At 43.4% G+C, this 62,606-nt stretch overlaps 2 protein-coding genes across 2 annotated transcripts; both read right to left on the bottom strand.

Annotated features, from left to right (window-relative positions):
* Positions 1-5,810: 5,810 nt before the first annotated feature.
* On the bottom strand, positions 5,811-30,686 carry LOC139763690 (uncharacterized). The gene is made up of 3 exons (XM_071690009.1): positions 30,575-30,686; positions 8,654-9,091; positions 5,811-8,510 (listed from the first exon to the last, which is right to left on the bottom strand). The coding sequence occupies exon 3, from the start codon at positions 8,354-8,356 to the stop codon at positions 6,413-6,415; it is 1,944 nt and encodes a 647-aa protein (XP_071546110.1). The 5' UTR covers positions 8,357-8,510; positions 8,654-9,091; positions 30,575-30,686; the 3' UTR covers positions 5,811-6,412.
* Positions 17,374-59,116, bottom strand: LOC139763691 (liprin-beta-1-like). Its single transcript, XM_071690010.1, has 5 exons — positions 59,059-59,116; positions 52,552-52,869; positions 48,593-48,696; positions 44,914-44,997; positions 17,374-17,835 (listed from the first exon to the last, which is right to left on the bottom strand). Exons 2-5 carry the CDS (start codon positions 52,634-52,636, stop codon positions 17,827-17,829), a joined length of 282 nt encoding a protein of 93 aa, XP_071546111.1. The 5' UTR covers positions 52,637-52,869; positions 59,059-59,116; the 3' UTR covers positions 17,374-17,826.
* Between the last annotated feature and the right edge of the window lie 3,490 nt (positions 59,117-62,606).

The raw sequence follows: 62,606 nt of genomic DNA, 5'->3' as shown, positions 1-62,606 counted from the left end.
AGTGAAGTAAATACTCTTGTCGTATTGCATAAATCACAGCCAGATCATCCCGAGGAGCACACATGTGCAGGTCAACGCCATACGAGAGCCATAAAAAGGCCGTGTGCTAAACTAAAATTATCTACTGGAGATGTGCCAAACATCAGAAAATTACAATATCAAGAACAAGAAAATGTTAGACAAATACCGTGATGTGTTTAGTTATAGATTTACTTCATATAGCGTGATAATTATTGAATGTACCACTGTAAACCTTGCAGATTAAATGAAGCGTATACCCTCCACTTACAGTGGGTCAACGTTAATTCAAAAAATTTGCTCATCTATGATGGAAAGACTATGGTCATTAAAGGAATCATTAAAGGAATACAAAATAATTCTAACTACAACAGATGACTGGGTCCTTCTGGGGCTGTTTATGATAGTGGAAGGCATCAGAAACTCACAGATTACTATGTGGTAAAACGTACGTACAGATAACTCACATAATAACCTGCAAATTGTTCATGTGACTAAGGAGACGTAAATAATGTAAGTCCCGGACTTGAGACGAAGTCTCTATCAAGTCTATTCTTAATGATATCCACAGTACTGTTTTCAACCACTCTAACTAGCAAATAGTATCCACAGTACTGTTTTCAACCACTCTAACTAGCAAATGGTATCCATAGCACTGTTTTCAACCACTCTAACTAGCAAATGGTATCCACAGCACTGATTTCAACCACTCTAACTAGCAAATGGCATCCACAGCACTGATTTCAACCACTCTAACTAGCAAATGGTATCCACAGCAGATTTCAACCACTCTAACTAGCAAATGGCATCCACAGCACTGATTTCAACCACTCTAACTAGCAAACGGTATCCATAGCACTGTTTTCCACCACTCTAACTAGCAAATCTTTCCATATCTTAACAATCCTGTTGAAGAAAAGTACTTGAGCACATTCGAGGTCAATCGTGTGCACACGAGTTTGTATCCATTACTACAAGTAATATTAGACGAATCAAGCATTAAGTAACTTGATATATCAATATTATTAAAACCTTCGATAATTGTGAATACTTGTATCAGATCACTTCTTAACCTTCACTTTCTGAGCTAAACAGATTCAAGTCATTTAATTTTGTGTTCTCGTACGATTGGTTTCTCAGTCCCAGCAAGAATCATCATGGTTCGGGGCTGTGGTCCCACTCCATCCTGATGTCTTTCTTTATGGAGGACGAACCAATGAATTGTAAAGATTAAAGACGATTTCTTTAGACTTCATTTCGAAGGCCCTACCTATCAATCCAAGAATTTTGTTCCCTTCTATGCAATACTTACTTGGTTTTAGATCACCAGAGATTAGCACTCCCAAGTCTTCCCCCTCTTTTACCCTTTAGTGTAACACAGAAATCATCCTGTAGTTTGCCTTTTCGTCAGTATTATCGATATGTAAAATTTTGTAATTATCGATAATAAAATTCATTTGCCGCTTATGACCCTAGTTCAAGAATACGTCTGTCAGTTTGACTCTGTAGCCGTTCACGTTCACTTGCAGATTAATTTACCAGCTTTGTATCACCAACAAATTTAGACACCTTGTAATGCAGCCCGTAATCAATATCATCAATACATATGAGAAAGAAAGGTGCGGACCCCAAGTGGCACTCCACTTGTTACATCTACCACCCATTCTGAGGCTAAACCATTAATCACAACATGTTTATGGCGTCAGCCAGTTTTCTATCCACTGCAGTATAACCCTATCAATTCCATGTGACTTAATTTTTCCCATTAACGTTTGATTCGACCGAAACCTTACCGAAATATGAAAATCTAAATAAAAACATCGAAGAATCTAGCATTATTAAATACAACTTTTATCTTAACATCAGTCGAGGCACAAATTACATCCTTTCATACGGTAGAAGATTGTCGTCGGCAAGTGCCATTTTGTGAGGTACTCCTCCTCTGACCTGACCCTTGCCACTGGTGATTGCAATTCTTACTTAACTTTCCTGCCTCACTCTTACCCCCTTACCACCTAACTCTGGCTTACATGTCATACATACCTCACTCTTACCCCCTTACCACCTAACTCTGGCTTACATGTCATACATACCTCACTCTTACCCCCTTACCACCTGACTCTGGCTTATATGTCATACATACATGGAGCGGCAGACTGGAAATCTTCCCCTCCAGTTTTTACTTTTCCAAAAGAGGGAACAGAGAAGGGGGCCATGTGAGGATTTTCCCTCTAGGCTCAGCCCTCTTTTCTCGATGCTACCTCGCTAAGGCGGGAAATGGCGAATACGTACGGATATATATATATATATATATATATATATATATATATATATATATATATATATATATATATATATATATATATATATTTCTAATTATTATTATCATACTTGATCGCCGTTTCCCCCGTCAGCGAGGTAGCCCCAGGAAGCAGACGAAAAAGTAACCCTCAACACACACACACACACACACACACACACACACACACACACACACACACACACATATATATATATATATATATATATATATATATATATATATATATATATATATATCTGGGGATAGGGGAGAAAGAATACTTCCCACGTATTCCCTGCGTGTCGTAGAGGACGACTAAAAGGGGAGGGAGCGGGGGGCTGGAAATCCTTCCCTCTCAATTTTTTTTAATTTTCCAAAAGAAGGAACAGAGAAGGGGGCCAGGTGAGGATATTCCCTCAATGGCCCAGTCCTCTGTTCTTAACGCTACCTCGCTAACGCGGGAAATGACGAGGTTTGAAAAAAAAAAAAAAAATATATATATATATATATATATATATATATATATATATATATATATATATATTATTTTATTTTTATTATACTTTGTCGCTGTCTCCCGCGTTTGCGAGGTAGCGCAAGGAAACAGACGAAAGAAATGGCCCAACCCCCCCCATACACATGTATATACATACGTCCACACACGCAAATATACATACCTACACAGCTTTCCATGGTTTACCCCAGACGCTTCACATGCCTTGATTCAATCCACTGACAGCACGTCAACCCCGGTATACCACATCGCTCCAATTCACTCTATTCCTTGCCCTCCTTTCACCCTCCTGCATGTTCAGGCCCCGATCACACAAAATCTTTTTCACTCCATCTTTCCACCTCCAATTTGGTCTCCCTCTTCTCCTTGTTCCCTCCACCTCCGACACATATATCCTCTTGGTCAATCTTTCCTCACTCATTCTCTCCATGTGCCCAAACCACTTCAAAACACCCTCTTCTGCTCTCTCAACCACGCTCTTTTTATTTCCACACATCTCTCTTACCCTTACGTTACTCACTCGATCAAACCACCTCACACCACACATTGTCCTCAAACATCTCATTTCCAGCACAATCATCCTCCTGCGCACAACTCTATCCATAGCCCACGCCTCGCAACCATACAACATTGTTGGAACCACTATTCCTTCAAACATACCCATTTTTGCTTTCCGAGATAATGTTCTCGACTTCCACACATTCTTCAAGGCCCCCAGAATTTTCGCCCCCTCCCCCACCCTATGATCCACTTCCGCTTCCATGGTTCCATCCGCTGCCAGATCCACTCCCAGATATCTAAAACACTTCACTTCCTCCAGTTTTTCTCCATTCAAACTCACCTCCCAATTGACTTGACCCTCAACCCTACTGTACCTAATAACCTTGCTCTTATTCACATTTACTCTTAACTTTCTTCTTCCACACACTTTACCAAACTCAGTCACCAGTTTCTGCAGTTTCTCACATGAATCAGCCACCAGCGCTGTATCATCAGCGAACAACAACTGACTCACTTCCCAAGCTCTCTCATCCCCAACAGACTTCATACTTACCCCTCTTTCCAAAACTCTTGCATTTACCTCCCTAACAACCCCATCCATAAACAAATTAAACAACCATGGAGACATCACACACCCCTGCCGCAAACCTACATTCACTGAGAACCAATCACTTTCCTCTCTTCCTACACGTACACATGCCTTACATCCTCGATAAAAACTTTTCACTGCTTCTAACAACTTTCCTCCCACACCATATATTCTTAATACCTTCCACAGAGCATCTCTATCAACTCTATCATATGCCTTCTCCAGATCCATAAATGCTACATACAAATCCATTTGCTTTTCTAAGTATTTCTCACATACATTCTTCAAAGCAAACACCTGATCCACACATCCTCTACCACTTCTGAAACCACACTGCTCTTCCCCAATCTGATGCTCTGTACATGCCTTCACCCTCTCAATCAATACCCTCCCATATAATTTACCAGGAATACTCAACAAACTTATACCTCTGTAATTTGAGCACTCACTCTTATCCCCTTTGCCTTTGTACAATGGCACTATGCACGCATTCCGCCAATCCTCAGGCACCTCACCATGAGTCATACATACATTAAATAACCTTACCAACCAGTCAACAATACAGTCACCCCCTTTTTTAATAAATTCCACTGCAATACCATCCAAACCTGCTGCCTTGCCGGCTTTCATCTTCCGCAAAGCTTTCACTACCTCTTCTCTGTTTACCAAATCATTTTCCCTAACCCTCTCACTTCGCACACCACCTCGACCAAAACACCCTATATCTGCCACTCTATCATCAAACACATTCAACAAACCTTCAAAATACTCACTCCATCTCCTTCTCACATCACCACTACTTGTTATCACCTCCCCATTTGCGCCCTTCACTGAAGCTCCCATTTGCTCCCTTGTCTTACGCACTTTATTTACCTCCTTCCAGAACATCTTTTTATTCTCCCTAAAATTTAATGATACTCTCTCACCCCAACTCTCATTTGCCCTTTTTTTCACCTCTTGCACCTTTCCCTTGACCTCCTGTCTCTTTCTTTTATACATCTCCCACTCAATTTCATTTTTTCCCTGCAAAAATCGTCCAAATATATATATATATATGACCCCTGGGGATAGGGGAGAAAGAATACTTCCCACGTATTCCCTGCGTGTCGTAGAAGGCGACTAAAAGGGAAGGGAGCGGGGGATGGAAATCCTCCCCTCTCATTTTTTTTTTTTCCAGTAGAAGGAACAGAGAAGGGGGCCAGGTGAGGATATTCCCTCAAAAGCCCAGTCCTCTGTTCTTAACGCTACCTCGCTAATGCGGGAAATGGCGAATTGTATGAAAATATATATATATATATATATATATATATATATATATATATATATATATATATATATATATATATGGGCCATTTCTTTCGTCTGTTTCCTTGCGTTACCTCGCAAACGCGGGAGACAGCGACAAAGCAAAATAAATAAATACATAAATAAATAAATATATCGCTACCTCGCAAACGCGGGAGACAGCGACAAAGTATAATTAAAAAAAAAAAAATAAATATATATATATATATATATATATATATATATATATATATATATATATATATATATATATATATATATTGGAAAGGATCACAATTTTGTGCGTGTTCAAGATATTCCTGTGAGTCCACGGGGAAAATGAAACACGTTCCCAAGTGCACTTTCGTGGAATAATCACATCGATGTATATCAACTGACTTATATCTCTCTCTTGTGTCTCCCTTGATGATGTGATTATTACACGAAAGTGCACTTGGGAACTTATCGTGTTTCATTTTCCCCGTGGACTCATAGGAATATATATATATATATATATATAAATATATATATATATATATATATATATATATATATATATATATATATATATATATATACACACAAAAACAGTAACTTTTTGTAATTGCTTTATTACAAGAGAGCAAAAGTCTAATGTGGGTACATTTGTCCTGCAAGAAGCTCTTGTCTATAGGAAAAACAAACATGTTACAACTTCTCAATGATACAAACAATAATTTCCTCAATTCTCGCCCATCTTGTGCTGTTCGTACATAATTTCCTCAATTCTTGCTCATCTTGTGTTGTTCGTACATAAAAACTTTATCTGTTACATTACACACACCTTACTTACCACAATTATTAATAAAAAAGATTTTTTCTGCAACTGTTGACCCACTAACATGAGCGGTTACAGCAATGGTTGCCGGGGGTGTTTTCAAGAGTTACCCATACCATTCTCTGACGTGCTGGCGCTCTCATAGAAAATGTTCTTCATGCAACATATAGTATGATGTATAACTGTACTGTACCGGCCGTACGAGATGTACGGTACACAACTGCCCTGTACCAGCCACACAAGATGTACGGTACATTTCTGTACTGCACCGGCCGCACAATATATAAGTGTACACTAAAGTACCGGCCGCAAAAGATGAAAGTGTACACTATTGTACCAGCCGCACAAGATACACGGTACACTACTGTCCCTGGCGCACAAGATACTCTACTGCACCGGGCGCAGAAGATTTTTCATGCACTTGTAGAATGAGGACTTGTACGTTACCTTGTGTTTTGAGCCATGCGCCTGGTCCTGCTTGATCAAGCCAGGTGGGGAGGAGGTACGAGGTACACACTCAACATTCCGACATTGTTCAGGAATTGTGTCAATATTGTGTTGGTGGTGGCCGCAGTGTGTGTGGTAGGTGGGTAGGTTAACAGACTGTACCAAGTATTTATCTGTGGTGGAAGGTGTTACCACATACACTGGTGGTGGTGGTGCTTGGCTCATAACACCACAACCCACCTCTACCGTCTTTGCCTTCCTAAATGGTGGTCTCCTGGGTCGTGGAGGACGACCAGGCTCAGATGACGCTGCTAACCGGCCACCGTGACCGGCTAGTGACGGTAGCCGGTCACAGCTATGGCTCCTGACCGCCCGCCCTCCCGCTCCACCACACGCCTCCACCAACTGTGGCGTGGATCCCCAGGCGGGTACACAGCATCTTCCCGACGGAGACCGACAGACCGCCCGATATGTAGCTGATGACGGCGGTTTACCGGTGATGGGCGACGGAGAGCGAGATGCCCGCCGGTACGTGGGTGGTGACGGAGGTTTAGTGTTGACGGGCGACGGAGAGCGGGAGGCCAGCCAGTACGTGGGTGGTGACGGGGAGTGAGATGCCCGCCGGTGCGTGGGTGGGGACGGAGGTTTAGTGGTGACTGGTGACGGAGAGCGGGAGGCCAGCCGGTGCGTGGGTGGTGGTGACGGAGAGTAAGATGTCCTCCGATACGTGGGTGGTGACGGAGGTTTAGTGGTGACGGTGGTGGTCCGTGGTGTTGGGGCAGGCATCACCAGATTATCATAGATACCATGGGGGGAGGAGCGGCCGCCAGCCATGCTGGACGGTACACCACCCACCACCACGTTCCAAGCCTGACGCGTCTCAGGTGTGTGGGGAGGCGGCGTGGCCCAGCCCACCCTACTCTCGGACGATGCGCTGTGTATGGCTTGATGTCTCCCGTGCACCGTGGATGAGGCTGGTGGTGGGGAGCGGGCCATGGTAAGGTGGAGGCTGGCCTGAGGTACGGTGGGGCAATGCTCTCCAACTGCCGCCCTCCGTCCCCCACTGCCGCCCGCCCTACAAGCAGCACTTCTGGCTGGGGAGCCGCCCAACTTGGGCGAGGAAGGTTGGCTTGGCCGGCCAGACAAGAGAGTTCTTGGGCCTTCTCTCGGCAGACTTCTACTGTTGCTACTTCTACTGCTGCTGCTGGCACTGCTGCTGGCACTGCTGCTGCTGATGCCAGAGTCGAGGAGAGTCAGGGCAGGTGAAGCGGTCTTACACACACTGGGGGACATGGAGGCAGGGGTGGAGGAGGAGGTGGTTAAGATAAGCAACAAGTTGTGGTCAGTGGTTGGCAGGGTGGGGGCACCCAGGTTGTAGTAGTCCCCAGGACAGTCAGTAGTTGGCAGGGTGGGGACACCCAGGTTGGAGTAGTCCCCAAGACAGTCAGTGGTTGGCAGGGTGGGGGCATCCAGGTTGGAGTAGTCCCCAAGACAGTCAGTAGTTGGCAGGGTGGGGACACCCAGGTTGGAGTAGTCCCTAGGAGGAGAGTACGTCACCGGCAGAGGAGGACGTTCAGGGGGCCGTTCCTCGGGGGACTTAGGCCAGCTGGACAAATCAGGAACGGTGTTGTGCCGCAGGTGAGGCGGCAGGAGGTCGATAAGCTCCGGGGGCAGCGGGGTGGCCTTGGCCCGGGCTGTGGCAGAGGGCCAGGGGAGTGGCCCAGGACTGGCCACCACCAGGTCCAAAGTGGTGGGGATGGGCTGGTTGATACGAGGATGGTGGTGGTGGTGGTGGTGGTGGCCACCTACCCCGTCATGGTGGTCCGACCTCTTCCTGGTGACATATACAAACTCGTGGTCGGCGGTGTCCTCTGATGCTCGCATATTGCCACAATAAATTGTATATGGTCCTCACTGGTTGTAATATAGGTCCTTATTCACAACCAACACTATATGGTCCTGGTACTCACTGGTTATAATATTCACTACCAACACTATATGGTCCTAATACTTATTGGTTAGACTATTCACTACCAACCTACCCCGTCATGGTGGTCCGACCTCTTCCTGGTGACATATACAAACTCGTGGTCGGCGGTGTCCTCTGATGCTCGCATATTGCCACAATAAATTGTATATGGTCCTCACTGGTTGTAATATAGGTCCTTATTCACAACCAACACTATATGGTCCTGGTACTCACTGGTTATAATATTCACTACCAACACTATATGGTCCTAATACTTATTGGTTAGACTATTCACTACCAACACTACCCCGTCATGGTGGTCCGACCTCTTCCTGGTGACATATACAAACTCGTGGTCGGCGGTGTCCTCTGATGCTCGCATATTGCCACAATAAATTGTATATGGTCCTCACTGGTTGTAATATAGGTCCTTATTCACAACCAACACTATATGGTCCTGGTACTCACTGGTTATAATATTCACTACCAACACTATATGGTCCTAATACTTATTGGTTAGACTATTCACTACCAACACTATATGGTCCTCGTACTTATTGGTTATAATATTCACTACCAATACTGTCCCTACAGCACTATACATTACACCATCACACGTGAACATGTACATGTACGGTAGTACGGTGCTGCTGCAAGACAAAAATGTTATATTAATAATGGAGGCTCCTGCACCAGCCTGACTCATGATATGATGTTATCATAACTATTACCATCCCATGATCATGGTCCTCCCGCACCAGCCTGACTCATGATATGACGATGTTATAACTATTACCATCCCATGATAATGGTCCTCCCGCACCAGCCTGACTCATGACGTTATCATAACTATTACCATCCCATGATAATGGTCCTCCCGCACCAGCCTGACTCATGATATGACGTTATCATGAATATTACCATCCCATGATAATGGTCCTCCCGCACCAGCCTGACTCATGATATGACGTTATCATAACTATTACCATCCCATGATAATGGTCCTCCCGCACCAGCCTGACTCATGATATGATGTTATCATAACTATTACCATCCCATGATAATGGTCCTCCCGCACCAGCCTGACTCATGATATGACGTTATCATGAATATTACCATCCCATGATAATGGTCCTCCCGCACCAGCCTGACTCATGATATGACGTTATCATAACTATTACCATCCCATGATAATGGTCCTCCCGCACCAGCCTGACTCATGATATGACGTTATCATGAATATTACCATCCCATGATAATGGTCCTCCCGCACCAGCCTGACTCATGATATGACGTTATCATAACTATTACCATCCCATGATAATGGTCCTCCCGCACCAGCCTGACTCATGATATGACGTTATCATAACTATTACCATCCCATGATCATGGTCCTCCCGCACCAGCCTGACTCATGATATGACGTTATCATTACTAATTCTATTACCACATATGGCCACCCATGACCCTGGTCCTGACACACCTGACTGGGTCATCAAAATGACCACCCATGACCATGGTTCTGACACACTTGCCTGGGTCATCATTCATGACCATGGTCCTCACACACCTGCTTGGGTTATCATTCTTGACCATGGTCCTCACACCTGCCTGGGTCATCATTCATGACCATGGTCCTCACACACCTGCCTGGGACATCATTCATGACCATGGTCCTCACACACCTGCCTGGGTCATCATTCATGACCATGATCCTCACACACCTGCCTGGGTCATCATTCATGACAATGGTCCTCACACACCTGCCCGGGTCATTCATGACCATGGTCCTCACACCTGCCTGGGTCATCATTCATGACCATGGTCCTCACACACCTGACTGGGTCATCATTCATGACCATGGTCCTTACACACCTGCTTGGGTCATCATTCATGACCATGATCCTCACATACCTGCCTGGGTCATCATTCATGACCATGGTCCTCACACCTGTCTGGGACATCATTCATGACCATGGTCCTCACACCTGCCTGGGTCATCATTCATGACCACGGTCCTCACACACCTGCCTGGGTCATCATTCATGACCATGATCCTCACACCTGCCTGGGTCATCATTCATGACCATGGTCCTCACACCTGCCTGGGTCATCATTCATGACCATGGTCCTCACACACCTGCCTGGGTCATCATTCATGACCATGGTCCTCACACACCTGCCTGGGTCATCATTCATGACCATGGTCCTCACACACCTGCCTGGGTCATCATTCATGACCATGGTCCTCACACCTGCCTGGGACATCATTCATGACCATAGTCCTCACACATCTGCCTGGGTCATCATTCATGACCATGGTCCTCACACACCTGCCTGGGTCATCATTCATGACCATGATCCTTACACACCTGCCTGGGTCATCATTCATGACCATGATCCTCACACACCTGCCTGGGTCATTCATGACCATGGTCCTCACACACCTGCCTGGGTCATCACTCATGACCATGGGCCTCACACACATGCCTGGGTCATCATTCATGACCATGATCCTCACACACCTGCCCGGGTCATCATTCATGACCATGGTCCTCACATACCTGCCTGGGTCATCATTCATGACAATGGTCCTCACACACCTGCCTGGGTCATCATTCATGACCATGATCCTCACACACCTGCCATGTTATCATTCATGACCATGGTCCTCACACACCTGCCTGGGTCATCATTCATGACCATGGTCCTCACACACCTGCCTGGGTCATCATTCATGACCATGATCCTCACACCTGCCTGGGTCATCATTCATGACCATGGTCCTCACATACCTGCCTGGGTCATCATTCATGACCATGATCCTCACATACCTGCCTGGGTCATCATTCATGACCATGGTCCTCACACACCTGCCTGGGTCATCATTCATGACCATGATCCTCACACCTGCCTGGGACATCATTCATGACCATAGTCCTCACACATCTGCCTGGGTCATCATTCATGACCATGGTCCTCACACACCTGCCTGGGTCATCATTCATGACCATGGTCCTCAAACACCTGCCTGGGTCATCATTCATGACCATGGTCCTCACACACCTGCCTGGGTCATCATTCATGACCATGATCCTCACACCTGCCTGGGACATCATTCATGACCATGGTCCTTACACACCTGCCTGGGCCATCATTCATGACCATGGTCCTTACACACCTGCCTGGGCCATCATTCATGACCATGGTCCTCACATCAGTCAGTGGTCAAGACCTCATACAACTGATGGTCTGCCGGACATCTTACTGATCCTAAACATACTGATGGTGGACCTGTTGGTGTACATGGTGTACATACCTTCTAGTGTTTTACATAATGTTGGTGTACATACCTACTAGTGTTGTATATTTCATAATGTTGGTGTACATACCTTCTGGTGTTGTACATCCCATAATGTTGGTGTACATAACTTCTGGTGTTGTATATTCCATAATGTTGGTGTACATAACTTCTGGTGTTGTACAACCCATAATGTTGGTGTACATAACTTCTGGTGTTGTACATCCCATAATATTGGTGTACATAACTTCTGGTGTTGTATATTCCATAATGTTGGTGTACATAACTTCTGGTGTTGTACATCCCATAATGTTGGTGTACATAACTTCTGGTGTTGTACATTCCATAATGTTGGTGTACATAACTTCTGGTGTTGTACATTCCATAACGTTGGTGTACATAACTTCTGGTGCTGTATATTCCATAATGTTGGTGTAAATAACTTCTGGTGTTGTACATTCCATAATGTTGGTGTATATAACTTCTGGTGTTGTACATTCCATAATGGAATACATACCTTCTGGTGTTATACATAATGCTTATATACAAACCTGTTGGTGATGTACATAACGATGTACATACCTTCTGGTGTTGTACATTCCATAATGTTGGTGTACATACCTTCTGGTGTTGTATATTCCATAATGGAGTACATACCTTCTGGTTTTATACAAAATGCTTATGTACAATCCTGTTGGTGTACATAATGGTGTTCATACCTTCTGGTGTTGTACATAATGTTGGTGTACACACCTGCTGGTGTACATGGTGTACATACCTTCTGATGTTGTACATGTTGGTGTGCATACCTTCTGGTGTTGTACATAATGTTGGTGTAGATACCTGCTGGTGTCCTACATATTGTAGGTGTACATACCCGCTGGTACTGTACATAATGTTGGTGTTCATACTTCTGTTGTACATAGTGGTGTACATGCCTTCTGGTGTTCATACCTGTTGGGCGTGTATATAATGGTGTACATACCTGCTAGTGTTGTACATAATGGTGTACATACCTTCTGTTGTTCATAATGGTGTATATACCTTCTGGTGTTATACATGTTGGTGTACATCCCTGTTGGTGGTGTACATACCTGGTTTACATAATGGTGTACATACGTGTTGGTGTACGTAATGGTGTACATACATTCTGGTGTTGTATATAATGGTGTACATACCTGTTGGTGTCGTAGTCATGTACATTCCTCTTGGTACTGTACATAATGGAGTACATACCTTCTGGTGTTGTACATAATGGTGTACAAACCTGCTAGTGTTGCACATAATGTTGGTGTACATACCTTCTGTTGTACATAAGTGTACATACGTTCTGGTGTTGTACATAATGTTAATATCCATACCTTCTGCTGTACATAATGTTGGCGTTCATACCGTCAGGTGTTGTACATACTGTTGGTGTACATACCTTTTGGTGTCGTACATAGAGTTGGTGTCCATACCTGCTGGTGTTGTACATACATGCTGATGTACATAATGATGTACATATCTATTGTAAATAATGGCGTACATACCTGCTGCTTGTACATAATGTCGATGTACATACCCAATGTACATAATGGTGTACATACCTACTGATGGTGTACACAATGTTGGTGTACTTGGTGTACATACCTCCTGGTGTTGTACGTAATGTTGATGTACATACCAGGTGCTGTTGTACATGTTGGTGTACATACTTGGAGTACATAATGATTACATACCTACTGTTAGTGTATATAATGGTACACATACCTGTTGGTGGTGTACCTAATGGTGTTATACCTGCTAGTGCTGTACATTATGGTGTATATATCAGCTGGTGTTGTACATAATGTTGGTGTACATACCTACTGGTGCTGTAAATAATCTTGGTGTAAATACCTGCTGGTGGTGTACATGATGTTGATGTAGATATCTATTGGTGGTGTACATAATTGGTGTAAATACCTGCTGGAGCTGTATATAATGTTGATGTACATACCTGCTGGTGCTGTACATAAAGCAGATGTATATACCTGCTGGAGCTGTATATAATGTTGATGTACATACCTGCTGGTGCTGTACATAAAGCAGATGTATATACCTGCTGGAGCTGTATATAATGTTGGCGTACATACCTGCTGGTGCTGTACATTAAGCTGATGTATATAGCTGCTGGTGCTGCACATAATGTTAATGTATATATCTGCTGGTGTACATGCCTACTGGTGTATATAGTGGTGTACACACCTGGTGGTGGTGTACGTAATGTTGGCGTACATACCTTTGTACATAATGGTGGTGTATGTAATGTTGAAGTACATACCTGCTGGTGGTGTAGGTAATCTTGGTGTGCATACCTGCTGGTGTGCATACCTGCTGGTGTGCATACCTGCTGGTGTGCATACCTGCTGGTGTGCATACCTGCTGGTGCTGTACATAATATTGGTGTACATAACTGCAGCTGTAAATAATGCTGGTGTACATACGTACTAATGCTGTGCACTATGTTGGTGTACATGTCTGCGCTTGTGCTGTACATATTTGCTGATGTACATACCTGCTGATGCTGAACATAATATTGGTGTACATACTTACTGGTGCTGTATGTAATGTTGATATACATACCTGCTGGTGTTGAACATAATGGCGTATAAACCTGCTGGTGATGTACATAAGGTTGGTGTGCATACCTGCTAGTGTTGTACATAATGATGTACATACCTACTGGTGGTGTATATGTTTGTGTACATACCTGAAGGTGCTGTATATAATGGAGTACATACCTACTGGTGGTGTACGTAATGGTGTACATACCTGCCGGTGGTGTACATAATGGTGTACATACCTTCTGGTGTTGTATATAATGTTGGTGTACAGAATGTAGGTGTACATACTTGATGGTGCTGTATATAATAGTGTATATACCTACTGGTAGTGTACAAAATGGTGTACATACCTGCTGGCGTACATAATGCTGGTATATATACCTGCTGGTGGTGTACATACCTGCTGGTGCTATATATAATGGTGTTCATACCTGCTAGTGTAAACAATATTGGTGTACATACCAGCTGGTGGTGTACATGATGTTGGTATACATACCTGCTGCAGGTGTATATAATGTTGGTGTACATACCTAGACGGGCTGTATATAATGTTGGTGTACATGCCTGCTGGTGCCGTATATAAGTGTACAAACCAGCTGGTGATGTGCATAATGTTAGTGTACATACCAGCTTGTGTTGTATATAATAATGGTGTTGGAAGTAGGAGTGATGTACATAACTGGTGCACAGGGTGGTGTTGTACAAAATGTTGGTGTTACTGATGGTGTCTACCCACCTACCCTGGCCTGGCTGGCTGGTGTCTCCCCACCTACCCTGGACTGGCTGGCTGGTATCTCCCCACCTACCCTGGCCTGGCTGGCTGGTATCTCCCCACCTACTCTGGCCTGGCTGGCTGGTGTCTCCCCACCTACCCTGGCCTGGCTGGCTGGTGTCTCCCCACCTACCCTGGCCTGGCTGGCTGGTATCTCCCCACCTACTCTGGCCTGGCTGGCTGGTGTCTCCCCACCTACCCTGGCCTGGCTGGCTGGTGTCTCCCCACCTACCCTGGCCTGGCTGGCTGGTGTCTCCCCACCTACCCTGGCCTGGCTGGCTGGTGTCTCCCCACCTACCCTGGCCTGGCTGGCTGGTGTCTCCCCACCTACCCTGGCCTGGCTGGCTGATATCTCCCCACCTACCCTGGCCTGGCTGGCTGGTGTCTCTCCACCTACCCTGGCCTGGCTGGCTGGTGTCTCCCCACCTACCCTGGCCTGACTGGCTGGTGTCTCCCCACCTACCCTGGCCTGGCTGGCTGGTGTCTCCCCACCTACCCTGGCCTGGCTGGCTGGTGTCTCCCCACCTACCTTGGCCTGGCTGGCTGATATCTCCCCACCTACCCTGGCCTGGCTGGCTGGTGTCTCCCCACCTACCCTGGCCTGGCTGGCTGGTGTCTCCCCACCTACCCTGGCCTGGCTGGCTGGTGTCTACCCACCTACCCTGGCCTGGCTGGCTGGTATCTCCCCACCTACCCTGGCCTGGCTGGCTGGTGTCTCCCCGCCTACCCTGGCCTGGCTGGCTGGTATCTCCCCACCTACCCTGGCCTGGCTGGCTGGTGTCTCTCCACCTACCCTGGCCTGGCTGGCTGGTGTCTCCCCATCTACCCTGGCCTGGCTGGCTGGTATCTCCCCACCTACCCTGGCCTGGCTGGCTGGTGTCTCCCCACCTACCCTGGCCTGGCTGGCTGGTGTCTCCCCACCTACCCTGGCCTGGCTGGCTGGTGTCTCCCCACCTACCCTGGCCTGGCTGGCTGGTATCTCCCCACCTACCATGGCCTGGCTGGCTGGTATCTCCCCACCTACCCTGGCCTGGCTGGCTGGTATCTCCCCACCTACCCTGGCCTGGCTGGCTGGTGTCTCCCCACCTACCCTGGCCTGGCTGGCTGGTGTCTCCCCACCTACCCTGGCCTGGCTGGCTGGTGTCTCCCCACCTACCCTGGCCTGGCTGGCTGGTGTCTCCCCACCTACCCTGGCCTGGCTGGCTGGTATGTCCCCACCTACCCTGGCCTGGCTGGCTGGTATCTCCCCACCTACCCTGGCCTGGCTGGCTGGTGTCTCCCCACCTACCCTGGCCTGGCTGGCTGGTATCTCCCCACCTACCCTGGCCTGGCTGGCTGGTATCTCCCCACCTACCCTGGCCTGGCTGGCTGGTGTCTCCCCACCTACCCTGGCTGGCTGGCTGATATCTCCCCACCTACCCTGGCTGGCTGGCTGGTGTCTCCCCACCTACCCTGGCCTGGCTGGCTGGTGTCTCCCCACCTACCCTGGCCTGGCTGGCTGGTGTCTCCCCACCTACCCTGGCCTGGCTGGCTGGTATCTCCCCACCTACCCTGGCCTGGCTGGCTGGTATCTCCCCACCTACCCTGGCCTGGCTGGCTGGTGTCTCCCCACCTACCCTGGCCTGGCTGGCTGGTATCTCCCCACCTACCCTGGCCTGGCTGGCTGATATCTCCCCACCTACCCTGGCCTGGCTGGCTGGTGTCTCCCCACCTACCCTGGCCTGGCTGGCTGGTGTCTCCCCACCTACCCTGGCCTGGCTGGCTGGTGTCTCCCCACCTACCCTGGCCTGGCTGGCTGGTATCTCCCCACCTACCCTGGCCTGGCTGGCTGGTATCTCCCCACCTACCCTGGCCTGGCTGGCTGGTGTCTCCCCACCTACCCAGGCCTGGCTGGCTGGTATCTCCCCACCTACCCTGGCCTGGCTGGCTGGTATCTCCCAACCTACCCTGGCCTGGCTGGCTGGTGTCTCCCCACCTACCCTGGCCTGGCTGGCTGGTGTCTCCCCACCTACCCTGGCCTGGCTGACTGGTGTCTCCCCACCTACCCTGGCCTGGCTGGCTGGTATCTCCCCACCTACCCTGGCCTGGCTGGCTGGTGTCTCCCCACCTACCCTGGCCTGGCTGGCTGGTGTCTCCCCACCTACCCTGGCCTGGCTGGCTGGTATCTCCCCACCTACCCTGGCTGGCTGGGTAGGTTGTGATGTCGTTGATAAGTTAAGCGGTGTGCCCACCAGCCAGCGACATCCAACACCACCCACCCCCGCCCACCCGCCGCCTCAACAGCTGCAAACAATTGTGCCCCACATCACCCGGCTGCATGACGTCACCCGTACGTGAACCCACTGGTCACGGGCCCTTCTTGTTGCATGACGTCACCCGTACGTGGAACGTCTGGTCACATCACGGGATCATGCTGCATGACGTCACCCGTACGTGAACCCTGTGGTCACACATCACGTGATCTTCCTGCATGACGTCACCCGTACGTGAACCCTGTGGTCACACATCACATGATCTTGTTGCATGACGTCACCCGCACGCGGACCCTCAGGTAACACATCACATGATCTTGCTGCATGACGTCACCCGTACGCGGACCCTCAGGTAACATATCACATGATCTTGCTGCATGACGTCACTTGCATGTGGACCGTCAGGTCAGGCCATTTAGGACCAGCTCAGGTTGCAGCATGACATGAGTGGGACGTGGACTGTCTGGTCAGGTCAGACCCACTACACATAACACGTAACGTACGTAAGTAATGCAACAAAATGTCCATACATGTAACACACAAATAGTTACATACACTTGATGAAGTTATAACGTGAACGTTACATACGTCCACAGAGAAGCACAATAATATAACAAGACAGACAACCTCCTGTGACTGGTTCTTGTAAGTGTCAGGTGTACAGTGCAGTGCACTAGTAGTGAGTGTAACCTTCCTAGTCCTTGTACACATTCACATGATGATGATCATGATAATCATGCACTACATGGAACCATACACGTACTGCTCTCCAACATACACCAATACCACGCCATGCAACTCATCATCATATATACATAACAAATTAATATATATATATATATATATATATATATATATATATATATATATATATATATATATATAATTTTTTTTTCCTCTAATACTATTAGCCATCTCCCGCGTTAGCGAGGTAGCGTTAAGAACAGAGGACTGAGCCTTTGAGGGAAATCCTCACTTGGCCCCCTTCTCTGTTCCTTCTTTTGGAAAATAAAAAACGAGAGGGGAGGATTTCCAGGATCCCGCTCCCTCCCCTTTTAGTCGCCTTCTACGACACACAGGGAATACGTGGGAATTATTCTTTCTCCCCTATCCCCAGGATTATTATTATTATTATTATTATTATTATTATTATTATTATCATTATATATATATATATATATATATATATATATATATATATATATATATATATATATATATATATATATATATATATATTTAATTTTTGGAAAGCAAAAATGGGTACGTTTGAAGGAATAGTGGTTCCAACAATGTAATATGGTTGTGAGGTGTGGGCTATAGATAGAGTTGTGCGCAGGAGGGTGGATGTGTTAGAAATGAGATGTTTGAGGACAATATGTAGTGTGAGGTGGTTTCATCGAGGAAGTAATAACAGGGTAAGAGAGATGTGTGGTAATAAAAAGAGTGTGGTTGAGAGAGCAGAAGAGGGTGTTTTGAAATGGTTTGGTTACATGGAGAGAATGAGTGAGGAAAGATTGACCAAGAGGATATATGTGATATATGTGTCAGAGGTGGAGGGAACGAGAAGTGGGAGACCAAATTGGAGGTGGAAAGATGGAGTGAAAAAGATTTTGAGTGATCGGGGCCTGAATATGCAGGAAGGTGAAAGGCGTGCAAGGAATAGAGTGAATTGGAACGATGTGGTATACCGGGGTCGACGTGCTGTCAATGGATTGAACCAGGGCATGTGAAGCGTCTGGGGTAAACCATGGAAAGTTGTGTGGGGCCCGGATGTGGAAAGGGAGCTGTGGTTTCGGTGCATTATTACATGACAGCTAGAGACTGAGTGTGAACGAATGTGGCCTTTGTTGTCTTTTCCTAGCGCTACCTCGCACACATGAAGGGGGAGGGGGTTGTTATTTCATGTATGGCGAGGTGGCGATGAGAATGAATAAAGGCAGACAGTATGAATTATGTACATGTGTATATATGTATATGTCTGTGTGTGTATATATATGTATACGTTGAGATGTATAGGTACGTATATTTGCGTGTGTGGACGTAAGTATATACATGTGTATGGGGGTGGGTTGGGCCATTTCTTTCGTCTGTTTCCTTGCGCTACCTCGCAAACGCGGGAGACAGCGACAAAGAAAAAAAAAATACATATATATATATATATATATATATATATATATATATATATATATATATATATATATATATATACTTTACAACTTTACTTGTTCATCCCACCACTATCGAACTTGCCTACCTCCCACCTTTCTCATGCAACAGGCATCTTTTGCACAAGCCATCACTGCTTCCCTAACACATCCCAATCCTCCCCCACTCCCCTTGCGTCATTTGCTCTCACCTTTTGCCATTCTGCACTCAGTCTCTCTTGGTACTTCCCCTATTAAGTCTCTTTTTCCCAGTTCACTTACCCTCACCACTTTCTTCTCCATAACATTCTCTCTTCTTTTCTGAAAACCTCTACAAATCTTCAGCGCCTCCACAAGATAGTGACCAGACATCCCTCCAGCTACCCCTCTCAGCGCATTAACATCCAAAAGTCTTTCTTTTACACGCCTATCAATTAAAATGTAATCTAATAACGCCCTTTGACTATCTCTCCTACTCACATACGTATACTTTTTAACTCTCTTTTTAAACCAGGTATTCCCAATCACCAGTCTGTTTTCAGCGTACGAATCCACAAGCTCTTCACCATTTCCATTCACGACACTGAATACCCTATGTACACCAATTATACCCTCAACTGCCACATTACTCATCTTTGCATTCAAATCACCAATCACTAATACCCGGTCTCGTACACCAAAACTGCTGACACACTCACTCAGCTGCTTCCAAAACACTTGCCTCTTATGATCTGTCTTCTAATCACCAGGTGCATAAGCACCAATAATCACCAGTCTTTCTCCATCCATTTTCAGTTTTACTTATATCAATCTAGAAATAATTTCTTACACTCTATCACATACACAACTCCTGCTTCAGAAGAAGCGCTACTCATTCCTTAACTCTTGGCCTCTCACTAACCCCTGACTTTACTTCCAAGACTTTTCCAAACCACTCTTCCCCTTTACCCTTGCGCTTCGTTTCACTCAGAGCCAAAACATCCAGGTTCCTTTCCTCAAACATATCTTTCTTCTCATCTTGGTTACATCCACACACATTCAGACACCCCAATCTGAGCCTTCGACGAGGAAGAGCACTCCCCGCTTGACTCCTTTTTCCCCTTTTAGAAATTGAAACACAAGAAGAGGAGGGTTTCCAGCTCCCCCTCCCCCTTTCAGTCGCCTTCTACGACACGCGGGGAACACATGGTTAGTATTCTTTCTCCCCTATCCCCAGGGATAAAGTTGTGTGTGAAAGAGAAAAGAGCGCGTTTGGACGATACTTCCAGGAAAAGGAGTGCAAATGATTGGGATATGTACAAAGAAAGCTGCAGGTCAAGAGGAAGGGGCAAAAGGTGAAGAAGAGGGCAAATGAGAGTTGGGGTGAGAGAATATCATTAAACTTTAGCAAGAATAAAAAGATGTTTTGGAAGGAGGTAAATAAAGACAAGAGAACAAATGGGAACATCGGTAAAGGAGGCAAAGGGGAAGTGATAACAGGTAGTGATAAAGTGAGACAGAGATGGATTATTTTGAAGGTTTGTTGAATGTGTTAGATGATAGAGTGGCAGATATAGGGTGTTTTGGTCGGGGTGGTGTGTGAAGTGAGAGGGTCAGGGAGAATGGCTTGGTTAAGAGAGAAGAGGTAGTGAAAGCTTTGCGGAAGATGAAATCTGGCAAAGCAGCAGGTTTGGATGTTATTGCAGTTGAATTTATTAAGAAAAGGGGTAACTGTGTTGTTGATTGGTTGTTAAGGATACTCAATGTATGTATGGATCATGGTGAAGTGCCTGAGGATTGGCGTAATGCATACATAGTGCCATTGTACGAAGGCAAAGGGGATAAAGGTGAGTGTTCAAACTACAGAAGCATAACTTTGTTGAGTATTCCTGGAAAACTGTATATGAGGGAATTAACTGAGAGGGTGAAGGCATGTACAGAGCATCAGATTGGGGAGGAGCAGTCTGGTTTCAGAAGTGGTAGAGGATGTGTGGATCAGGTGTTTGCTTTGAAGAATGTGTGTGAGAAATAATTAGAAAAACAAACGAATTTGTATGTGGCATTTATGGATCTAGAGAAGGCATATGATCGGGTTGACATAGATGCTTTGTAGAAGGTCTTAAGAGTATATGGTGTGGGAAGTAAGATGCTGGAAGCAGTGAAAAGTTTTAATCAAGGATATAAGGCATGCCTACGAGTAGGAAGAGAAGAAAGTGATTGGTTCCCAGAGAATGTCGGTCTGCGGCAGGGGTGTATGATGTCTCCATGGTTGTTTAATTTGTTTATGGTTGGGGTGGTTAGGGAGGTAAATGCAAGAGTTTTGGAGAGAGGGGCGAGTATCCAGTCTGTTTGGGATGAGAGGGTTTGGGAAGTGAGTCAGTTGCTGGTCACCGTGATACAGCGCTGGTGGCTGTGATTCGAGTGAGAAACTACATTAGTTGGTGACTGAGTTTGGAAAAGATGCGAAAGGACAAAGTTGAGAGTAAATGTGAATAAGAGCAAAGTTATTCCGTTCAGCAGGGTTGAGGAACAAGTTAATTGGGATATAAGTCTGAATGGAGAAAAAATGGAGGAAGTGAAGTGTTTTAGATATCTGGGAGTGGACTTATCAGCGAACGGAACCATGGAAGCAGAGGTAAGTCACGGGGTGGGGCAGAGGACAAAGGTTCTGGAAGCGATGAAGAATGTGTGGAAATAGAGAACATTATCACGGAGAGCAAAAATGGGTATGTCTGAAGGACTGGTAGATCCAACAATGTTATATGGTTGCGAGGCATGGGCTGTAGATAGGGTTGTACGGAGGTGGGTGGATGTGTTGGAAATGAATTGTTTGAGGACATTATGTGGTGCGAGGTGGTTTGATCAAATAAGTAATGAAAGGGTAAGAAAGATGTGTGGAAATAAAAAGAGTGTGGTTGAGAACAGAAGAAGGTGTGTCGAAATGGTTTGGACATATGGAGAGAATGAATGAGGAAAGGTTGACCAAGAGGATATATATGTCGGAGGTGGAGGGAACAAGGAGAAGCGGGAGACCAAACTGAAGGTGGAAGGATGTAGTGAAAAAGATTTTGAGCAATCGAGGCCTGAACATACAGGAGGGTGAGAGGCGTGCAAGGAATAGAGTGAATTGGAACGACGTGGTATACCGGGGTGGACGTGCTGTCAATGGACAGAGCCAGGGCATGTGAAACGTCTCTAGTAAACCATAGAAAGGTGTGCAGGGCCTGGCTGTGGATAGGGAGCTGTGGTTTCGGTGCATTACACATGACAGCTAGAGACAGTGTGAACAAACGTGACTTTTTTTTCTACTTTTTGTCTGCTTTCCTAGCGGTACCTTCCTGAAGCAGGGGGTAGCAATGTTGTTTCCTGTGGGGTGGGGTGGCGCCCGGAACGGATAAAGGCAAGCAAGTATGAATATGCACATGTGTATATATGTATATGTCTGTGTATGTAAATGTATGTATATGTGTATTTGTTGATATGTAAATGTATGGGCATTTATGTATATGTCTGTTTCCTGGCGATACCTCGCTGACGCAGGAAACATTGATCAAGTATTATATAAAATATATTTCATACTTGATCGCCGTTTCCCGCGTTAGCGAGTTAGCGTCAGGAACAGAGGAATAAAGGTCGCATCCATTCATATCCATTCTTTAGCTGTCATGTGTAATGCACAGAAATCATAGCCCCCTATGCCTATCCAGGCCCCACAGAACCGTCCATGGTTTACCCCAGACGCTTCACATACCGTGGTTGACTCAAACGACAGTACGTCTATTCCAGTATACCACACCGTTCCAATTCACTCTATCCCAAGCACGCCTTTCACCCTCCTGCATGTTCAGACCTCGATCGCTCAAAATCTTTTTCACTCCTTCCTTCCATCCCCAATTTGTTTTTCCCATTCTCCTTGTTTCCTCCACTTATGACACATATCCGCTCTGTTAACTTTTCTTCTCTCATTCTCTCCATATGTCCAAACCACTTCAACACACTCTCTTCTACTCTCTCAACAACTTTTAACACCACAACTCTCTTTTACCCTTTCATTACTTACTCGATCAAACCACCTCACACCACATACTGTCTACAAACATTTAATTTCCAACACATCCACCCTTATTCGCACACCCTTACCTATAGCCCATTCATATAATATTGTTGGGAATACTATTTCTTCAAACTTGCCCATTTCTGCCCTCCTAAGTAACGTTCTCTCCAACACACATTCTTCTGCGCTCCCAAAATCTTAGCTTCCTCATCCACCCTGACTGACTTGTGCTTCCATTGTTCCATCTGATGCCATGTCCACTCCCACGAATCAAAAACACTTCACTTTCTCCAATTTTTCTCCATTCAAACTAACAAACCAACTAAGCTGTTCCTCAACCCTGGTGAACCTAATACCCTTGCTTTCACTGACAATGACTCTTAACTATCTCCTTTAACACACTCTCCCAGAATCAGTCACCAACTCCTGCAGTTTTTCACTAGAATCCGCCACCAGTGCTGTAACATCAAAACACATATGATTCACTTCCCACGCTCTCTCATCCCCCACAATCTATATACTCGCCCCTCTCTCCAAGACTCTCGCATTTACCTCCCTCATCACCCTACCCATAAACAAATTGATCAGTCATGGTGACATCAGGCACTTCAGCCGGAAACCAAGCTTCCCTTGAAACCATTCATTCTCCTCCCTTTCCATTCACACAAATGCCTTAAACCCTTGTTACGACTTCTAAATGTTTCTTGCAGCTTTCCTCCCACACCGTATACTCTTAAAACATTCCATAAGGGATCTCTATAAACTCTGTCAAATGCTTTCTCCAAGTCCGTTAATGCCAAATACAAATCCATTTTCTTCTCTCAATATTTCTTACACACATTCCGTAAAGCAAACACCTGATAGACACATCCTCTACTGCTTCTGAAACCACATTGTTTCTCTCCAGTATGATGCTCTGTACATGCCTTCACCCTCTCAATCAAAACTCTTTCATACAGTTTTCCAGGTATACTCAACAAATCTATAACTCTGTAGTTTAAAGAATCACCTTTATCCCCCTTGTCTCTACACAAGGGCACTCTACATGCATTCCCCTAATCCTCAGACACCTCATCATGATACACACAAACAGCAAAAATCCTTACCAACCACCAATTCAACTGCAATAACATCCACTCTCGCCGCCTTGCCACATTTCATCTTACGTTAGATTTTCACAACCTCTTCCTTCTTCATCAAACCACTCTCCATGTCTCTTACTTCGCATACTTCCCAGGCCAAAACACCCTACATCTGCCACTCTATCATCAAACACATTTAACAGTCCAAAACACTCACATCCATCTCCCACTCACCTCATCACTACCTTTTATTACTTCCTCTTTTGCCCCCTTCACCCATGTTACATGCCTCACTAACTGACATCAGCGCCAAAGAGAGATATATGGAGTGGACGTGTTGAGAGAGGCAGCTCGTGGAATATCTGATCATTACCTTGAGGAGGAAAGGAGGAAAATTTGTAGAGGTTTTTGGAAAAGAGAAAACGTTATGGGTGAGAAGAGAGCGGTGAAAGTAGGAGAATTTGGACAAGACTTGGGTGAGAAAATACCAGCAGAGATTGAACATATAAAAACAAAAAGTGAGAGTAAATGAAGCGAGGGGAGTGAAAGGTATTTACGAGGCGGCGATGGCACATGCGAGAGATGCGCGTGGCATGCGTAAGGAGGGAGGTGGGCAGGTTAGAAAGGGCAGTGAGTGGTGGGATGAAGAAATAAACTTGCTAGTGAAAGGTGAAAAAGAGGATAAATGAAAGATGGGTTGCGCGAGTATCAGTAAACTTTACGAAGAATAAGATGTTTTAGAACGTGGTTAATAATGTGAAAAAAGAGGTACATCATTGAAGGGGGCAATTGGGGAAGTAATAACAGGTAGTGATGAAGTGAGGTGGAGATGCAGTGTGTATTTTCAAGAACTGTTGAATGCGTTTGATGACAAAATGGATGATGTAGGGAGTGGTAGGCAAAGTGAGTCATGGAGAGTGGTTTGGTGAAAAGAGGTGATGAAAGCCTTGTGGAGGATGAATGAATAAAAAGGCAGCTGGAGTGGATAGTATTGCAGTTGAATAACTTAGAAAAAAAGGGGGGGGGGGTGACTGCTGCTGATAGGTTAGTTAGAATTTCTAATGTAACTATGGATCTTGATGACGTCCCTGAGGATTGTCCGAATACATGTGTAATGCCACTATATAGAAACAAGGAGTACAAAGGTGAGCGTTCAGACAAGAGACGTATATGTGTACCTGGTCAAGTGGGGTGAGGGAGTGGTAAAAGAATGAACAAAACATCAGACTGGAGAGGAACAATGTAGTTTCAGAAGTGGTAGAGGATGTGTGGATCAGGTGTTTGCATAAAAAAATCTGTGAGAAATACTTAGAGAAACAAATGGATTTGTATGTGGCATTTATGGATCTGGAGAAGGTACATGATGGAGCAGATAGAGATGCCTTGTGGACGGTCTTACAAATATGTGGTGAGGGTAGAAAGCTGCCTGAAGCAGTCAGGTTTTACCAAGGGTGTAAGGCATGTATAAGGGGGGCGGGGGAGAAAAGGAGAATGAGCTGTTCCAAGTGATGTCTGGTCTGTGGCAGGGGAGCGTGATGTTACCATGGCTATCTAATTTGTTTATGGATGGAATGGTTAGGGAGGTACATGCAAAGAATCTTCGAGAGAGGGTCAAGAAAGCAGTATGCAGGGGTGAGGAGGCCTGGGAAGTGATGACATGCTGATGACATGGCAGTGGGGGCAGATTCAAGTAAGAAAGTGCAGGGGTTAAAAGCAAGGTTATGAGGTTCAGCAGGACAAAGGGATTAGCTGGGACGTGAGTCTGAAGGAAGAAAATTTAATGGAAGCGAAGTGTTCTAGATACCTTGGAGTGGACATCACAGCAAATGGAACCATGGAAGCAGAAGTGAGTCATAGGGTGGATCAGGGAGCGAAGGTTCTGCGTGCATTGAAGAATGTGTGGAAAGAGAAGTTATCTGCTACGACGAAACCAGGTAAGTCTCAAGGCACAGCAGTCGCAACACTGCTGTTGTCTGGATGCCAGATATGGGCTATACATGAGCAGGTGCAAAAGATATGCATACATTGAAAATGAAATGTATGAGGGCAATATGTGGTGTGAGGTGGTTTGATCTAATATGTAATAAAATGGGTAAGAGAGATGTGTGATAATAAGAGTATAATTAAAAAAGCTAAAGAGGGTGTGCTGAAGTGGTTTGGACATATGGAGAGAATGAGAGGTGAAAATGGAAGAGAGGATATATGTCAGAAGTGGAAGGGACAATGAGAAAGGGGAGACCCAACTAGAGTAGGAAGGTGAGGGTGGAAAAATATTCTGAGTAATCCTGAATATGTATGAGAGTGCAACAAGTGTACGGAATAGATTGTACGGAACAGCTGTGGTATACAGGGGTAGACGTGCTTTAGATGGTTTGAAATAGGGCATGCAGAAACCATGGAATCATTAATGGTGCCTGTTTGTGAAACGGGAGTTATGGTGTCGGTGCACTGCGCATGACAGCTGAAGAATGGATGTGACATAATCTTGCATTTCTTCGTCTGTTCCTGGCACTACCTCCCTATCGCGGGTAACAGCGACTGAGTATGATATATATACCGTAGGGGCCTTGGGTCAAGAGAGGGGAGCGCTGTGACAAGAGTGAAGCGTGACTGACCACTGTTGAGAAATAAGGTAGTAAGAGTCGGCTGGCACGTTCACTATGTTACACATGACCCTACAAGACTAAACTCTTGTATGTATTGTATTAACTGACCAACAGCACAAACACCACCACCAAAATCACACGAAGCTCCATCATCACTAGGGTCGTCTATATGTTCCTCTGCTCACCACACATCCCTCCAGGATCACTGTATGTTCCTTTCCTCACCACACATCCCTCCAGGATCACTGTATGTTCCTTTCCTCACCACACAACCCTCCAGGATCACCGTATATTCCTTTGCTCGTCACACAATCCTTCAGAATCACTGTATGTTCCTTTGCTCACCACACATCCCTCCAGGATCCGTATATTCCTTTGCTCGTCACACAATCCTTCAGAATCACTGTATGTTCCTTTGCTCACCACACATCCCTAAAGGATCACTGTATGTTCCTTTGTTCAACACACAACCCTGCAGGATCATTGTATGTTCCTTTAATCACCACACATCCCTCCAGAATCACTGTATGTTCCTTTGCTCAACACACAACCCTGCAGGATCACTGTATGTTACTTTTATCACCACACATCCCTCCAGAATCACTGTATGTTCCTCTACTCACCACACAACCCTGTAGGATCACTGTATGCTCCTCTGCTCACCACATAACCCTCCAGGATCACTGCATATTCCTTTGCTCACCACACAACCCTCCAGGATCACTGTATGTTCCTTTGCTCAACATAGAACCCTCCAGGATCACTGTATGTTCCTTTGCTCCCCACACAACCCTCCAGGGTCACTGTATGTTCCTTTGCTCACCACAAAACCCTCCAGGATCACTGTATGTTCCTCTTCTCACCCCACAACCCTCCACGACCACTGTATATTCCTTCGCTCACCACACAACCCTCCAGGATCACCGTATATTCCTTTGCTCGTCACACAACCCTCCAGGATCACTGTATGATCCTTTGCTCACCACACATCCCTCCAGGATCACTGTATGTTCCTTTTCTCAACATACAACGCTGCAGGATCACTGTATGTTCCTTTGCTCACCACACAACCCTCCAGGGTCACTGTATGTTCCTCTGCTCACCACACAACACTCTAGGATCACTGTATGTTCATCTCCTCACCACACAACCCTCCAGGATCACTGTATGTTCTTTTGCTCACCACAAAACCCTCCAGGATCACTATATGTTCCTTTGCTCAACATACAACCCTCCAGGATCACTGCATGTTCCTTTGGTCATTACACAACCCTCCAGGGTCACTGTATGCTCCTTTGCTCAACATACAACCCTCCAGGATCACTGTATGTTCCTTTGCTCACCACACAACACTCCAGGATCACTGTATGTTCCTTGGCTCACCACACAACACTCCAGGATCACTGTATGCTCCTTGGCTCACCACACAACACTCCAGGATCACTGTATGCTCCTTGGCTCACCACACAACCATCCAGAATCACTGTTAGTTCCTTTGCTCACCACACAACACTCCAGGATCACTGTATGTTCCTTTGATTACCACACAACCATCCAGAATCCCTGTATGTTCCTTTCCTCACCACACAACCTTCCAGGATCACTGTATGTTCCGCTGCTCACCATAAAACCCTCCAGGATCACCGTATATTCCTTTGCTCGTCACACAACCCTCCAGGATCACTGTATGTTCCTTTGCTCACCACACAACCCCCCCCCCCCCCCCAGGATCACCGTATGTTCCTTTGCTCACCATACATCCCTCCAGGATCACCGTATATTCCATTGCTCGTCACAAAACCCTCCAGGATCACCGTATATTCCTTTGCTCGTCACAAAACCCTCCAGGATCACTGTATATTCCTTTGCTCGTCACACAACCCTCCAGGATCACTGTATATTCCTTTGCTCGTCACATAACCTCCAGGATCACCGTATATTCCTTTGCTCGTCACAAAACCCTCCAGGATCACCGTATATTCCTTTGCTCGTCACACAACCCTCTAGGATCACTGTATGTTCCTTTGCTCACCACACAACCCTCCAGGATCACTGTATGTTCCTTTGCTCACCACACAACCCTCCAGGATCACCGTATATTCCTTTGCTCGTCACAAAACCCTCCAGGATCACCGTATATTCCTTTGCTCGTCACAAAACCCTCCAGGATCACTGTATATTCCTTTGCTCGTCACACAACCCTCCAGGATCACTGTATGTTCCTTTGCTCACCACACAACCCTCCAGGATCACTGTATGTTCCTTTGCTCACCACACATCCCTCCAGAATCACTGTATGTTCCTTTGCTCACCACAAAACCCTCCAGGATCACTCTATGTTCCTTTGCTCACCACACAGCCATCCAGGATCACTGCATGTTCCTTTGCTCAACACACAACCCTCAAGGATCACTGTATGTTCCTTTGCTCACCACACAACCCTCCAGGGTCATTGTATGTTCCTCTGCTCACCACACAACACTCCAGGATCACTGTATGTTCCTTTGATCACCACACGACACTCCAGGATCACTGTATGTTCCTTGGCTCAGGATATGACCCTCCAGAATCACTGTATGTTCCTTTGCTCAACATACAACCCTCCAGGATCACTGCATGTTCCTTTGCTCATTACACAACCCTCCAGAGTCACTGTATGCTCCTTTGCTCAACACACAACCCTCCAGGATCACCGTATATTCCTTTGCTCACCACACATCCCTCCAGGATCACTGTATATTCCTTTGCTCACCATACAACCCTCCAGGATCACCGTATATTCCTTTGCTCGTCACACAACCCTCCAGGATCACTGTATGTTCCTGTGCTCACCACACAACCCTCTAGAATCATTGTATGTTCCTCTGCTCACCACACAACACTCCAGGATCAGTGTATGTTCCTTGGCTCACTATACAACCCTCCATGATCACTGTATGTTCCTCTGTTCACCACACAACCCTCTAGGATCACTGTATGTTCCTTTGCTCACCACACAACCCTCCAAGATCACTGTATATTCCTTTGCTCACCACACAACCCTCCAAGATCACTGTATGTTCCTCTGTTCACCACACAACCCTCCAAGATCACTGTATGTTCCTCTATTCACCACACAACCCTCCAAGATCACTGTATGTTCCTCTGTTCACCACACAACCCTCCAAGATCACTGTATGTTCCTCTGTTCACCACACAACCCTCCAAGATCACTGTATGTTCCTCTGTTCACCACACAACCCTCTAGCGACGATAACACTTGACAGTAATCAATAACCCCGTAAATATGAACGAGTAAACTGGTAGTTAATATGTACATCAACATAATCATGGGAAAGACGCGGCGACTAACGAGCATCCAAAGGAAGACTTGACGCAAGAGAAGGAGGAGGATGCGGCAAGCAGCTGGGGAGGAGACGATCAGGTCAACACTGGCCTGGCGGCTGCTCCCACCACCACTGTCTGCCAGCCCTCCCACTACTTGTTGTTACCCACTCACTCAACCTGCCACCACCACCACCACCGCCACTCTCCCTCCTCTTCTCTACTACATCACATGGATTTCGTACGATTGAAAGAAACAATGAATTTTCCCGCACTACTACCCATCCTGTAGGTAGTGGCACTACTACCCATCAAGGGCAGTGGCACTACTACCCATCCTGTGGGTAGTGTAACTCCTACCCATCCTGTGGGGAGTGGCACTACTACCCATCCTGTGGGCAGTGGCACTACTACCCATTCTGTGGGTAGTGTAACTCCTACCCATCCTGTGTCCAGTGGCACTACTATCCATCCTACCCATTCCTATACTGGTGACAGTCCTAACTATTCCTGTGGTGGTGACAGTCCTACCCATTTCTGTGACAATCCTACCCATTCCTGTGATGGTGACAATCCTACCCTGTGGACCGACTGCCGTAATCAGGGTTGGAGCCTATGCGCTCGACCCTTCCCGGGGACTCCAGGATAATCATCCTTGCTTGCAGGATCTGCAGTTGACTGCTTCGTCCATTTCTTACCAAGTGTGTTCAATCTTGATCATTCTGCCTCAAAACAGAATGGAGGCAGTGAGAAAGCAACCATGATGATACCCGAACCATTAACAATCACAAGAGAGCACATGAAGCGACTTGAATCTACTTAGCTTAGAAAAAAGACGGTTAAGATGTGATCTAATTCAAAATGGTCAAAGGCTTTGATGATCTATCAAGTTACTTAAGGCTTGATCCGTCTGATTCTACTCGTTGTAATGGATACAAACTAACTCGCGGGCAAACGATTTACCTCGAACGAGGCGAAGTACTTTTCCTTCAACAGAATTGTTAACATATGGAAAGATTCGACAATTAAAGTGGTTAAAACCAGTACTAAAGATACGTTTAAGAACAGACTTGATAAATACTTCGCTTCAAGTCTACGAATTACATCATTTATGCTCCTTAAGTCACAATGACAACAGGCAGGTTATTCTTTTTGAATTATCTGCATGACTTTAAATTTTACCAAAAAAAAAAAAAAAAAAAAAAAACTGAATTTAAATAACTGAATTTAGGACATCTTCCATAACCACAAACAGCCTTGGAAGAATCCAATGGTCTGTTGCTGTTAAATTCCTTTTAATTCCTTTGTAACGGATAGTGAAGAAGTGTGGAGGAGATGGAGAGAGTATTCTGAAGGACTGTTGAATGTGTCATATGATTAGGGTGGTTGATGTAGGATATTTGTGTCAAAAAGGTTTGCGAAGTTAGAGTCAGGAAAATTGGTTTGGTAAAGAGAGAAGAGGTAGTGAAAGCCTTGCAAGACATGAAATATGGCAAGACTGGTGTAATGGACAGTAAACAGTTGAATTTCTTAAGAAAGGAGGTGACTGTTGTTGAAAGGTTAGTCTGGATGTTCAAGGTATATCCAGACCATGGTGAGGTACCCATGTATAGTGCTATTCTATAAAGGCTAGAGGAACAAAGGTGAGTGTTCAAACTACAAATGCATATGTCTGATGAGTGTAACTGGTAAAATGCATATCAGAGTAACATGATGAAAACATTGCAGAACATCACACTAGGGAACAAGTGTGCTTTCAGAAGTGGTAGATGATGAGTGGATCAGGTGTTTGCCTTAATGAATGTGTGAGAAATACTTAGTGAAACAGATGGATTTGTATGTGGCTTTTATGGTTCTGGAAAAAGTATATGAGAGGGTTGACAGAGATGCCTTGTGAATGGTCTTAAAAATATATGGTGTGGGAAGATAGCTGCTAGAAGCAGTATTTATCAAAGATGTAAGACGTGTATATGGTGTGGAAGGACAGCTGCTAGAAGCAGTATTTATCAAAGATGTAAGACGTGTATATGGTGTGGGAAGGACAGCTGCTAGAAGCAGTATTTATCAAAGATGTAAGACGTGTATATGGTGTGGAAGGACAGCTGCTAGAAGCAGTATTTATCAAAGATGTAAGACGTGTATATGGTGTGGAAGGACAGCTGCTAGAAGCAGTATTTACCAAGGATGTAAAGCACGTGTACGGGAAGGAAGAGAGGAGTCACTTGTTCCACGTGAAGTTGGTCTCAGGTAAGTGTATGTAGTAACGTCATCAGGGATGGGGTGGAGAGGGAGAAAATGGATGAGAGCTTTTTTTTTTTTTTTTTTTTATACTTTGTCGCTGTCTCCCGCGTTTGCGAGGTAGCGCAAGGAAACAGACGAAAGAAATGGCCCAACCCCCCCCCCCCCCCATACACATGTACATACACACGTCCACACACGCAAATATACATACCTACACACCTTTCCATGGTTTACCCCAGACGCTTCACATGCCCTGATTCACTCCACTGACAGCACGTCAACCCCTGTATACCACATCGCTCCAATTCACTCTATTCCTTGCCCTCCTTACACCCTCCTGCATGTTCAGGCCCCGATCACACAAAATCTTTTTCACTCCATCTTTCCACCTCCAATCTGGTCTCCCACTTCTCGTTCCCTCCACCTCTGACACATATATCCTCTTTGTCAATCTTTCCTCACTCATTCTCTCTATGTGACCAAACCATTTCAAAACACCCTCTTCTGCTCTCTCAACCACACTCTTTTTATCACCACACATCTCTCTTACCCTTTTATCACTTACTCGATCAAACCACCTCACATCACATATTGTCCTCAAATATTTCATTTCCAACACATCGACCCTCCTCCGCACAACCCTATCTATAGCCTACGCCTCACAACCATATTACATTGTTGGAACCACTATTCATTTAAACATACCCAATTTTGCTTTCCGAGATACCGTTCTCTTTTTCCACACATTCTTCATCGCTTCCACAACTTTTGCCCCCTCCCCCACCCTGTGACTCACTTCCGCTTCCATGGTACCATCCGAAGCTAAATCCACTCCCAGATATCTAAAACATTTCACGTCCTTCAAATTTTCTCCATTCAAACTTACATCCCAGTTGACTTGTCCCTCAACCCTACAGTACCTAATAACCTTGCTCTTATTCATATTTACAATCTAATTTCTCCTTTCACACCAACAACCCTGACCAACACCTACCCCAACACAAACCCTGACCAACACCTACCCCAACAACAACCCTGACCAACACCTACCCCAACAACAACCCTGACCAACACCTACCCCAACAACAACCCTGACCAACACCTACCCCAACAACAACCCTGACCAACACCTACCCCAACAACAACCCTGACCAACACCTACACCAACAACAACCCTGACCAACACCTACATCAACAACAACCCTGACCAACACCTACACCAACAACAACCCTGACCAACAGGTACCCCAACAACAACCCTGACCAACACCTACCCCAACAACAACCCTGACCAACACCTACCCCAACAACAACCCTGACCAACACCTACCCCAACAACAACCCTGACCAACACCTACCCCAACAACAACCCTGACCAACACCTACCCCAACAACAACCCTGATCAACACCTACCCCAACAACAACCCTGATCAACATCTACACCAACAACAACCCTGACCAACACCTAACCCAACAACAACCCTGACCAACACCTACCCCAACAACAACCCTGACCAACACCTACCCCAACAACAACCCTGACCAACACCTACCCCAACAACAACCCTGATCAACACCTACCCCAACAACAACCCTGATCAACATCTACACCAACAACAACCCTGACCAACACCTACCCCAACAACAACCCTGACCAACACCTACACCAACAACAACCCTGACCAACATCTACCCCAACAACAACCCTGACCAACACCTACACCAACAACAACCCTGATCAACACCTACACCAACAACAACCCTGACCAACATCTACCCCAACAACAACCCTGACCAACACCTACATCAACAACAACCCTGACCAACACCTACATCAACAACAACCCTGACCAACACCTACCCCAACAACAACCCTGACCAACACCTACATCAACAACAACCCTGACCAACACCTACCCCAACAACAACCCTGACCAACACCTACCCCAACAACAACCCTGACCAACACCTACACCAACAACAACCCTGACCAACACCTACCCCAACAACAACCCTGACCAACACCTACCCCAACAACAACCCTGACCAACACCTACATCAACAACAACCCTGACCAACACCTAACCCAACAACAACCCTGACCAACACCTACATCAACAACAACCCTGACCAACACCTACATCAACAACAACCCTGACCAACACCTACATCAACAACAACCCTGACCAACACCTACATCAACAACAACCCTGACCAACACCTACATCAACAACAACCCTGACCAACACCTACACCAACAACAACCCTGACCAACACCTACACCAACAACAACCCTGACCAACACCTACCCCAACAACAACCCTGACCAACACCTACCCCAACAACCCTGACCAACACCTACCCCAACAACAACCCTGACCAACACCTACCCCAACAACAACCCTGACCAACACCTACATCAACAACCCTGACCAACACCTACCCCAACAACAACCCTGATCAACACCTACCCCAACAACAACCCTGATCAACACCTACCCCAACAACAACCCTGATCAACACCTACATCAACAACAACCCTGACCAACACCTACACCAACAACAACCCTGACCAACACCTACATCAACAACAACCCTGACCAACACCTACATCAACAACAACCCTGACCAACACCTACATCAACAACAACCCTGACCAACACCTACATCAACAACAACCCTGACCAACACCTACACCAACAACAACCCTGACCAACACCTACCCCAACAACAACCCTGACCAACACCTACCCCAACAACAACCCTGACCAACACCTACCCCAACAACAACCCTGACCAACACCTACATCAACAACAACCCTGACCAACACCTACCCCAACAACAACCCTGACCAACACCTACCCCAACAACAACCCTGACCAACACCTACCCCAACAACAACCCTGACCAACACCTACATCAACAACAACCCTGACCAACACCTACACCAACAACAACCCTGACCAACACCTACACCAACAACAACCCTGACCAACACCTACCCCAACAACAACCCTGACCAACACCTACATCAACAACAACCCTGACCAACACCTACATCAACAACAACCCTGACCAACACCTACACCAACAACAACCCTGACCAACACCTACACCAACAACAACCCTGACCAACACCTACACCAACAACAACCCTGACCAACACCTACATCAACAACAACCCTGACCAACACCTACACCAACAACAACCCTGACCAACACCTACACCAACAACAACCCTGACCAACACCTACCCCAACAACAACCCTGACCAACACCTACATCAACAACAACCCTGACCAACACCTACATCAACAACAACCCTGACCAACACCTACCCCAACAACAACCCTGATCAACACCTACCCCAACAACAACCCTGATCAACACCTACCCCAACAACAACCCTGATCAACACCTACATCAACAACCCTGACCAACACCTACCCCAACAACAACCCTGACCAACACCTACATCAACAACAACCCTGACCAACACCTACATCAACAACAACCCTGACCAACACCTACACCAACAACAACCCTGACCAACACCTACCCCAACAACAACCCTGACCAACACCTACCCCAACAACAACCCTGACCAACACCTACCCCAACAACAACCCTGACCAACACCTACATCAACAACAACCCTGACCAACACCTACCCCAACAACAACCCTGACCAACAGCTACGCAACAACAAGCCTGATCAACACCTACATCAACAACAACCCTGACCAACAAGTATACCAAAACCTTGATCAACACCTCATCGCAGAGAACAACGGCAGTGTCGGCTAAGTTTGGCACAGGGTGGAATGTGGAGAGGAGTGTGTGTGTGTGTGTGTGTGTGTGTGTGTGTGTGTGTGTGTGTGTGTGGACTGCCACAAATAACCATCAGCTGGTGTGGGGGCCACGTAGAGACCAGGTTCACATGTGTTCTGCTACACAGTATTACCATCATCATTAATGGTTCCTTCATGTGTTTTGCAATCCATCTCTCCTGGTACTTCCTCCCACAAGTCTCCTTCCCAAGCTGACTTACCCTCACCACTCTCTTCACCCCAACATTCTTTCTTCTTTTCTTAAAACCTCTACAAATCTTCACCTTCGCCTCCACAAGACAATTATCAGACATCCCGCAAGTTACCCCTCTCAGCACATTAACATCCAAAAGTCTCTCTTTCACGCGCCTATCAATTAAAACGTAATCCAACGACGCTCTCTGGCCATCTCTCCTACTTAAATATGTACACTTATATATATATATATATATATATATATATATATATATATATATATATATATATATATATATATATATATTTTTTTTATACTTTGTCGCTGTCTCCCGCGTTTGCGAGGTAGCGCAAGGAAACAGACGAAAGAAATGGCCCAACCCCCCCATACACATGTATATATATATATATATATATATATATATATATATATATATATATATATATATATATATATATATATATATATATGTATTTTTAAACCAGGTATTCCCAATCACCAGTCTTTTTTCAGCACACAAATCTACAAGCTCTTCACCATCTCCATTCACAACACTGAACACCCCATGTACACCAACTATACTCTTAACTGCCATATTACTCACCTTTGCATTCACTCCATCTTTCCATCTCCAATTTGGTCTCCCACTTCTCCTCGTTCCCTCCACCTCTGACACATATATCCTCTTGGTCAATCTTTCCTCACTCATTCTCTCCATGTGACCAAACCATTTCAAAACACCCTCTTCTGCTCTCTCAACCACACTCTTTTTATTTCCACACATCTCTCTTACCCTCTCATTTCTTACTCACTCAAACCACCTCACACCATATATTGTACTCAAACATTAAATTTCCAACACATCCACCCTCCTCTGCACAACTTTATCAATAACCCATGCCTCGCAACCAAATAACATTGTTGGAACCACTATTCCTTCAAACATACCCATTTTTGCTTTCCAAGATAATGTTCTCGCCTTCAACACATTCTTCAATGCTCCCAGAACAATTGTCCCCTCCCCCACCCTGTGACTCATTTACGCTTACATGGTTCCATCCGCCACCAAATCCACTCCCAGATATCTAAAACATTTCACTTCCTCCAGTTTTTCTTCATTCATACTTACCTCCCAGTTGACTTTGTTCCTCAACCCTACTGTACCTAACAACCTTGCCCTTATTCACATTTACTCTCCCCTTTATTTTTTCACACACTTCACCAAACTCAGTCACCAGCTTTTGCAGTTTCTCACACTAATCAGCTACCAGCGCTGTATCATCAGTGAACAACAACTGACTCACTTCCCAAGCTCTCTCATCCACAACAGACTGCATACTCGCCCCTCTTTCTAAAAGTCTTGCATTCACCTCCCTAACAACCCCATCCATAAACAAATTAACAACCATGGAGACATCACACACCCCTGCCGCAAACCAACATTCACTGAGAACCAATCACTTTCCTCTCTTCCTACACGTACATATGCCTTACCTCCTCGATAAAAACTTTTCACTGCTTCTAACAACTTGCCCCCCACACGATATATTCTTAATACCTTCCAAAGAGCATCTCTATCAACTCTATCATATGCCTTCTCCAGATCCATAAATGCTACATACAAATCCATTTGCTTTTCTAAGTACTTCTCACATACTTTCTTCAAAGCAAACACCTGGTCCACACATCCTCTACCACTTCTGAAACCACACTGCTCTTCCCCAATCTAATGCTCTGTACATGCTTTCACCCTCGCAATCAATACCCTCCAATATAATTTCCCAGGAATACTCAACAAACTTATACCTCCATAATTTAAGCACTCACTTTTATCCCCTCTGCCTTTGTACAATGGCACTACGTAAGCATTCCGCCAATCCTCAGGAAACTCACCATGAGTCATACATACACTAAATAACCTTGCCAACCAGTCAACAATACAGTCACCCCCACCCCTTTTTTAATTAATTCCACTGCAATACCATCCAAACCCGCTGCCTTGCCGGCTTTCATCTTCCGCAAAGCTTTTACTACCTCTTCTCTGTTTACCAAATCATTCTCTTTAACCCTCTCACTTTGCACACCACCTCGAACAAAACACCCTATATCTGCCACTCTATCATCAAACACACTCAACAAACCTTCAAAATGCTCACTCCATCTCCTCACATCACCACTACTTGATATCATCTCCCCATTAGCCCCCTTCACTGAAGTTCCCATTTGTTCCCTTGTCTTACGCACTTTAAGACAAGGGAGCAAATAGAAACTTCAGTGAAGGGCGCTAATGGGGAGGTGATAACAAGTAGTGGTGATGTGAGAAGGAGATGGAGTGAGTATTTTGAAGGTTTGTTGAATGTGTTTGATGATAGAGTGGCAGATATAGGGTGTTTTGTTCGAGGTGGTGTGCAAAGTGAGAGGGTTAGGGAAAATGATTTGGTAAACAGAGAAGAGGTAGTAAAAGCTTTGCGGAAGATGAAAGCTGGCAAGGCAGCAGGTTTGGATGGTATTGCAGTGGAATCTATTAAAAAAGGGGGTGACTGTATTGTTGACTGGTTGGTAAGGTTATTTAATGTATGTATGACTCATGGTGAGGTGCCTGAGGATTGGCGGAATGCGTGCATAGTGCCATTGTACAAAGGCAAAGGGGATAATAGTGAGTGCTCAAATTACAGAGGTATAAGTTTGTTGAGTATTCCTGGTAAATTATATGGGAGGGTACTGATTGAGAGGGTGAAGGCATGTACAGAGCATCAGATTGGGGAAGAGCAGTGTGGTTTCAGAAGTGGTAGAGGATGTGTGGATCAGGTGTTTGCTTTGAAGAATGTATGTGAGAAATACTTAGAAAAGCAAATGGATTTGTATGTAGCATTTATGGATCTGGAGAAGGCATATGATAGAGTTGATAGAGATGCTCTGTGGAAGGTTTTAAGAATACATGGTGTGGGAGGCAAGTTGTTAGAAGCAGTGAAAAGTTTTTATCGAGGATGTAAGGCATGTGTACGTGTAGGAAGAGAGGAAAGTGATTGGTTCTCAGTGAATGTAGGTTTGCGGAAGGGGTGTGTGATGTCTCCATGGTTGTTTAATTTGTTTATGGATGGGGTTGTTAGGGAGGTGAATGCAAGAGTTTTGGAAAGAGGGGCAAGTATGAAGTCTGTTGTGGATGAGACAGCTTGGGGAGTGAGTCAGTTGTTGTTCGCTGATGATACAGCGCTGGTGGCTGATTCATGTGAGAAACTGCAGAAGCTGGTGACTGAGTTTGGTAAAGTGTGTGAAAGAAGAAAGTTAAGAGTAAATGTGAATAAGAGCAAGGTTATTAGGTACAGTAGGGTTGAGGGTCAAGTCAATTGGGAGGTAAGTTTGAATGGAGAAAAACTGGAGGAAGTAAAGTGTTTTAGATATCTGGGAGTGGATCTGGCAGCAAATGGAACCATGGAAGTGGAAGTGGATCATAGGGTGGGGGAGGGGGCGAAAATCCTGGGAGCCTTGAAGAATGTTTGGAAGTCGAGAACATTATCTTGGAAAGCAAAAAAGGGTATGTTTGAAGGAGTAGTGGTTCCAACAATGTTGTATGGTTGCGAGGTGTGGGTTATGGATAGGGTTGTGCGCAGGAGGGTGGATGTGCTGGAAATGAGATGTTTGAGGACAATGTGTGGTGTGAAGTGGTTTGATCGAGTAAGTAATGTAAGGGTAAGAGAGATGTGTGGAAATAAAGAGAGCGTGGTTGAGAGAGGAGAAGAGGGTGTTTTGAAATGGTTTGGGCACATGGAGAGAATGAGTGAGGAAAGATTGACCAAGAGGATATATGTGTCGGAGGTGGAGGGAACGAGAAGAAGTGGGAGGGTGAAAGGCGGGCAAGGAACAGAGTGAATTGGATCGATGTGGTATACCGGGGTTGACGTGCTGTCAGTGGATTGAATCAGGGCATGTGAAGCGTCTGGGGTAAACCATGGAAAGTTGTGTGGGGCCTGGATGTGGAAAGGGAGCTGTGGTTTCAGGCATTATTGCATGACAGCTAGAGACTGAGTGTGAACGAATGGGGCCTTTGTTGTCTTTTCCTAGCGCTACCTCGCACACATGAGGGGGGAGGGGGATGGTATTCCATGTGTGGCGAGGTGGCGATGGGAATGAACAAAGGCAGACAGTGTGAATTGTGTGCATGGGTATATATGTATGTGCCTGTGTGTGTATATATATGTGTACATTGAGATGTATATGTATGTATATTTGCGTGTGTGGACGTGTATGTATATACATGTGTATGGGGGTGGGTTGGGCCATTTCTTTCGTCTGTTTCCTTGCGCTACCTCGCAAACGCAGGAGACAGCGACAAAGCAAAATAAAAAAAAATAAAAATAATATATATATGTTATCTGATGCTCTGTACATGCCTTCACCCTCTCAATCAATACCCTCCCATATAATTTACCAGGAATACTCAACAAACTTATACCTCTGTAATTTGAGCACTCACTCTTATCCCCTTTGCCTTTGTACAGTGGCACAAACTTACCTCCCAATTGACTTGACCCTCAACCCTACTGTACCTAATAACCTTGCTCTTATTCACATTTACTCTTAACTTTCTTCTTTCACACACTTTACCAAACTCAGTCAACAGCTTCTGCAGTTTCTCACATGAATCAACCACCAGCGCTGTATCATCAGCGAACAACAACTGACTCACTTCCCAAGCTCTCTCATCCACAACAGACTGCATACTTGCCCCTCTTTCCAAAACTCTTGCATTCACCTCCCTAACAACCCCATCCATAAACAAATCAAACAACCAGGGAGACATCACACACCCCTGCCACAAACCTACATTCACTGAGAACCAATCACTCTCCTCTCTTCCTACTCGTACACATGCCTTACTTCCTCGATAAAAACTTTTCACTGCATCTAACAACTTGCCTCCCACACATATATTCTTAATACCTTCCACAGAGCATCTCTATCAACTCTGTCATATGCCTTCTCCAGATCCATAAATGCTACATACAAATCCATTTGTTTTTCTAAGTATTTCTCACATACATTCTTCAAAGCAAACACCTGATCCACACATCCTCTACCACTTCTGAAACCACACTGCCCTTCCCCAATCTGATGCTCTGTACATGCTTTCACCCTCTCAATCAATACCCTCCAATATAATTTCCCAGGAATACTCAACAAACTTATACCTCTGTAATTTGAACACTCACTTTTATCCCCTTTGCCTTTGTACAATGGCACTATGCTTGCATTCCGCTATCCTCATGCACCTCACCAAACCTAATTTAAAACTGAGCGGAAGGGCAAAAGCATAGTATACAAACATTTGGCAAGGAGCCTAACAATAGATTTTCTTCAGTTGTAAAGGCTGGTGTATTTCATTTCCGTTAACTCATTCAGTCCAGGAAGGAAACTATGATTGTGAGAGAAACCTCTTTATAGATGATGCCACAATAATCCCAAGGATGACAGGATGATAATGTGTAAAGAAATATTCTGTTTACCATGATTTATGAATATCAGAATTATCTTCTCTTTCCCAACAGCTTTGGTAGAGTAGTATCAGTGATGTAAGATAGTCCCACCTCTAGAGATCTTGATTTTTAGCTCCAGTTTCAAACCTCTGAATCCAAAAACAATACAAAGATCAAACTTAGAACAACTATCAAGTAAAGAGACAAAGTCCAATTGAACCCACTGCAGAAGTGACAGCTTCAAGGACAGTATAACAAGTCTTTGTGAACATGCATTTTGTTGCTCATGATGTTCATATGCAAAAATCACTTTTTTTTAATGCATTAACAAAATAAATTTTGCTGCACACCTATATGCACTGTTCTATCTTGCAGAAATCGACAGAGAAGTACCAGTACTTACCTTACAGATGGCCTCACAAGAAATGTACATAATTATCATAAATTTCACCACAAAATATGCCATACATTCACATCCAAAACGAGGTACATACAATAATATAAGGCTAAACAAATTAGTGGAAGAAAGAAAAAGGTTACAGTGACAAAGACTGACATCTAGATAAATCTGTAAACTGCTGAGGTGCATCAAAGCAGATGGCTTCATTGGTGAACAAATTTCTGCCTCATCTTCATGGATAGGAAAAATTTTTAGAACATCATATCAACTCACTCTTTCTTTACACTGACTCTATTGTAATACTGATAAAAAAAAATAAATTCTGGAAAACCAACATTTAAATCAAAGTATAAACTAATTTGATCAACCATGTGAAACTGTAAGAACGATACAGGTACTTTTTGATTTAAAAATACTTGATCTGAGCCATTTTTAGAGTAACAGGCACTATTCATTTACACCTTTTCTGAATTTACACAGACTTTATCATGGAACAACATGATCATTATTGGGCTGGCAACGCAGTGGTGTGGCACTGCCAGTGCTATGTGAGAGATGTACATATGCATGACATGAATACAGTCATGGAGTGCTACAGTGTTTTGTGTTGCAGTATACTGTATATTGCACGTACTTTGCTCCTTGCATCATGCCACCACAGCATCTTTTAAATTCCTCTGGTACCAGTGGTGTTAAGGTGCATAAGACCATCATGACAGAGGTTATAATGTATGTGCTCAAATGTTATGCGAGATGTGAATGAACAGCTGATATTGAGCGTGTCCTTAGACTTAGTTAATCTACTTTACAAACTATTTATGACAGTGCTGGGAAGATCAAGGAGAGTGCCAAAAGTGGAGCATTAATCAGCACATCTACCATATCTATCAATATGTCTGATGCTCCTTCCCTCTTGGAACTCCCATCAAAGGGGAGGCCATGTCAAAAGAATCTGCGCTTGCCCTTGTCCTTACATGCCTCCCTCACATTCACCATTCAGTGCATCTAAGACCTCATATTCCCTGAGTTCAGTTATGCAGAGAGTGGAATGAATGTTGAGCACAAGGATTGAACATCAACCTCATGAATTTTTCCTGTCAGCTTGCTTGTGATAAAGCATAGGCCTGGAGAATATCTGATGACTTGTTAGCAGTGGAAGGAGCAGAAAATACATTTCAAGCAAGTCTTGGTTGATTCATGAAGGATATTCAGAGTATGTATGGATCATGGTGAAGTACCTAAGGATGAGCAGAATGCATGTATAGTACTGGTTGGTTCATGAATTTTAGGAAACACCACAATTATCACATCTATAAAGAGGTTACCTGAAGCATTTCACAACACTGGATGGTACTGCAGTTGAATTTATCAAAAAAGGGGGTGACTGTGTTGTCGATTTGTTGGTAAGGATATTCAGTGCATGTATGGATCATGGTGAAGTGCCTGAGGATTGGCAGAATGAATGTATAGTCCTGGTTGGTTCATAAATTTTAGGAAACACCACAATTACCACATCTATCAAGAGACTAGCTGAAGCATTTCACCACAATGACCTTGCTCTTACTATATTTGACAAGGATGAGCCAAACACAGAACAGAATTCATAGGTGGACCAAAATGTGTAAGCTGATATCAGGTGCTATGAAGAAATCCACCATGAGAAGACAATGAGGGCTAAACAGACAGCGCTAAATTTGTTTTTGAAGAAAAAGAGTACTCATCAGGAGGACCAGCTGCACTCACTCGACCATCACCACTACTTTCCACAACTACAAAATCTGACCATGATGACCCCCTTTCCATTTGACTTCAATCACCTCCTCCTCCTCCATCAGCACTAGTAGGGAATTCAGGAGCAGAGGTAACTGTACATGTTGGAAATTAGTTTATTTTTTTTTATAAAATTCTTTATACAGTATGTATATCATAGTATGTATCATTTCCCGGTACATGTATAATATAGTTTTTTCTGGTATAATATTCCTTACTGTCTTCTTAATAATAAAACCCTAATCCCCATCACATATATGACATGATTTGTGCATTTTCGACTTATGCAATCATTTTCAAGAAAGAAACTGTAACGTAGCCCAAGAGGTTCCTGTTTATTGTCGATGTTCTGCTACAAGTGAGTAGTGATGCCATATAATTAATCACTATAATCAAAGTTTGCAAAGAATCTCTGCCATGATGCACCTCAACAAGAGGATTCTTGGGTACTTACCACTTCCTTTCCTGGTTGCCCCTTCAACCATTCCAACAGAAAGTTCCGTGTGTCTTCTGCTAGTTCCTCAACCTCCCCCTCATCCTGGGAAAAGAAAAAAACATAAACAGGAAAATAATCATTAATGTTTTCTCCATGTTCCATGTTCTCATCCACATATCTGAAAGTCTGGTTTAGAAAAGTGGATGATGTCCTTGTGGCCATCCTCCCAAAATTGTGGTTTTCTTTAATGAATCATATAATATTCACCCAACTATCAAATTCAAGATGGAATGGGAAAAAGAAGGTAAACTGCCCTTTCTTGATGTGTTGATAAATAGAGAATCTGATCATTTGTCCTTTAAAATCTACAGGAAGTGTACCAACTCTAAGAGTTATTTATCTATTCATTTATTTATTTTGCTTTGTCGCTGTCTCCCACGTTAGCGAGGTAGCCCAAGGAAACAGACGAAAGAATGGCCCAACCCACCCATATACACATGCATATACATACACGTCCACACACGCAAATATACATACCTATACATTTCAATGTACACATATATATACACACAGACATATACATATATACACATGTACGTAATTCATACTGTCTGCCTTTATTTGTTCCCATCGCCACCCCGCCACACATGGAATAACAACCCCTTCCCCCCTCATGTGTGCGAGGTAGTGCTAGGAAAAGACACCAAAGGCCCCATTCATTCACACTCAGTCTCTAGCTGTCATGTAATAATGCACCGGATCCACAGCTCCCTTTCCACATCCAGGCCCCACAAACTTCCCATGGTTTACCCCAGACGCTTCACATGCCCTAGTTCAGTCCACTGACAGCACGTCTACCCTGGTATACCACAATGTTCCAATTCACTCTATTCCTTGCATGCCTTTCACCCTCCTGCATGTTCAGACCCCAATCACTCAAAATCTTTTTCACTCCATCCTTCCACTTCCAATTTGGTCTCCCACTTCTTGTTCCCTCCACCTCTGACACATATATCCTCTTTGTCAATCTTTCCTCTCTCATTCTCTCCATGTGACCAAACCATTTCAATACACCCTCTTCTGCTCTCTCAACCCCACACTTTTTATTACCACACATCTCTTTTACCCTTTCATTACTTACTCAACCAAACCACCTCACACCACATATTGTCCTCAAATATCTCATTTCTAATACATCCATCCTCCTCCGCACAACCCCATCTATAGCCCACGCCTCGCAACCATATAACATTGTTGGATCCACTATTCCTTCAAACATACCCATTTTTGCTTTTCCAGATATTGTTCTCGCCTTCCACACATTCTTCAACGCTCCCAGAACCTTCTCCCCCTCCCCCAACCTGTGACTCACTTCCACTTCCATGGTTCAATCTGCTGCCAAATCCACTCTCAGATATCTAAAACACTTCACTTCCTCCAGTTTTTCTCCATTCAAACTTACCTCCCAACTGATTTGTCCCTCAACCCTACAGAACCTAATTACCTTGCTCTTATTCACATTTACTCTCAGCTTTCTTCTTTCACACACTTTACCAAACTCAGTCACCAACTTTTGCAGTTTCTCACCCGAACCAGCCACCAGCACTGTATCATCAGCAAACAACAACTGACTCACTTCCCAAGCCCCCTCATTCACAACAGACTGCATACTTGCCCCTCTCTCCAACTCTTGCATTCACCTACCTAACAACCCCATCCATAAACAAATTAAACACCCATGGAGACATCATGCACCCCTGCCGAAAGCCAACGTTCACTGGGAACCAATCACTTTCCTCTTTTCCTACTCGTACATATACATCATCAAGCACATTCAACAAACCTTCAAAATACTCACTCCATCTCCCTCTCACTTCACCACTACTTGTTATTACCTCCCCATTTGCCCCCTTCACCAATGTTCCCATTTGTTGTCTTGCCTTATGCACTTTATCTAACCTCCTTCCAAAACATCTTTTCATCCTCCCTAATATTTGATGATACTCTCTCACCCCAACCCTCATTTGCCTTCTTTTTCACCTTTTGCACCTTTCTCTTGACCTCCTGCCTCTTTCTTTTATACATCTCCCAGTCATTTGCACTACTTCTCTGCAAAAATCGTCCAAACACTTCTCTCTTCTCTTTCACTAACAATCTTACTTCTTCATCCCTCCACTACTACCCTTTCTAATCCTCCCACCTTTCTCATGCCACAAGCATCTTTTGTGCAAGCCATCACTGCTTCCCTAAATACATCCCATTCCTCCCCCACTCCCCTTACATCATTTGCTCTCACTTATTTTGCCATTCTTCACTCAATCTCTCCTGGTACTTACTCACACAACTCTCCTTTCCAAACTTACTTACTCTCACCATTCTCTTCATCCCAACATTCTCTCTTCTTTTCTGAAAACCTCTACAAAACTTCAACTTCGCCTCCACAAGATGATTATCAGACATCCCTCCAGCTGCCCCTCTCAGCACATTAACATACAAAAGTCTCTCTTTCACACACCTATCAATTAACATGAAATCCAATTATGCTCTCTGGCCATCTCTCCTACTTACATATGTATACTTATATATCTCTCTCTTTTTAAACCAGGTACTCCCAATCACCAGTCCTTTTTTCAGCACACAAATCTACAAGCTCTTCATCATTTCCATTTACAACACTGAACAACTCATGTACACCAATTGTACCTTCAACTGCCACATTACTCACATTAATCACCTATCACTATAGCCTGGTCTCGCGCATCAAAGCTGCTAATGCATTCACTCAGCTGCTCCCAAAACACTTGCCTCTCATGATCTTTCTTCTCATGACCAGGTCCATAGGAACCAATGTTCACCCATCCCACTTTCAATTTTACCCATATGAATCTAATTTACTTTCTTACACTCTATCACACACTCCCACAACTCCTGCTTCAGGGGTAGTGCTACTCATTCCTTTGCTCTTGTCCACTCACCAACCCCTGACTTTACTCCCAAGACCTTCCCAAACCACTCAGAGTCAAAATATCTAGGTTCCTTTCCTTAAACATACTATCTCTCCTTTTTTCTCATCTTGGGTACATCCACACACATTTAGACACATTTATGCTCATATACATACATATATACATACACATGCAAAGACATATACATGTATACACAAGTACATATTCATATTTGCTTGCCTTCATCCATTCCTGGTGCTATCCCGCCCCGCAGGAAACAGCATCACTACCCCCTGCTTCAGCGTGGTAGCGCCACATTCATTCACACTCAGTCTCTAGCTGTCATGTGTAAGGCACCAAAACCACAGCTCCCTATCCACATGCAAGCCCAATAGACCTTTCCATGGTTATCCAGATGTTTCACATGCCATGGAAAACAGCATTACTGCATAGAGAAATTGCATATAAGTGTAAGAAAACTATAACACTGGTGTAGTAAAAGCACACACTTTGTGTCATATCAGGAGGGATGTATTGTAAAGCTGGTAGAGTTGGCCATGGCAACAACCTTGATTCACCATAAAAAAACATTCATTTGTGAGATGCAACACACATGTGAGTACAGATCTACCCATGTGAGTACAGATCTACCATACTGCCTTATAGACTATGTGCTTTAAAAAAAAAAAAATTCATTTGGCACTTAATGATGCTTTATTGCAAGAAGATTCATAAACCAGCATGAAAATTACCTGTGGTGTCTGTACTGCTTGCCGTAACTTCTCTGCTAACTCTGCTACTGAAAGAGTGGGTGACACACTGCGGTCAGGAATGCTTGCTAACTCCAGCTGTGTACCTGGCAGACAAAGGAAAAAGTGTATCTATTGTGTAAATACATCTCTCCCTCTTTATCCCTGGGAATAGGGTAGAAAGAATACAGCCCATGTGTTCCCTACATGCTGAAGAAGGCAACTAAGCTGGAAGGGAACAAGAGGCTGAAAATCCTCATTTCCTTTATTACTTTCCAAAAGAAAGAACAGAGCAAGGAGTGAGGATGCTTCTCTCTAATGCTCTGTCATCTGTTGTTAATGCTACCTCGTTCATCCACAAAATGGTGAATACCTAGTTTAAAAAAGAGAGATATACATAAGTATACATATGTGAGAAGGAGAGGTGTAAGGTGGGTTGATTGAGTAATGAAAGGGCAATAGAGACATGTGGAAATAAAAAGAGTATGTTTGAGAGAGCAGAAGAGGGTGTTGAAATGGTTTGGACATATGGAGAGAATGAGTGAGGAAAGATTGACAAAGAGGATGTATGTGTCAGAGGTGGAGGGAACAAGGCAAAGCTGGAGACCAACTTGGAGGTGGAAGGAAGGAGTGAAAAAGATTTTGAGCAATCAGGGCTTGGACATAATATTGGGTGAGAAGCATGCAAGGAATAGAGTGAATTGGAACGATGTGGTATACCAGGGTTGATGTGCTGTCGATGGACTAAACCAGGGTATGTGAAGAGTCTGGGATAAACCATGGAAAGGTCTGTGGGGCCTGGATGTGGATAGGGAGCTGTGGTTTCGGTGCATTACACAAGACAGCTAGAGAATGAGTGTGAACAAATGTGGCCTTGTCTGTTTTCCTGGCGCTACCTCGATGAAGTGTGAGGTAGCGATGCTATTTCCTGTGGGGCGGGGTAGTAACAGGAGTGGACGAAGGAAAGCAAGTATGAATATGTACATGTGTATATATGTATATGTCTCTGTATGTGTATGTTGATATGTATATGTATGTATATGTGTGTGTATGGTCGTTTATGTGTATATGAATGGATGGGCCACTTTTTGTCTGTTTCCTAACGCTATCTAGCTGATGCTGAAAACTGGGATTACGTATAATAAATAAATAAAATTCCTGCATTAGTGAGGTCCCATTAAGAACAGAAGACTGAGCCTTAGGGGAAAAATTCTCACTTGGCCCCTTTACTGTTCCTTCTTTTGGAAAAGTAAAAACTGGAGGGGAGGACTTCCAGCCCCTCCCATAGTTGCCTCCATGACACGCAGGGAACATGGAGATAGAATTCTTTCTTCCCTATCCTACACATATATGTATAACTGTTTGTCGATTCCTACATTAACGAGGTAGTACCAGAAACAAATGAAAAGGCCTCATTCATTCCTATCCATTTTCTAGCTGTCATGTGTGCATTATTGCACTGAAACCATAACCCCTATTCAAAACCAGGCTTCACAGACCTTTCCATGGTTTCACCATTTGCTTCATATGCCTTGCTTCAGTCCAATGACAGCACATTGTTCCCTGTAAGCCACATCACTTAAATTCACTCTATTCCATGCCCAACTTTCACCATGCTACATGCTCAAGCCCTGAGCACTCAAAATCTTTTTCACTCCATCCTTCCATCAGCATTTTGGTCTCCCCTTCCTCCTTGTCCCCTTATATCTTCTTTGTCAACCTCTCCTCACTCATGTTCTCCATATGTCCAAAGCATTTTGGCACACCCTCAGCTCTCTCAAACATACTCTTCTTATCAAACCATCAATAAATGCTATGTAATAAATAAAACAAAACAAAAGGATGGTAAGACTTGAACAAACCAAATGACAGCAGCAGCATGTAACATATCTTGATAGGGTGCAATCCATGAGAATTGTGAGCTCTTAGTGGCTTGAAGTGAGTGGGCAGTTCTTGATTAGCTGAGGAAAGATCTGAATAACAAGCGAGCAACTGCAATCATCCAGGGGTCATTCATAAAGAGTGAGAGAAGGTTGGTGTCTCCTCACCTTTATCATAAGGGTTGGAAATGAATTTCTTGGGATTATATCTCATGCTCGTGAGTTTGACCTCAAAGGGCAACAAAGACTGTGACAGATCTAAACTGAAGGTATCTAAATATTCATATCATCACAGCTTTATAAAATCTTGGAAACATAAGAGAATGAATAAAGCTATTTCTAGAGTTAACACATCTCTGCAATAGATTCTTTTGCCATCTCATGTAACAAAGGCACTTAAATCCCTACAACTCCTTTATTCATACCTCAATTTTCATATACTTACATAATAACTACAATTTTGTTTTACTATGATTCAGTGTGGTTTTTAGCTGCCTTTAGCTTTTTTCTAGGATTTTTTTTTCTGTGTGTGATCACTAATTGTGCATTACAAGGAAAAGTTTTACACTCCTGTTGCCCTTTTCTTAACCCTGTATATCCCTACAACTCCTTTGTTCATATCTCAGTTTTCATATACTTACATAATAACTACAATTTTAAGTTTTACTATGATTCAGTATGGTTTTTAACTGCCTTTAGCTTTTTTCCAGGATCTTTTTTTCTGTGTGCGATCACTAACTGTGCATTACAAGGAAGAGTTTTACACTCCTGTTGCCCTTTTCTTAACCTTGTATATATGTACCATGTCTTTTCTCCAATGTATGTACACATACACAGACACCATCCTAAGTTAGGTACCCATTTATCAACCAGTCCTATGGAGAGGAAAAGCACCTGGGTTGGGTGCGGCTCAACTGCTCCACCCAGGATTCAAACCTATGTAAGCCTGACCCTGAGTAAGCCCATACAGAGTCATGCATAGGCAGCAACCTATCTATCTATCTGTATCTCTGATGCCCACTATCTTTGGGACCTCCCTCGAGGGGGTATCCACAGCAAAAGGTCTCCATAACTGGTGAATTCCAGTTCTGTTTCTTAGCCTTTATTGCCTCACACTTAACAGGCCACTGGCATAGGACAACTTTAGCATAGTGTTTCCAGAGGCGCCTAGCTAATGTTCCTACCGAATATTTCTACCTAATGTTCCAACCACTTCTACCTAATGCTCACACCTAAATGTTCCTACCTTCTATTTCTACCAAACACTCTTTTCAAATGTACCTACCTACTACTTCTATCGCTCCTATCATTTTGCCAACTGACTGGGTTTTATGGACAAAGCACTCACTGTGAGAAAATCTAGAGTTACAAAGAACAAGTTGTGAGAATTATGTGTTGTCAAATGCTAGAGTAACAAGGAGATATTGCATTCTATGGACAGAATGCCAACAGTCCACATGTGGGTGAGGCAGAAAGAAAAGACAGGTACCTGAGTCAGAGGAATGCAACTTGACAACCAATGATTTGCCGGCTCACTATACGGCTGTCTCTAACCCTCTTGGTACACAGGTGGGTAGTACTAGTAATATATGTCTCTAGTTAGAGGCTGCCTACCAACTATTACCTAACACATGGGTAAGAACCTTAACCACTATACCAATGAGGCCCATGTGTGTGTACATGTATTTGCTCATTGGTACACCGCATCTTATAAAAAAATGACATCATATCTAAAAAGCGGGATACCAAATATTACAACATAAAGTTATAAACAACACGATATAACATTAATTGAAAAAAGATTACAATTGTAGCTTCACACATAAGTGAAAAGCAACAACTGCAAATTGCAACTTTTGTCTCTCCTTATTTCTTTACACCTGATATGGCTGCAGAAAGGGACTACACCTACTGAGTTTCAGTGAAAGTTCAAAGTTAATCTTTTTTCTAATGTCTCCCTCAGGAGATGTGAGTAAAATACCAATGAAAAAAATATTCCACAGGTATCAATCAACATGATTATTCAGAGTTCATCTGCAAATTGAATATAATGCAAATGCATCCCTCAGAATATTCTATTACCTGCTATAATACCATCCATCTGTTGTAAAGCAGCCTCCAGCATTTTGGAGGCTTCCACGTTTGGGGGAAGAAGCTGAGCACTCATCACTTGACCATTGAGTAATTCACTTCAACTGCAACACTTTTGTTTTGTGTAGTTACCACTACCAAAACTATTTCAATCTTAAAATTTCTCTCCAGGCATATATAAGCTGTCCTTATATTTCCAGTCTAACACTATATTTTCTTTTAAACAAGCCTCAGTTTGAGCACCTTGCTCATGATTCACATTGTTCAAAATCTTGCTTGCATCAACCCATAACTTGCTCCCAACATAATCTGAAATATATTAATGCTATAAGTAACAGACATACTACTTCAGTAAGTCCTCAAATACTAGTTTTTGACATTATAACATGTGTTTACCAATATATCAAAGCACAGCATCATCCACTGATCAGTTTTGCTAAAAGAAAATTACTAGTTAATGGAAAAAATTAAAGCAAATTATAGTATAAGGATTACATACATATGTGGTCAACACCATACAACAAGAGACCATGAAAAATGTCAATTATGAATTAATAAAAAGTATGTTTTTTAAGATGAGACCCCACACTTGCACTCACCTGTTGTAGCTACTCTTCCAGCTATAGAATTGATACCAGCCAAATAAAAACAAATGATTAAAAATACCATATGCATGAGAAAAGTTTACTATTATGTGACTCTTGAGGGCATTCTCAAAAATCTGCATAACAGTGTCTCTGTAACTGTTTCGAGCAACCAACCACATCATTACACCAGCATACACTCCATTCCTTCTCTCCAGGCACCTCAGTCTTTAACCCCAGAAGTCATTAGAGGGTGACCCACCTTCCACAGGATGCTGTCTTAACAAATCAGTCCACAAGTAAGGGGGTTCCAAATATGAGAAAATTCCCTGATGTTTCAACTGTGGAGGGAAAAAATCTCCAGGTCAATTTTCTCCCTAAGATGACGATCAAGGAAAAGCTTTAGTTAAAGCAATGGCATCCACAAAGAGGACCACTTGCCTCCCCTAGAAAATGAAAAGCTAACATATATTTCGTTATCTACTCACATTTCTTAAGCAAACCACAAAAATGTTAATCACATCAAATCCCACAGTGAGCTTTCCACACCACAATTCCCTTTGCCTCTAATGGAATCACTTTGAGGGGTTGCCCCACAGATTTTGGCTTTGTCCCCCTGGAAATCCCCCAGACACCCATGAGTTAAAGTCCTATGATGGCTAAATTTTCCCAGAGCTAACAGCATATCTTCTTGCACACAGAAAGCATCCAGGTAAATATCTATCAGCAAAAGTTCTCCTGGACCTCTAAAAACCCTGTTGCCTGATCCTTTTACAGGGCATGAATGCAACAAAGGCCTAACCTGTGGAATATTTTCCTAAAACATGTCCTTTACATTAAATCCCTCATTGGCTAATTTCAATAGTTCTTTCAATCAGCAGTGAAATCTTTACCCCTAATCATGGGACAAAAGACAAGGAAATAACAAGTATCTAGGTCATAACATAATGGAAACCCCATTCTAATGGACTACAATGCCTGATGAACAGCAAATGGATGCAGAGAAGAGGAAGCGAGTCCCAACAATATTATATTAATGCGAGGCATGGGCTATAAAAAAAGGTTATGCAGAGGAGGGTGGATGTGTTGGGAATAAAACGTATAAGGACAATATAGATGTGAGCTGGTTTGATTAAGTAATGAAAGGGTAAAAGAGATGTGTGGTTCCATAAAGTGTGATTGAGAGAGCTTAAAAGGTTTGGACATAAGGAAAAAATGAGTGAGAAAAGGTTGACAAAGAGGGTATATGTATAAGAGGAGGGAACAAGGAGCATAGGGAGACCAAATTGGAGATGGAAGGATGGAGAGAAAAAGATTTTGAGCAATCAGGGCCTGAACATGCATAAGGATGAAAGGCATGCATGGGATAAAGTGAACTGGAATGATGTGGTATACAGGGGTCGATGTACCAGCAATGGGCTCAACCAGTACGTGTGAAACATCCAGGATAAACCATGGAAAGTTCTGTGGGGCCTGGTTGTAAATTGGAAGCAGCAGTTTCTATGCATGAAACAGGACAGCAAAAGAATGGATGTGAGCAGATGCAGCCTTTCTTCATCTGTTCCTGACATTACCTCACTAAAGCGGGAAATGACAATCAAGCATGAAAAAAATTTTTACAGACATATGAACTCATCCTAAATCAACAGAACCATACATGAATACCTCACCTAACCTCACATAAGGGCTGAGATTTACATTCATTATAGGCTTTTTTTTTTTCATTTAACCCAAAATCCCACCCTCTATGTTGGGTGCTCATTTAACATCCCAAAATCCAAGTCTCTATGTTAAGTCTATGAAGTGCAAGGATTCTAACGTACCACTTCCATCAAATTAATCAATTATAACACAACTGTCCATTTTGTAAAAATTACCTATCCAGGAAACTGAGTCATTTACAGTAAAATCAGGTAATACCACACACTTATGGAAAATCAGCAAGACCTATAAAAACCTCACCTATGGTTTCTAGCAGTCAAGATTTATTCTAATGCTTAATGCTCTAGTCAAAATATACCAGGAGTCAAAACAAAACATACCAGTCACATCCTGAAAATAAAGTCAACATAGCACCAGATTTCAACAAACAGACAACAGCATGTATCCAAGTAATCCCCTACAAGAGGCAAATATAATGCTGGAATTATTTTTCTTATTATACTTTGTTGCTGTCTCCTACATTAGCGAGGTAGCGCAAGGAAACAGACGAAAGAACGGCCCAACTCACCCATATACACATGAATATACATAAATGCTCACACACACACACACATATACTTACCTATACATTTCAACATATACATACACAGACATATACATATATACACAAGTACATATTCATACATGCTGCATTCATCTATTCCTGCCGCCACCCTGCCACACATGAAATGGCATCCCCCTCCCCCCGCATGCATGCGAGGTAGCGCTAGGAAAAGACAACAAAGGCCACATTCGTTCACACTCAGTCTCTAACTGTCATGCATAATGCACCAAAACCACAGCTCCCTTTCCAAATCCAGGCCCCACAAAACCTTCTACGGTTTACCCTAGATGCTTCACATGCCCTTGTTAAATCCATTGACAGCACGTCGACCCCAATATACCACATCATTCCAATTCACTCTATTCCTTACACGCCTTTCACCCTCCTGTATGTTCAGGCCCCAATTGCTCAAAATCTTTTTCACTCCATCCATCTACTTCCAATTTGGTCTCCTACTTCTCCTAGTTCCCTCCACCTCTGACACACATATCCTCTTTGCCAATCTTTCCTCACTCATTCTCTTCATAAGACCAAACCATCTCAATACACCCTCTTCTGCTCTCTCAACCACACTATTTCTATTACCACACATTTCTCTTACCCTTTCATTACTTACTTGATCAAACCACCTCACACCACATATTGTCCTCAAACATCTTACTTCCAACACATCCACCCTCCTCAGCAAAACCCTATCTATAGCCCATGCCTCATAACCATATAACATTGTTGGATCCACTTTTCCTTCAAACATGCCCATTTTTGCTCTCCAAGATAACGTTATCGCCTTCCACACATTCTTCAACGCTCCCAGAACCTTCGCCCCCTCCCCCACCCACTGACTCACTTCCACTTCCATGGTTCCATCTGCTGCTAAATCCACTCCCAGATATCTACTTCACTTCCTCCAGTTTTTCACCTTTCAAACTTACCTTCCAATTAACTTGTCCCTCAACCCTAATGAACCTAATAACCTTGCTCTCATTAACATTTACTCTCAGCTTTCTTCTTTTACACACTTTACTAAACTTAGTCACCAACTTCTGCAGTTTCTCACCCGAATCAGCCACCAGCGCTGTATCTTCAGCGAACAACAACTGACTCACTTCCCAAGCCCCTCTCATCCACAACAGATTGCATTCTTGACCCTCTCTCCAAAACTTTTGCATTCACCTCCCTAACCACCCCATCCATAAACAAATCAAACAACCATGGAGACATCACGCACCCCTGCCACAAACCTGCATTCACTGGGAACCAATCACTTTCCTCTCTTCCTACTCATAAATATGCCTTACATCCTCGATAAAAACTTTTCACTGCTTCTAGCAACTTATCTCCCACACCATATACTCATAATACCTTCCACAAATCATCTCTATCAACTCTATCATATGCCTTCTCCAGATTCATAAATGCTACATACAAATCCATATGTTTTTCTAAGTATTTCTCACATACGTTCTTCAAAGCAAACATCTGATCCACACATCCTCTACCACTTCTGAAACCACACTGCTCTTACCCAATCTGATGCTCTGTACATGCCTTTACCCTCTCAATCAATACCCTCCCATATAATTTCCCAGGAATACTCAACAAACATATATCCCTGTAATTTGAACACTCACCTTTATTCCCTTTGCCTTTGTACAATGACACTATGCATGCATTCCACAAACACTCAGGCACTTCACCATGAACCATACATACAATGAATATTACATTCTCTAAACACTGTGTTGGTACTGCAGAACACAATCAGTCAACAGTTGAATCTTGCACAGATGCCGAAATATATGGTAAATTTTCAGTTGGTGGAAGCACGTTTTCTTATGTGTATTCTACTTCTAAGAAATCATTGTTTTAACTGGAAAAAGCAACTTACAAGACTTTTAAAACTGATAAGTAACTCATTAGAAGTAGAGTTATGAGGGACAGAGATAATGTGAGGTTGAAAATAATGAAAATAGAATATGAATCATGGTAATGTATAAATTGTACAATGAACACACATAGGCAAAACTTTTCTGCTAGTGGGTGCAATGAAAAGCACGTGTGAGATAGATTTATATATGAAATTTATTGTTTGTAATATATGAAACCTATTATTAGTAGTTTACAGCATATGCTAAAAGTATCATGATGAAAACAATTCATAAACTTATAGAGAGATGTGATAACTAGTTATCTAGGAGTCAACATCTCTTTACATAAATCTTGATGTTATTTAGATATAATATAATACTTTTGGAAACTGACTTACTGCTCATATTCATATAAGGACAGACGAATTTATAACATAATGTGCTACAATTGATCTGATCATACAGTAGGATTAAGTGCTCGTCTCTTGGTGGCAACAATGGGAAATCAATGTTATTACATTGATTGATATTGATTTCATTACCCCCATGACAATGAAATCCAGAATATTATACATGATGTTATTTTTGATGTATTTTCTTGACTCTCATTAAGGATGAAATGTGCGAATGGTGTGATTTTACTAGCTTAGAACTTTCAGTACAATTTTTAGACCATGAAGCCTTAGATTAGTTTACTTTGGAGCAGGATTTGATTAACTGTATGCCCGTATAGTGGTGCAGAAATCGCTTCAATAAGGTAGACACCTCACTTTTGTTATGAAAGGCCAATGTACCAATTCTTGATGAAAAAAAATTATACAACCATCAATAAGGGAAGTTTCTTGATATTTTGCTTGAACATTATCAATGCAGTATAATATAAAACAAATGAAACACCACGAAATCCGAATGTGCCAGTTTTTTGCCGTAAGGATGATTACATTTCTAATGGCCTTTGTCTTACTTTATAAAATTGTGTCATGACACCAAAAACATCCTTTGTGTCAGCTTTATAGTAACTAGATTTCAATGAGTGTTAATTATGTATCTGCTACACTCTCAACTGTTAGTTTTAAGTAATTTTACCCTAAAAATTTCCCTCTAATTCTAATTCTCACTTTACAAGCTCGTATAACTAATATAGTAGAAGGTGCTACACCTACATTTCCATACTGTATTTTCAATATAAACATTATAAGGAACCCATTGGTACATTTTCATTAAAAACATCAACCTAAACACGTGCGTCTGTAAACTGAAGTACAAATATTCACGGCACTAACAATGAATAATATAATCATTCTTATTCAATTTGCTATGCTATGACACGAGATGCAAAGGTAAACCAGACTTTTACCTTACTTTTCTTCAAAACGAAAGGCAATAAATCCATATATAATAAGGCGCAAAAAACGTAAACAATTACCTAGTAATGGCCGTACATCACATTAATCTGCGGATTGACTGATTATCAAATTGGAATCATGTTTCAAAACTAAATTATTATCTCATAAATAACAAAACAGTCACGTAAAATACACTTGAAACGATAGCTACTTCACGTCCGTGCCCATAATGAAAAGAAAAGAGGAATGAATATCTTCAATAACATTGAAGAATTGGAACAGTAAGAGCTCACCCGTCACACTGAGTTTATATATATAAATGACGCCTGATTTTCTACCATACACAAACTGCACGAAACATATGCTACAATAAAACAAGCAAAGAGGATACACTTAAAAACGCACAATCTACGACTACTTTGCACAGTACTTACTACAAATATTTGTTAAAAGTTTTGAAGTGATCACTACAGTACACCGGAAGCGATTTGTAAACAAAGATTTCTTAATAACATTTGAATTATGATCTTTTCTACACTTCTGAGGAGACTTTCTAATTTTTATTGATATTATGCAGGTATAATGCTAATAAAGTTAACAACGTGTCTTTTTTATACTAATTTTTATCATAAAATATCTCTGAAAATATACTTATTATTAAGAAAGGAGTAACAACTGTTGCTCTCATCGTTCAGATCCAGCTGATGCCGGCAGAGACTTTTTGACAAAATTGTCTTTTGTTGACTGTGTTTGGAACATCAAAACTGTTCGGTTGAAATAAACAGCATAATTATTTCCCGTTCATCACTGTGCTGAATGAGTCTAAGATTTGGTCAGGCCATACAAAACCTTAACAAATTCTTACATAGTAATGCATAAACAAAACGAATTATACTTTAGTAAGTTATCTTGTGTTACATTTACTTTGTTTATTCACATTTTATACAACATACGTCCGCCTGCAGTTGCACATAGCTAACCCTGTGCCAGTATTTGGCACTCCAAGCATAAATTTAGCTTTGCCAACTTAGCATTTTTGGCGCTACATCTAGCGCTGTTTTATATAGAGATCTAGCGCCTAAATTTCTTATTTAACGACTTAGTGCATTTTTCGGAGCCTTTTTTTATTTAGCACCAAACTTAGTGTTATTTCAATATATGAGGAAAATTCAAAAATCAATCATAAAATCATAAGTGAGTAATATGCTAATTTTAGAGCAGAGTGGTTGTAAGACACCGAATATGAAAAGTGGTTAAGAAAAGTAGAGCCGAATGACACAAAATGTTTTTGCGAAACAGCTAAACACAAGAAAGATGATTAATCATCAGTGATCAAACCACAATTCTGTTTGAAAAAGTGAGTGATGACGCACGGGAGACTGAAGGAAATTTAACATTATTCTTTACGTGTTGTTGATGATCTCAGTGAGCTATGTACAGCACAATTTGCTGACTAAATGATGCAAGAATTTCAAGTTAAATGGTCGAAGTGTAGTGGAGTTGTGTGCAGTGTGATTGCCCCATGTTGCAACAGTGACGTGAACAGTGATGTAGACAGTCAGTTTAGCCTCTTAATTGTTGAGAGTAACAACATTACGGTAACGAAACTATTGGGAGGGGGATGTCATTCCATGTGTGGCGAGGTGGCGATGGGAATAAATAAAGGCAGACAGTATGAATTATGTACATGTGTATATATGTATATGTCTGTGTGTGTATATATGTGTGTGCATTGAGATGTATAGGTATGTATATTTTCGTGTGTGGACGTGTATGTATATACATGTGTATGGGGGTGGGTTGGGCCATTTCTTTCGTCTGTGTCCTTGCGCTACCTCGCAAACGTGGGAGACAGCGACAAAGCAAAATATAATATATATATATATATATATATATATATATATATATATATATATATATTTTTTTTTTTTTTTCACACATATTCGCCATTTCCCGCATTAGCGAGGTAGCGTTAAGAACAGAGGACTCCTTTTCTGTTCCCTCTTTCGGAAAATTGAAAAAATAGGAGGGGAGGATTTCCAGCCTGGGGTAAATGAAACACGATAAGTTCCCAAGTGCACTTTCGTGTAATAATCACATCATCAGGGGAAACACAAGTGAGAAATATAAAAGTCAGTTGATATACCAAATGGCGTCCTAGCTTCGTCTCTTCGATGTATATCAACTGACTGTCATATTTCTCTCTTGTGTCTCCCCTGATGATGTGATTATTACACGAAAGTGCACTTGGGAACTTTTCGTGTTTCATTTTCCCCGTGGACTCATAGGAATATCTTGATCACGCGCAAAATTGTGATCCTTTCCAATATATATATATATATATATATATATATATATATATATATATATATATATATATATATATATATATATTTGCTTTGTCGCTGTCTCCCGCGTTTGCGAGGTAGCGCAAGGAAACAGACGAAAGAAATGGCCCAACCCACCCCCATACACATGTATATACATACGTCCACACACGCAAATATACATACCTACACAGCTTTCCATGGTTTACCCCAGACGCTTCACATGCCCTGATTCAATCCACTGACTGCACGTCAACCCCGGTATACCACATCCATCCAATTCACTCTATTCCTTGCCCTCCTTTCACCCTCCTGTATGTTCAGGCCCCGATCACACAAAGTCTTTTTCATTCCATCTTTCCACCTCCAATTTGGTCTCCCACTTCTCGTCGTTCCCTCCACCTCCGACACATATATCCTCTTGGTCAATCTTTCCTCACTCATTCTCTCCATGTGCCCAAACCATTTCAAAACACCCTCTTCTGCTCTCTCAACCACGCTCTTTTTATTTCCACACATCTCTCTTACCCTTACATTACTTACTCGATCAAACCACCTCACACCACACATTGTCCTCAAGCATCTCATTTCCAGCACATCCATCCTCCTGCGCACAACTCTATCCATAGCCCACGCCTCGCAACCATACAACATTGTTGGAACCACTATTCCTTCAAACATACCCATTTTTGCTTTCCGAGATAATGTTCTCGACTTTCACACATTCTTCAAGGCTCCCAGGATTTTCGCCCCCTCCCCCACCCTATGATCCACTTCCGCTTCCATGGTTCCATCCGCTGCCAGATCCACTCCCAGATATCTAAAACACTTTACTTCCTCCTGTTTTGCTCCATTCAAACTTACCTCCCAATTGACTTGACCCTCAACCCTACTGTACCTAATAACCTTGCTCTTATTCACATTTACTCTTAACTTTCTTCTTTCACACACTTTACCAAACTCAGTCACCAGCTCCTGCAGTTTCTCACATGAATCAGTCACCAACGCTGTATCATCAGCGAACAACAACTGACTCACTTCCCAAGCTCTCTCATCCACAACAGACTTCATACTTGCCCCTCTTTCCAAAACTCTTGCATTCACCTCCCTAACAACCTCATCCATAAACAAATTAAACAGCCATGGAGACATCACAAACCCCTGCCGCAAACCTACATTCACTGAGAACCAATCACTTTCCTCTCTTCCTACACGTACACATGCCTTACATCCTCGATAAAAACTTTTCACTGCTTCAAACAACTTGCCTCCCACACCATATATTCTTAATACCTTCCACAGAGCATTTCTATCAACTCTATCATATGCTTTCTCCAGATCCATAAATGCTACATACAAATCCATTTGCTTTTCTAAGTATTTCTCACATACATTCTTCAAAGCAAACACCTGATCCACACATCCTCTACCACTTCTGAAACCACACTGCTCTTCCCCAATCTGATGCTCTGTACATGCCTTCACCCTCTCAATCAATACCCTCCCATATAATTTACCAGGAATACTCAACAAACTTATACCTCTGTAATTTGAGCACTCTGATTTGGTAAACAGAGAAGAGGTAGTAAAAGCTTTGCGGAAGATGAAAGCCGGCAAGGCAGCAGGTTTGGATGGTATTGCAGTGGAATTTATTA

This window comes from Panulirus ornatus, chromosome 47 (assembly GCF_036320965.1).
Source record: "Panulirus ornatus isolate Po-2019 chromosome 47, ASM3632096v1, whole genome shotgun sequence".
NCBI classification, from domain to species: domain Eukaryota; kingdom Metazoa; phylum Arthropoda; class Malacostraca; order Decapoda; family Palinuridae; genus Panulirus; species Panulirus ornatus.
This window is presented reverse-complemented; position numbering and strand designations above follow the sequence as displayed.

Excerpts from the sequence above, each read along its gene's own strand:
- LOC139763691 (XM_071690010.1), bottom strand. The coding sequence starts at position 52,636 with ATGAGTGCTCAGCTTCTTCCCCCAAACGTGGAAGCCTCCAAAATGCTG. Across the intron at positions 48,697-52,551 it reads GATGGATGGTATTATAGCAG|GTACACAGCTGGAGTTAGCA; the intron begins GTAATAGAATAT and ends TTTGTCTGCCAG. Across the intron at positions 44,998-48,592 it reads AAGCAGTACAGACACCACAG|GATGAGGGGGAGGTTGAGGA; the intron begins GTAATTTTCATG and ends TTCTTTTCCCAG.
- LOC139763690 (XM_071690009.1), bottom strand. The coding sequence starts at position 8,356 with ATGCGAGCATCAGAGGACACCGCCGACCACGAGTTTGTATATGTCACC.